This window comes from Hirundo rustica, chromosome W (assembly GCF_015227805.2).
Source record: "Hirundo rustica isolate bHirRus1 chromosome W, bHirRus1.pri.v3, whole genome shotgun sequence".
NCBI lineage: Eukaryota > Metazoa > Chordata > Aves > Passeriformes > Hirundinidae > Hirundo > Hirundo rustica.
In genome coordinates this window covers 7,648,983-7,721,071 of record NC_053487.1, presented here as the reverse complement: position 1 = coordinate 7,721,071, position 72,089 = coordinate 7,648,983, and positions in this window count along the sequence as shown.

The following is a 72,089-nucleotide window of genomic DNA, read 5'->3' as shown; positions in this document are numbered from 1 at the left end:
GGAAGCAGCTATGTCATCAGTGGAAAAAGACATGCTGGGTGTGCGGTTACCATGAGCAGAGAGGTGATAGAGTCTGGACTATCGCCAACCAACACCTTGACACAGAAGGCTGAAATAATTGCCTTAACCCAGGCTTTAGAGCTGGCAAAAGGAAAGAAAATATCTACACAGACTCGAGGTATGCATTTGGGGTAGTTCATGCCCATGGAGCCATTTGGAAAGAAGGAGGACTGTTGAATTGACAAGGAAAAAGTATTAAACATGCACAAGAGATAATAAAAATGTTGGAGGCAGTCCAGCTACCTGAAAATGTAGCCATCATGCATATCAAGGCACAGCAAAAAGTGAGCTCTGAATTGGAGGAAGGAAATGAGTTGGTGGACAGAAAGGCAAAAGAAGCAGTTAAAGGTGAGGTAATTGTTGAAACTGTTGAGGCAGCCTCAGTTCCAGATGGGCGAATTTCCATTGAAGGTAAGCCAAGGTACAGGAAAAAGGACAAGAGGCTTAATGGAAGCTATAATCAAGAGGGGTGGGCTATTACAGATAAAGGGAAAGGAAGGCTTATGATCCCCTCTTACACACTATAGTCATTAGTGAAAGAGAAACATGAGAAAACACTTTGGGAAATAGATGCTCTGTATAATTATTTGAAAGATAGAATCATATCTAGAAATTTGCAAAGTATAGTAATTCAGGCGACTTGTTAATGTAGCCTTTGCCTTCAAACTAATCCCAAAATATTTCTAAACCAAAGCTTGGGCAAATTTGGAAAGGGTATGGACCTGGGTAGCAATGGCGAATTTATTTTTCAGAATTACCCAGGAAAAGAGGGCACCGATACCTATTGGTGTTAACAGATACCTTTTCAGGGTGGCCAGAAGCTTTCCCTACCAGAACTGCCAAAGTGCAAGAGGTAACCAAAGCACTGTTACAAGAAATAATACCACGCTTTGGAGTCCCAGCCACAATGTCTTCAGAAAGGGGACCACATTTTATTTCAAAAACTGTGCAGAAAATTAGCTGCCATTTAGGCGTAGACTGGGAACTTTATACTCTGTATCATCCTCAGTCAAGTGCGCAAGTAGAGAAAATGAATCATTTGATTAAGCAGCAAATTATAAGACTGGGACAAGAAGCAAAGTTTCCTTGGCCTCTGGCTTTTCCATTAGCATTATTATGAATTTGGACTAAGCCAAGAGTAAAAGAAAAACTAAGCCCCTTTGAAATAATTGTGTGGAAGGCCATATGGAATTTAAGAAAGGCCAACACCCACTTAAGTAGAGGAAGAAACTTTACACAGATATATGATGGCCCTAAATAAACAACTTAGAGAAACATGTGGCTGGGGCTCGAACCAGAGAACTAGATGGACCAGTACATAATGTACAGCCTGGGGATTATGTATATGTTAAGTCTTTTGCAGAAAAAACCTTAGAACCACAGTGGGAGGGACCATTCCAAGTGCTCCTCACCACCTTTACTACAATAAAGATCAAGGAACAAAGCACCTGGATCCATCACTCCCAAGTGAAGAAAGCTCCTGAAGGACTCTGCAAAGTTATACCGGGTGATAATGAACTAAAATTAAAACTTGCAGTTCAAACTGACTTATTAAAGAAATATGGGTATTGATCTAGTATTGATACCCAACTGTGATGGACAAAAACTCTCTAACAGTTTAAAGTTAGAAAGTGGATGTTTATTACAGCCGGGCAGCATGCGGGATAGCTCCCTAATATGCGCTGCAAAATTCACAGGTAATTACAAAGCCTTTTATTTACAAAAGTGTTGAATATCCAAAATGCAAATATGTATTCATACTCCTGTCACCTCCCATTCCTCGCTTCGTATGCTAATTGGCAAAAAAAGCTATTAAGCATGCGTACTTTGTTTCCTAAAATGAGTCAGGGGTCTCTTCTGGGGAGGGGTCACCCAAAATGAGGAAGTAAGATGAATCTTCCTCGTCCTGACCTTTCGACCATTTCAAATGCATTCGTGAACAAATGAATCCTTGGTAGAACTTATAGTTTCCTGTGTTCAATGGGTTCTTTAAGCAGGAAATCTGCAGCTATCTTATGTCCTATTTACCACATTTTGTTTTTCGTTACAAGCATAGCTACACAAACATAAAGCTGACAAGCAATGAGTTACTAAATCCGGGATATCTTATCTAAGATCTGGCTTCTGTTAAGTGTGAACAAAGCTTACCTACCTACTTCAGCTAATTCAGCAACTATTACCTTAAATTTCCTAAAATCCCTAATTCTTCAAATTTAATGTTGAGGGATTACTATTCCAAGACCACCCAGGGTTCTGCCGGAATGAGGTTATGCCCAAGAGCATCTAGAGTTGGACAACACAGCTGGATTGAGGGGATATCCAAGAGCACCAGGACTGGCCAGTAACACCTAAAATTGTAATAAGTGATTTGAAAGTAGAAGGTACCTTATTGTTGTCTTGTTGTGTGTGAGAATGAGTCACACACAAAATCTGCCTCAGCTTCCCGGGCGGGTGGGACTGTGGCAGGAGGTGTAAGTGACCCGCAAACAGGCCATTTTCCCTCCGGGCGTGTGGAGGGGGAGTCGTGGTAAAAGAGTGTAAGTGACATGCAAATCAGCCTCATAGGTGAACAGGAACCAGAGGTGACCAGATTCTGGGCCCTCCCTGGAGGCCTGGACATACTGGAACCCAGAGGCCAACCCCAAGGCGAGGGAGGGCCACACAGAGCCGTGATTCTGTGGTGACAGGGATCTGCTTCATGTCCTAAGGGTGTGAAAGAATGTGTGAAATTGAATGAGAAATAAAGTGAGTAAGAGTAGATGAATGAAAGTATATGTAATGTTGATTGTTTATTTTAAAATTCACTATATCTCCTTGGAGGGAGGTGTATTATATTGAATAGTTTTGTGAGAAAAGGGGGATTTTTTTGTATGTGCATAGTTAGAAGTAAGTGGTATTTAGGTTGTAAGACAAAGTGAAAAACAGAGGCGAGGGACGAATAGATAAGATCTTGAAACATGGAACAGAAAACCAGTAAATTGGAGGGACTGACAGGAATGACAAGATTTGTCTTTACAAACAAGCCCTGGGTCTGCTGGTAGATAAAACTAACACTGAGAGATAAGAGAAACAATGGGAAGGATTCTACTGATTGATGAATGGAAAAGAAGATACTTGCCTTTACAAACCAACCATAGGTTTGTTTGTAAATGAAATTGAATACTGAAAGATGAAAGCAACAATGGGGAAAACCCCATAAATCCCATAAAAATTAAAAATTAGCAGGGGGTTGTACATTAAAAGGGGAATCTTAGGCATTTCAGGAAGTCTGTACCTCTCAAGTACCTCAGCCAATGGGGAAAGAGAGAGGGAAATGCGGCCGGGAAATTAAGATAAAAAGGAGGCTGCGTCTTCTGAAAAACTGAGAGGCCCCAGGGGAAATGCCCCATGGCCTCTCCCTTTATTCAAATAAAGAAAAAGGACTCCTCTGTCTCTGTTTTTGGACATAAACCTCTGGTGTTTGTGGATTAATTTTCCTAACAATTTGGGGGCTCTTGTCCCGGATATTTCCACCCTCCGGGGCGGCGGGCAGCGAGCGGAGCTGAAGGCGTGCCTCACCCAGTTTCGGTGATCAGCTCCCCTTGGTGGCGGCTGGCACCGGGCGATTGATTGGGTTCCCGAGACTGTCCAGGAGACAGACGAGTGGCGGACCAGGGGAGTCCGTGAAGAGTCCGCAGGGAAGGACCACTGAAAATCTCACCGGTGAGTAAAATGGGATCTTCGGAGAGCAAACCTGGGAGGGCGCCCATGGAGGGCAGCACAGGTAAACCTGAGAGGGCACCCATGGAGGGTAGCACAGGTGAAACACAGCACCCATGGAGGGTTGCTAGGGTAAAGCCGGGAAGGGGCCCCGGCAAAAGGGATGACGATCCCGTAATACCCCCGGAGAGTCCCTTGGGGAGAATGCTGAGGTCTTGGGTACAGAATATGCATTCACCCAGAGGTAACTGTGGAAATGATGGTAAAATATTGTTATTTTGTGTGGCCGGAGTATAAGTTTCCAAAGGGGCTTATTTGGCCACCTTATGGAACAGATAGGATTTGTTTGTGTAGAATTTTGTTGAAGTATTTAGAGGAGAATTGGAAAGGATGGATTGAAAGGGAATGTGGATTGCTATGGTTTAGACAAGCAACAAAAGAAATCTATGTGTTAAAGAAAAAGGGGGAAGAGGAAAAAAGGGAGGAAGGGGGAACTGGTGAGAATTGGGATGTTCTTCAGTACCTTCCCCCGTCTTGTCCTCCAGTGTTGCCAGCTGAACCAGGACCAGCTGCAGGTCCCCTGTATCCTCAAGTCCCAGAGCAAAGGGATCAGGGGAATGTTGTTCCTACAGCCCCACCTGAGAATAATAATGGGGTAGGGGGAAGGGAGAAGCCTATCATACCACCACGTAGAACTGGAGGAGGAAATCAATTGAGCACATCAGAAGCCCCCGGACCCAAGAGACAGGGGTACACCAGATGCCACTCCACCAAGTTCCTTTGGGGGGTCACGGGGGAGGGTTTGGGTTTGTAATTGTACCACTTGCTACCCAGGATATAAGGGGTTTGAAAAAAGAATTACCCCCATATTTAAATGATGCCATAGGGGTAGGGGAAAAAATAGAAGAATATTTGGGAAATGTGGATTATACATGGAAGGATTGGGATTTTCTCCTGGGGATTTTATTTGGGTCATCAGAGAAACGAATGAATTTGCAGAAAGCTCGGCAGCTGTGGGAGGATGAACATCCACAAGCAGCAGGGGGGGCTGGACCTAATGTACCTACAGTGGATGATGCCATCCCCCAGGTGGACCCCCAGTGGAACCCAAATGAGGAGACCAGTTTGGCTCACCTCCATGATTACTGTGTTTATTTGATTAGGGCAATTAAATCAACAGTTCCCAGAACTAACAACATAGCTAAGGCTATGTCCTTAGAACCGGAGAAACATGAAAGCCCCTCTCTTTAGTTAGACAGGATTAGAGAGGCCTTGCGGAAACACGGGGGTATGGATCCGGAGGTGTGGTAATGCATTAATTGGGTTTATATTGTGTTTTATCGGATTTGTAATGTGTATTGTGATTTTTCCTTACTTATCTGTAACCTAATTCTCTTCCACTGCCTCTTCTCCCTGACTGGATGGTGTCTTGTCCCTGCTTCTGGGGCCTGCCCCCTGGGGAAAAAGCCCCCGGACAGGCAGGGCCAAGGTCTCTTTGGCACCGGCGAGCTATTGGGAAGATCTCTAGCCAAGCAGGGCAGGACTGGAAAATAAAGCAATATTTCCCCCTGGACAAAGAGCAGGCTCTTTCTTTTTGCCATCGGCTGTCGTCTTGTCTCGTGGAGAAATACCACAACTGGCGCCTTACGTGCGGATCGAAGCCACAAAAGGTTCCCAAAAACCTGGAAGAATCACTCAGGGGGCACGTGGCCGAGGAATCCCACGCAGAGACAGACCCGTCAGGCTTGGCGTTCGCTGTGGAGTCTCCGAAACACAGGATTCAACAGGCCAGGGCTGCATTTTTCTCCTTTGGACTCAAAAAACCCATTGGAGTGCTGCAAAGAAGCCCCCCGAACGGCAGGCTGCTCCCAGAGAAAGTGACCACATGTTCGTGGAAAACAAACCCTGGGAACTGAGACTGGAAGCTCTTTTTGCACCAAAAAGGGTCAGTCTCAGGCAAAAAGAGTGATTGAGAAAGAAGGGAAAGGAACGCTGGATTTTTGGTGAGTATCACTTGGTTTTTTAAGGGAAAATCTTTTTAAGGGGCATTAAACCTTAGAGAAAAGAGTTTCTCTTTTTGCGGAAGGTTTTTGCATTCAGAGTAAAAAACCTTCAAAGTGCTTTCTTTCGGCAGCCTGGGGGTGGGTGGAAAAGGAAACTGCTTTCCCTTTTGGGTTGTTTATTTTTTTTTCTCTCTCCAGAGAGGTTTTTTTCCTTTCAGTTTCTCAGTCACAGTTAAAAAGGGGACATAGAAACTTAAAATCTGAGCCAAAAATGGGTTCTAAGCTATCTGTGTCTCAACAAAGAGCCTATTATCAGATTTTAAGTATCTCAGATGATGAAAAACCCCATTTTTCCAAGAAGCAATTAAAAAATTTCCTTCAGTGGTTATTTGCTCAATTTCCAGATGTATCATCTGAGCAAATAAGCTCCCCAGAATTTTGGGAAACTGTTGCAAAAAAAAATTTTCGCAATCAAGCTCCCCTAATGATAAAGAAAAAGCAAATTTTGTTCTTTGGAGCTTGCAGATTTTATTTGCAATGCAAAAACAAAATTAAAAGAAAAAAAACCCAGTTCCTTGTGGACTTTCCCCAGTCTCCTCAGTTTCTCCCTATCCTGACACCCCAAAATCCCTTCCCCAAAATCGGATATTCCTCGAGAAAACCCTAAACTTTCCCCAAAACTCCCTTCTTCCCCAGTTTGTAAACCCTGGGTTCGGTTTGCTTTTGCGGGCAGTCCAAGTACACAAAACCCCCATCTTAGTGAATCCCAAACTAGTCTTAGTTTGGAAGGGGGGTCACAAGATGGAGGGGACTCCTTTGTTCCCCAAAATGGCCGAAGCCATGTGCTCTCGAGCCACAAGGAGCCTCTCTCTTTCTCTGTCCCTCCTTCCCACAATCCCTTTTGTTATAAATTGCACGACTCAAGATTTAGTCCTAATTAGAATTTTATTAATTACAGCAAGCGGGGCATAAGCAAATACAGCGCTGGGCGACAGGAGGTCTGCACCCCGCCAACTGCCGCGCGGTTACGGTCTTTCAGTTCTGTTTTATACAGTTCTTTTCTTCTGTTATCGGTCGGTTTATCTTGTTGCTAGGAGACCGTCTTCTATCTTCTGAAAACAGTTACAGTTCCTTCTCCTGGAACTCAAAAGCCTTGTTAAGCAATAGCACATGTGTCTAAAAAGTCCTGAGTCATCCTATGTTTGCAAGTTTTAAAAGTCCTGAGTCATCCTGTGTTTGCAAGTTTAAAGGTTCTCTTAAAAGTCATGAGTCATCCTGTGTTTGCAAGTTCAATGAACAAAGCATTAACCCGCTACACTTTCACAATCCCTTCTTCTCCCCAGACCCCTCCCTCCCTTCGGTGCCACCCCTGGCACTGCCCTCTCCTCTGACTCAGCCCCCTACCCTCAAACCTCCACCCTCCAACTCCACCCTGTGTGACTCAAGCCTCTAGCCCCTCCCTGCCCCTGGTTCCCATGGTTTCCCCACCTACAGTCCCAGTTCCCACACCCCGAGGAAAGGGGTGGGGGAGGGGGGGGTGGAGAGCCGGGAACCCCTGGATTTGTGGCCAATATGCTTACCACAGGTTACCCCCAGACTGGCTAGGGATATGTTATGTGGGGTATATTAGACCATTGTTCTTTTTACTACCACAAGTTCAGGAAAATCAATTAGGAATCAAAGTTTATGATGATCTAATTAGAGAAAAGCGGTCAATTGATACATCCCTGGTGGGAGGGAGCACCCAAAAGTGGGGAAAAGATGAATGGCCACCTGAACGAATCATTCAACACTATGGACCAGCCACATGGAATCCTAATGAATTAATATCAGGTGCCAGAGAACCCATTTATAATTTAAATCGGATAATTAGGTTACAAGCTGTCTTTGAAGTAATAACGAACCAGCTACAGCTCTTCACCTTCTTGCTGATCAATCTACTCAGATGAGAAATGCAATATTCCAACATCAGATGGTGTCCTAGGTTACAATGTAAAATGTGCCCAAAGTATGTATTCTATCACCATCTACATGAAATGTTGTTGTGCACCACTGTTTCCCGTGCCCCCTCCCTCCAGACTATCTTCTGTTAATGGCCCATCAATGCCTTCCTGCATGACTCATAGATAACTCCCTCCAGGAGCTATCACTGTTTAATAGGCAATCAAGGACCCATTACAAGACTGATACAATGATATCAGTCCATTGTGAGTTGCTCCGCCAAGGGGGAGGAGCCAAGCATTCCCACCTGGATATAATCTGGGATTTGGGACAGCACAGGCAGCCTTACCCACTGGATTCCCAGAGGACAAGAGCTACCAGACCTTTCTGCAGGAGCACTGCTTCAACAAGACCACTTCATCTGGACTGCTACCACCACAGTTTCAGGTTGTATTCTGACTCTGTCAGTGATCTTTTGTACCATTGCATGTGTTTTATTTTATTTTATTTTATTTTACTTTTTTTTCTCTCCTATTAAATTGTTTTTTCTGACTTGGAGTCTCTCGCTGGTTTTGTCTTCAAGCCAGCACAGATGGTATTCGATTATTTATTAGCAGAAGAAGGAGGAGTGTGTGGCAAATTAAATGACTCAAACTTCTGTTTGCAAATAGATGACAATGGAAAAGTGGTGAAACAATTAACAAAAGAAATAAGAAAGTTAGCTCAAGTACTGGTCCAAACATGGAAAGGATGGGAATGGGACATGTTTTCATAGTTACCTGGGGGACTATGGGTTAAACAAAGCTTTTCTTCCTCTTATGTGTGGTAGCAACTCTTATCTTTTTACCATGCCTGATCCCTTGCTTAGTACAACTTATTCAACATGTGATCAAAGAGATGCAGGTAGTAGCCATGCCTACTGATCCAGAGATGGCTACAAAAGGACAGAAATTGATGTCACTGCAAATAATTGCAAAACCAAAAAAGACGCAAGACCAGAAAATTAAGTCAATGATAACTACAATTTGTAAACAAAATTATTAAAAATAAAAGAGAAGGGATTGAGAGGAATGACAAGATTTGTCTTTACAAACAAGCCCTGGGTCTGCTGGGAGATAAAACTAGCACTGAGAGAGAAGAGAAACAATGGGAAGGATTCTACTGATTGATGAATGGAAAAGACGATACTTGCCTTTACAAACAAACCATAAGTTTGTTTGTAAATGAAAATGAATATTGAAAGATGAAAGCAACAATGGGGAAAAACTCATAAATCCCATAAAAATTCAAAATTAGAGGGGTTATACATTAAAAGGGGAATCTTAGGCATTTCGGGAAGTCTGTACCTCTCAAGTACCTTATCCAATGGGGAAAGAGAGAGGGAAATGCGGCCAGGAAATTAAGATAAAAAGGAGGCTGCGTCCTCCCAAAAACTGAGAGACCCCAAGGGAAATGCCCCATGGCCTCTCCCATTATTCGAATAAAGTAAAAAGGACTCCTCTGTCTCCTTTTTGGACATAAACCTCTGGTGTTCGTGGATTAATTTTCCTAACAACAGGGAAGAAAAAAGGGAGTAAAAAATTACCAAAGGAAATGCCTCAAGATAGCCCTCTTGGAGTTGCGTTAGCTCACTGGGATAAAAACCCTTTTACAAGAAGAAAGGAAAAGGTAAAGATGATACAATTTTGCATGATAGAATGGGCAGAGAAGGAAATAAGATCTGACCACGTTTATTGGCCCAGATACGGCTCTTTTGAGAACTGGATTTGTCAGGATCTAAATGTATTTGTAAATTCAAAGGAACCGTTTAATCCCAAAGAAAGAGAATATGCCACATATTGGACAGGAGATTTTAGGAGAATAAAAATCTTTAAAGTATCAAAAACCTCCGAGACGAAACAAAAAAAGAAAAAGGGGAAATAAAAGGGAGGGGAACAAGAAGAAAAGAAGGAGAAAGAGTGGGATCCTTTGCAGGTCTTGCCCCCTCCGTTCCGGCTCGCGCTCCCGCTGTTCGCGACTGAGCCCCCTGTCCCGGGTCCCGCTTCAGCCCCGCCTGCCCCGGTTCCCGTCCTGAGTGACGGCTCGCAGCCCACGGCAGCTGCGCCGGTCCCCGCATACACCCCATCCCCGGCCCCGCCGGTGAATTTGTCTGCCCCGGCCGCCTGGTCTGCGGCTGCCCTAAGGGCCATGCCGGGGGTCCCGCCTGACGCGTGGTCTAAGACCACTGCCCCGACAGTGCCGGGGGTCCCTTCGGTCCCAGCCATCCTATCTCCAATCGCTTCCCCCACTGCCCGATCCCCTGCTGCCCTGCCCGTGCCGGCTGCGCTGGGCACTGCTGCTTTGTCTCTGCTGGGAGCCGCTGACTCAGCCGCCATTAGCCCCGTGCAGGCTGTCCGCGCTCCCCTCTGGTATCCCCCAGAACTGCCCCCTCCTCTGCCGGTCCCGGCAGCAAACCCCGCCTACGCTCCGCCCTTGGAGGACCAAGCCTCGGCGCTATGCCCTCCCCTCACCGCCCTTCCTGCCCTGAGCTCTGTTCCCTCGGTAACCACAGCTACTGCTCAGAGAAACAATTTCTCCCTAGAAATGCCTTATCGAAACACTAGAAGTTCACTTAAAAGACAGCCCTCTCTGGATTCTTTCTCAAAACACGGGAAAAAGACGACAGAGGATAAAAACCAAAAATGGGATGAAGAAGTTAGTCTATTTCCACTAAGAGAAGTCCCAATGGGAGGGGGTGGAACAGGGTTTGTAAATGACCCTTTGACTTCTTCTGAGGTCAGAAATTTTAAAAAAGAAATCAAAGGAATTTTAGAAAATCCCATAGGCACAGCTGAACAATTAGACCAATTTTTAGGTCCGAATATTTATACTTGGGAAGAGATGCAGTCTATAATGAAAATAATATTTTCTCAGGAAGAAAGGCAATTAATCAGAGCAGCTGGAATAAAAGTTTGGGGAAAAGAGAATCCACAGGGGCCCCCCGGAGAAGACAAAATGCCAACTGCACCTCCTGAGTGGGGTCAAAATAATGAGGAGGGGAGGAAACACATGAATGAATATCGTAATTTAATAATCAAGGGAATAAAAGAAGCAGCACCCCGAGGGCAAAACGCTAAAAAAGCTTTTGAGGCACAGCAAGAAAAAGAAGAATCTTCAACTGAATGGTTAGATAGACTTAGGAGAAATATGAAACAATATTCCGGAATAGACCCTGAAACTGATGTGGGAAAAGCGTTGTTAAGGATTACCTTTGTTACTAATGCCTGGCCAGATATTAGAAAAAAATTAGAAAAAAATTGAGGATTGTCATAATAAATCATTAGATGACTTATTAAAGGAGGCTCAGAAAGTTTATATCTGAAGAGATGAAGAGAAAGCTAAACTGAAAGCAAAACTTATGGCAGTCACCATCCGTGAAAACAATTTCCAAAAAAATCAAAAACATACAGGCACTACTTCAAAATATGAAGGTTGTAGAGACAGGAGTAGAACCCCAATACAAGCCAATTCTCAGCACCATTCCAGGAATGTCTGCTTTTACTGTGGGGGTGAGGGACATTATCGGAGAAATTGTCCTAAGCAGGTAATAGATCTGAAAATCTTCAAAGAGATGAGCACAGAGGAGGAATAAGGAGGTCAAAGGCTCTATTTTTTAGGGGACAAATACCATCTAGAGCCTGTGATAACTCTAAAAGTGGGTCCCCAAGGAGAAGAATTGGATTTTGTGGTAGACACAGGGGCAGAAAGAACCTGCCTGCTAAATATACCAAAAGATTATAGTCTTAGTAAAGACACTGCAAAAGTAACAGGGGCAAAAGGAGAAACTTTGACAGTTCCAGTCATTAAAGATGTAGTAATTGAAGGGGAAACTAAAATTTGGATGGGAGATGTCTTATTGGTCCCAAAGGCAGGTAGCAACTTACTAGGAAGAGACTTACAAGTGAAATTAGGAATAGGGGTTATACCAGAAGATGGGAAAATGACAGCTAAAGTTTTAAAATTAGGCCAAGAGGATGAAGAAAAAATTAACAAGGAAGTTTGGGCTGGGGAAGGAAATAGGGGAGGATTAAATATTGACCCTATAAGTGTTACAATAGAGAGAGAAGATTGTCCCATACGTGTACGTCAATACCCCATATCTTTAGAAGGACGGGAAGGTTTGAAGCCAGTAATAGAAGGACTAATAAAGGACGGGACATTAGAACCTTGCATGTCTCCCCATAATACTCCTATTCTCCCAGTAAAGAAACCTGATGGGAGTTATAGACTAGTACGAGATTTAAGGGAGGTTAACAAAAGAACTCGGTCTCGTTACCCAGTGGTACCCAATCCCTGTACACTTCTAAGTAAAGTTCCACCCCAGCATCAGTGGTTTAGTGTAGTGGGTCTTAAAGATGCTTTTTGGGCCTGTCCACTAGCCAAGGAGAGCCGAGATATCTTTGCCTTTGAATGGGAGGATCCAAAAACTGGAAGAAAGCAGCAATTAAGATGGACGAAATTACCGCAGGGGTTCACAGTCTCCAAACTTATTTGGGCAAGCTTTAGAAACAATATTACAAGCTTTCTCCACTCCTCCTGGAATACAAATTAACCAGTATGTGGATGATCTTTTACTATCTGGGGAAGATGAAGTTGGAGAAGCTACAATAAAACTTTTAAATATTTTTGGGGAAAAAGGATTAAGGGTATCAAAAGGAAAACTGCGATTTGGAGAACCAGAGGTAAAATATCTTGGACACCTGATAAGTAAGAGTAGTCGAAGGCTAAATCCAGAGAGAATTTCAGGAATTTTATCCCTTCCACCTCCCTCTTCAAAGAGGGAAATTAGAAAACTACTCAGATTATTGGGATATTGTAGATTATGGATTGAGGGGTACACACAGGCAGTAAAATTTTTGTATGAAAAGTTGAAAGAGGGAGATAATATAAAATGGACCAAGGAAGATGATAAATTAGAAAAATTGAAGTTAAAACTGGCCTCAATACCAGCTTTAAGCTTACCTTCACTAGAAAAACCCTTTCATCTGTATGTGAATGTAGAAAAGGGGGTAGCTCATGGAGTTCTGGTCCAGGAGTGGGGAGGAGTAAAGAGACCAGTAGCTTATTTATCAAAGATGTTAGACCCAGTGAGCCACAGCTGGCCAGTGTGTATTCAAGCTATAGCAGCTACTGCAATCCTGGTAGAAGAAAGTCGTAAGCTTGCTTTTGGAGGTAAACTAATTGTGTGCACACCTCATGCGGTTCGAAATGTGTTAAATCAGAAAGCTGAAAAATGGTTGACAGACTCTAGAATGTTAAAATATGAAGCAATCTTGATAGACAGTGATGATCTGACATTAGAAGTAAACAGAAGTTTAAATCCAGCTCAATTCTTATATGGAGAACCAGCAGATAACTTAATACATAATTGTTTAGAAATTATCCAATACCAAACAAAAGTTCGGGGGGATCTTGAAGAACAAGCCCTTTCAGAAGGGGAAATAATCTATGTGGATGGTTCCTCCAGATGTCTACAAGGAAAAAGGATGTCAGGGTATGCAGTAGTTGATGGAAAAAACATGCAAACTATTGAAAAAGGAAAATTACCTTCAAACTGGTCAGCTCAACCTTGTGAATTATATGCTCTAAAAAAAGTACTGGAATATTTAGCACACAAGAAAGGAACTATATATACTGATTTGAGGTATGCTTTTGGAGTAGTACATACCTTTGGAAAAATTTGGGAAGAAAGAGGATTACTTAATTCAAGAAGAAAAGGATTAGTACATGAGGGACTCATTTTAGAGATTTTAGAGGCATTAAAACTATCTGAAGAAATAGCTATAGTACACATTAAGGGACACCAAAGAGGAGTGACCCCAGAAATAAGAGGAAATAATTTGGCAGATCAGGAAGCTAAGGATGCAGCAGAAAATGGAGCTGAAAGAGTTATGTTAATATTAACTCCTAATGAGGAAAAATAGGAAATTCCAAAGTTTAGTGAAGCAGAGAAAAAAGAATTAAAGAAGATAGAAGGAGAACAGGCTGAATCAGGGAAATGGAAACTTCCTGATGGAAGACAATTACTTAATAAAATAGTTGCTAGAAAAATATTAGAAGACATGCGTCAGAAAACCCACTGGGGTACTCAGGCTTTGTGTGATCATTTTTTAAGGAACTATGGATGCATTGGGATTTTTGGAGTAGCAAAGCAAGTAGCTGAAAAATGTATAACTTGCCAAAGGATAAACAAAAAGGTGATGAGAAAAACAACATTAGGAGGTCGTGAGTTGGCTCTTCGACCATTTCAAAATATCCAAGTAGATTTTACTGAACTTCCTCAAGTACAAAGATGGAAGTATTTAATAGTAATGACAGACCATCTAACTCATTGGGTAGAAGCAGTTCCCACTACCAAGGCCTCAGCCAACATGGTAAGTAAGACCCTTTTAGAACAGATTATTCCCAGATACGGAATGGTTAATAGAATAGACTCAGACAGAGGAACGCATTTTATGTCAAAAGTGTTACAACAAATAATTCTACCTTTAGGAATAAAATGGGAGCTGCATACCCCAAGGCATCCACAGAGTTCTGGTCGTGTAGAAAGGATGAACCAGACTTTAAAGAGAACTTTGACCAAGTTAATAGTTGAAAACCAAATGTCATGGGTACAATGCCAACCTTTAGCCTTATTGAGGATCCGAACACAACCCAGGTCAGACCTGGGAGTGTCACCCTATGAAATGATGTTTGGGTTACCCTTTTTGACCACCCAACATGAAAATGCTACCTATGAGGTAGGGGAAATGAGTGTTAAAGGATACGTTAACATCATTGCGAAAACTCTTGAAAACTTACGGTTGAAAGGAATAATCCCTCAAACCACACCTTTAGACTTTAAAATCCATAATGTTCATCCAGGGGAATGAGTGCTAGTAAAAACCTGGAAAGAACAATCTTCAACTCCTCAATGGGAAGGTCCTTTTCAGGTATTGCTGATGACCGCGGCTGCAATCCAGACCAAGGAACGAGGATGGATCCACGCCAACAGAATCAAGGGACCCGTGGAAGAACCTAAGGTGTGGACGATTACATCTGAACCGGGTGATACAAAATTGACTCTTAAATAGGGAACAGGTGGTAATGAACTGGGAAGACCCAAATGATCCAAGAAACATACCCAGGATCACACCTAATTGGGAGATAAGGCCAAGCTTATATCAGTGGTTTCAAGTACCGCCTGGACAGGCTTTGAGGCGCCTCAGATACCCTCCTTGGGGAGGAATACTTCCACTCCAAACAGGAGGATCAGGACTGTTTTGGACAGAGAACTCTTGTATTCATGCCTTAGCCTGTGATTTATGCAAAGAGGAAGAGGAGTTGCAACTTCCATCAGTGCCAGACCAAATACCCTGCTTGATCCACCCAAATACCAGACATGCTAGCTGGAATAAATGTAAACGTTTAGATTGTGGGAAGAATTGGTATTGTAGTTCACACAATCGACGCTCTCGTTGCAGGAAGTGTCAAGGGCCAAATCGATCTCCTATCCAGGTAGAACTCAAAGAAACTGAAATAATAACTTTGTTTTGTGGATGGGAATTATTAGTGCCTGTTGAATGGGAGATACCTGAAGAACAGTGGGAAACGACTGTTAAGGAGTGTCAGAAAAGATTTGTCTGGAAATTAGCTAAGAGGAAGTGACAAGGAAATAGAGGGCAAGACCAGATTGGCCCCTGTATTCACCACCAAGAAGATCAAATACACCTGCTGTGGGTTGCAACCCCATAGGCATGGGAGGTAGGAGTATAAGTCATACTGGACCTCTGTTACTCCTTTTTCTGTCACTCAATTTTTGTCTTTTCCCTTTTGGGATATCGACAAGGCCATACTATAGGTGTTACCAAATGCTGTACATAGAAAGACATCGAGGTTCTTTGTTCATTTCTCACACTCATGTCAACAGCCACTGTTATACCCCATCAAAATTAGGCAATTGCATGCATAATGGGGAAAAGTACTGGATTGCAGAGAACTTAGGAACAAGTGGTAGCAGGATGGGAAGTCAATGCCCAAAAGAGGAGAGATGGATTTGTTTTACCTACATTATTGGGCACAAAGCACAAGATTTAGTAAAAGAGCAGTTGATAAGCAAAAAGGCTAAGTCAGTACAACCACCTAAGCCTGTGCCAATTTCAATCAACGATTTGTATACAAAACTTGAACAGCAATTAGAGAAAGAAATAGATATCTCAAGGATGGGTAAAAATCAGTTTGTAGAATTGGGGGAAAGAATAAGTAAGGAACTTAACATAACCAATTGTTGGGTCTGTGGAGGGGCTTTGATGTCAGAAGAATGGCCATGGAAAGGCAGTAGCTTAGGCCCAATTGAGCTCCTTAAGTGGAACCAAGCAAGTATAAGTGGAGAAAACCGACCAGAAGGGTGGATTTTAAGCTCAATAGTAATAGGGGAAGAAAGTCTCTGGCGCACTAGGAAAAGGTTCATTCATGAAGTAAGAAAAACACCCTGTAAAAGATATAAGGTTAGTAATGGAACTTCTGTATGGTGGGTCCCAGAAGAACCAACCGTGTATTGGACCCAAGAAAAAGCAAAAAAAGTGAACTGTAAGTATGATAATAAAATCAAACTTTTTCAATGTAATGATACAGGCAAAAGTCCTTACTGCGGCATCCCAGAAATTTCCAAATTTTGGGAGAATATAGATCAACAAAAAATTGACTATTGGAAAACTCCAGATGGCTTATTTTGGATGTGTGGAAAAAGAGCATACCCAAAACTCCCCTCTCAGTGGAAAGGGAGCTATACTCTGGGAATTATACAGCCAGGATTTTTTCTTTTTCCAGGAACTGATAGGGATCAATTAGGGATATCAGTTTATGAGGATCTAAAGAGAAACAAAAGAGAATTGATTGGAGGATTCCAAAAATGGGGAGATGAGGAATGGCCCCCTGAACGCATACTGGAAACATATGGGCCAGCCACCTGGGCACAAGATGGGAGTTGGGGATATCAAACCCCAATTTATATGCTAAATCGTATTATAAGACTTCAGGCTGCTGTAGAGATAATACCGAACAAAACTGGTCAGGCAATGGAATTAATATCAAGGCAACAAACCCAAACAAGAGCAGCCGTGTATCAGAATAGGTTGGCTTTAGACTATCTATTAGCTGAAGAAGGGGGTGTTTGTGGAAAGTTCAATACATCAAATTGTTGTTTAAAAATAGATGACAATGGAGATGCCGTCCTGGACATAGTCAATGATATCAGAAAAATCGCCCACGTACCAGTTCAAAAGTGGGAATCAATGCTAAATACTAGCTGGTGTGATAATGTGTTGGGAGTAGAATGGTGGAAAAAGTTAGGCTTCTTCCTTTTATGCGCTACAGCTGGTCTAATATTTCTTCCTTGTTTGATCCCCTGTTTCATTTGGCTCATCACCAGTGTAGTCCAAGGCATGCAATTAGTGAACATTGACCAAAAGTTGCCTACAACAAAAACACCACAAAGGATTATGGTGTTGAAGAAACAAAATAATATAGAAGACCCCTTTAAAGAAGCAAGATTAATTTGTAAAAAAAATGAGCGAATAATAAAGGCTAGAAAACTATGAATATTGATCGAGCCAAATTAATTATAAAAACAAAGAGGGAGGATTATGAAAAGTGCATATTATATGGCTCTATGCAAGATATTTACTATGTGTATGTCTTGGTTTGAAAGACAGGTATCTGCTAGGGAGAGGTGGGGCTTCTCTAGGAATGGGGAATTCCAATCCCTTCCCTCCAAGTTATTATAATTTGGAAGATTAAAAAAAAAAACTTTTCAGTCTGAGCTATGGGGAAAGGAATAATAGTGCTTTACTAGTAAGTATAACAGGACAGACAAACAACAACAGCAATAATAATAATAATAAACAAAACCAAGAACCCCGAGGGGCTTTGTCTCACAAGTCCCAGGCAGTCTGATCTCTTGGGATCCCAAGAGCACCAAGCCAAAACGGTGGAAACTCCAGAGCTGATGACTGGAAACGGTGGGTTGTCCCGGCAGGCAGGGGGGTGTCCCGGCAGGCAAAGTGAGCAGTGCTGAAGAAGCTGCGATGCCTGGACAGGGGCTGACCCAGCTCCAGCAGGGCAGGCAGGGAGATCCGAATTCCTGGGCGCTCCAGCAGATGATAGAATTCCAAGGACCGGACCCTCCATTAACAGCGGACTCCTCATGCAGCCAGCAGTTGCCCGACCATCCTCTCTGAAACCGAGAGCAGGAGGAGAGCACCCTCAGTTCCCGAAGCCCCTGAGCCTTTCACTCCCCCAAACTAAGGAATCTACCGCCCTCAACACTTCTTTTGTGAGAGTCAAGTACCCTTTAAGCATCAGTATTTAGTCTCTTAGCAACTTATGGGGGGGAAAAATTCTATAGGGAAAGAAAAAAAACCCACAAAAAACCAAAACCAAACTTAACCCCTAACAATGTATTATGTTGTATTGATTAGTAATGTTGTATTAATATTTTGATAGTATGGTAAATGTAGTTTTATAGTTAAAATAGAAATTATGCATTTTTTAAGAGAGGGAGAGAATACTCACAAAGAGCAGCCACAGGAAAACGTAAATCTTTCAGAGAAAAAGAATTTACTACTTCCTTATCAGAAGAGACCAACTTCTCCTGCCTCGCTCAGCCCTGAAGACGCCATAGAGATTAAGGGAAAAAAGTGACACTAACCAGAGAGTGCTTTATTTGAATGGAATTTATGCATTGTAAGAGAGAGAGAGTGGGGACGGCGATGAGAGATCTCTGGTGTAGTGGTGCAAGACTTGTTTTATTGAGTTATTATTTTTGTAAGAATTATAAGTTATTTTTGTAATGGTTCAGCCCACTGTACCCCCCTGTGTTCTGTAATAGTTCCACCCTTATGAGTTAGTTATATAACCAGACGTTTTATGCCAATCATTCCTTCCCTGCACCTGTCCCTGTCAATCCCCCCTCTCTCCTCTTGGTCGCCCTGTCACTTCGAGACCCTTCCCTGGATTCTGGAAAGATCCAGGAGAGGCGTCGAGTGATAGGCTGGTGCCCAGGAAATCCCCTCCTCCCCTCCTGTGATTTGTTCATTGTTCAGAAGTTGACACCCCCTGTTACCACCCCCGTATTCCCTGGTTGGCTGACCCATTGTCACCACCCCTGGATCCTCCCCCATTTATAAGTGGCCGCAAGGCTTTGATCTATGCTCTCTCTGGGCAGCAGTGGTCTGAGGCGGAGCTCCTTGCCGGACTCCCCTTAATAAACTACCTTCTACCCTGCTCAAGAGAGTCGACCCTTTTTCCGTCGCCGCAGTCGCAACTCCATCAGGTCCACTCGCCTTTGTGGGGAACCAAGAACCCACCGGGAAGAGGTTACTTGCCCAGCCTGTAACCCCGACTGATCCACGCTGCCGCAGTGCAAAACTGAGCTAGCCTGTGGTCAACGCCTGCTAGGCGTGAGGGACACAGCGACACTCTGGAGTCCAGGGCAGCTCTTGAAACATCTGGTTTATTTCATAGTTCATTGGTGCAAGAGCTTTGCTTAAGCTGCGAGCCACAGCTAAAAGCGTGCCTGAGCAAAAGAGCCCGCAGTTCTTGTTACAATACATTTCCTTCTGTGTTGAATATTCTAGTTTACACAAACCAACCAGTACAAGACACAAATGCTACAGAATTTACATACAGCCTATAGGAACTACTACATTACCGTACTGTGCTTCATTCCAAAACCTAAAAGCTAGTTTCTAGACTCCTTTTCCCTGCCACCTTGGCAGGGCCCCTCCCCCTTGGACCCTTGGCATCCTTTTGTCTGTTAGGAGTACTGCTCAATCAACAGGGCTCTTGCCTTCAGCTAACTCAATCACTGTCTTCCGGCTTGGCATCCTACAACTCAAAGCTTGCTTTCATTTTCATTTCATTCCTAGGTTTCATGCTGTTAGAATCTTTTGCCAAGCAATCACATTTGTAAGGTTTTCCTGTTTCATACTCTCCAACAATGCCTCATGTATGAAATGTGTAGCAGGATTTTTGGAGACAGACACAGAGAGGCCTGACAATGCTGGGAAAGTTCTGTTGTTTTAGCACTGTCAAGGACGTTGAGCCTCAGAACCAGCCTTTTCCCTCAACAAAACTGAATACAAGTAACTGCAAAGGAATGCTTATGCAGATAACATTAGCCAATAGCGAGTAGTAAAATGCCGTGTGAACAGCTTGTGCACAAGAATGATATATGTATAAAAGAACCCTGTGTACCCTCAATAAATGGAGCATTCACCACTACTTCTGTGAAGAAGGTGTCTGACTCTGGCTGTTCCCTGTGTTTTGGTTGTCGTTTTGTTTTTCTTTTCAAAAATCACCTTCAATTGGCACCCAAACAGGGACCTTGGGGTGACGACCTGGAGGAGAAAATTAGCGGTGGGACGCTGAGTGGTTGGACGCTGAACTCGCTGACAGATGCAGCTGCATTGAGGTGAGACCCTCTGGAAAATAGCGGTCAGACACTGATCTGCTGAGAGATGCATCAGCATTGAGGCAGAAGCTCGCTGTCCTTGCAAAGAGTGCAAGGCTGAGCTGGTAAGGGGAACAGGGGGCAGTTTTCTTGAAAAAAGGTGGAAGGCTCTGAGTACTCACTTCCCTGCCCCACTGACGACGGCAAGCATGGAATGCAAATTTGCTGCCGCATTCAAGTTATTTATTATTATACTCTCTGAGAGAGGAAAAACAGTAGCAGAAAAAGGACTGCAAAAGCTGATTAACTGGGCGCGGGGAAATGGACATTTAAAAACTCCGCGGCACTGCGAAGTCGGGGAAGCGCCACGGGACCCCTGCCATGCCCTCTGGCAGCCTCCGCCACGCTGGCAACATCACTGGCTGATGTCCGGCTCGCCGCTCCCGGCCCATGGATCGCCCCCGTCCCTCCACGGCAGCGGCTCCATCGTGCCCGCTGCCCCCACCACCCCGCAGAAACAGGCAGGACGAGGAGAAAGCGGCTCCCAGAGGTCCGCCGCTCCCGCCACCCCGCAGCAACAGGCAGGACGAGAAGGAAGTGGCCCCCGGGAGTATGCACTGCCCCGCCGCTGCCGCCACCACCATGGGCCGGGGCCGCCGCTGCTCCCAGCGCCGCCGCTCCCACAACGCATGCGCCGAGTGCCCCACCCTTTCCCAGCTGTGCCCGAAGAGACACCGGTTGACCAAGAGAGGGGAACCCGTGACCCCTGCTGTCGACCACCTTCCCCCAACAATGTTCCGCTGTCAGTCAAATTAGAGGAGGACCCCAATGATGGAGCAGAACCCCCGGCAGAACCCACGATTGGTTTAAAAGAACTGACTGATCAAATTCAGGCAGTGATGCAACGCCTGGATGAGCGAGGGCAAGCAGCAACTAAGCTGCTGGTGGAAAAAGCCCAAGAACTATCTACAATGTAATAAATACGATTCACCAAAATCGATAAATCAAAATTTGGAATTTTATTGAGAGACAAAATGACAGTCTCGGACAGCCACAATTAAAAGGACAGCGTCGAGCCCGGGGTCGGCGCCGGGTGAACAACTGATAACACACTCTGTCAGTCTGTTATTCCCCAAGTTCACATTTTTGGTTTGCAGCAGTCTCTTTTTATACACTGGATCGCGGAGAGAGGCTCGGGATTTCGACGGTCCTTCCTTCGAGGCATCTTCATTAATCATGCAGGTTTTAGTTCTAAGAGTCTGAATAGATCGGCGGAGGAGGACAATACCGTTAATGGTTGGGTCTAGGTGTGGTGTGGAGATGTTAATTTCTGACGGAGACGATCTAGATATTGATCTGAGGTAATCATCTGGTTCTCCGGGCTATCATCTCTGTTTTCCGTCGCCTTTTGTTCCCTTTCAAGGATTCCCGGCAGCGGCATTTTTCTCGTTCCCCTTTCTGGTAATTCCAATCATGTTTTCCTCGTGTCCCTCCCATGCCTTTTCGGGCTAGAGAAATTCCTTTATTTTGTTGAGCCACCTTCCCCTGAGTTAACTCACAACATGCTAGTTTAAACAAAACTTAACTTATAACATGCTAGTTTATACAAAACTTATATGGTTTGTATTACATTTTATATCCTATTAACACGAATTAACTTTAGGGCATATATCACATACAATAAATGCTAAAAATCAGGAGGAGCCAACATCATTCAGCTCCCAGTTAACTCCAATGCAACAATTGCTAGAACAAACTGCAGAAAGCAGTTCCCAGGCAACGCCTTCGCCTGCCCCCCCCCTTTACCAGATGCCTTCGCCCGCTCCACCTGTGACTCGGTGGTCTGGAATTATACGTGATGCTATACTAGAAGGACAGTGGGAACCTGCAGGAGACATGGCATGTCCTGTAGCATGTCCTGTCGTGTTCAGAGATGGCAATCCTGTGTGTGAGCAGCATGAATGGAAAATCTTGCAACAGGCAAAAAAGCACAGTAAAAGAGCACAGCTTGAAATCTGAAAAGTGCTCGAACAATGTTAGATTGAATTCATACTGCAGATATCCATTCTCCAGCCTGGATTGCCCCCAATCTGATCACCATCATCAAACTGTTAATAATATATTTACAACTCTGTTATTAGTATGTTACTGCTCAACAGCTTCAAAGGCAGGCACCTTCCTGGACATTCATTGCTTGTGCCTGTGGCATTCCGGTCCCTGGATGCTAGATGGAAAACAAGCAAGAAGGATAAATAGCAGCACTCCGTTAAGAGAGCTTTGTGATCATAGCTGTGATTCATTGTCCACAGTCTTTGTGGTTTTAGAAACTTGTATTGTTGTGCAGCTGGACACCAACCCTGATTGGATGTTCTTCTGTTGTTTTGCTGTGACATTCATGTTTTACTGCGCACACTGACAGACGTACGTCTCAAGAACGCTGCACTTCGGCATGATTGATGTGACTGAAATACAAATCTTCATAATAATCATGCATTTACTGGCAGTGATTGGAAGACCATCTTTTTAGCAGTCTGATTCCAAGACTGAATATTCAGGTGCAGTTGGCAAAAATGGATCCACTTTAGCAGGAACAAGTGTCCTCTCACCTTTTCTTCATATTGGCTCCGTGATTGCCTTGGCTGCAATGATCTACAAGAAATCTACTGTGCAGCTCTTTGAGAGGCATCTCTGCCTCTACATCCTGACTTTTGGCTTTGTGCCTGCCAAGATCACAAATCAACTGGTAGTTGCCCACATGACCAAGAGTGAAATGTATTTATATGACACAGCATTCATAAGCCCAGCCTTGCTGTTCCTTGACCAAATGTTTTAACAGCTTTATTGATAAGTATATTGTCCTCTGGATTGCCCTGATCCTGTCCCTGTTTAACTTGCTCCGATACTGTGTCAGCGTGTGCAGCCAGAATTGCTGCCCACCTGCACATCCACCTGTCCCGCATCAAGGGCTGACCCAGGCACTTGAACCATCACTAGGGATGGGAGCTGCCACAGGGGAATGGAAAAAGAGTTAGGTTTCTACAGGAATGGATGAAGACTTGTAAGAGACAAATGCTAAAAGCAGATGAGAACAAAGTAATTTATAATAATCTATGTTGTATAACTTTTCTTCTTTGTTATCAGTAACACTCCTTAACTAGTCTCCTGCCTGAGAGAGTGAATTCTGAGTTCACCCTAGTCAACTCTCCATGTAGTCAACTCTGTTGATTCCAAGCCTGGAAAAGCATGCAGGAAACAAATGCTCTGTCTTTGTAATTACCTTGATTACTAATTTCTCTCTATATAGTGAATGGATCCCCACCAACTGGAATTTCTAATGTAGTATAATTACATCTGCAGTCTGACTTGCTTTTAATTTTAACATTTCATCATCTCTTAGTGAAATACTTGTTTATTGTCCACTTGGAATTTATTTACTAAAGACTTAAGCTGGTGAAAACCCAAAGATATCTTACTAAGTTGTGTGGCTGCAGCAGCTGCCAGGTAAGAGCCAAGCTGGGGTGGTTTTTGCTCATCCATTGCTGACAAAGTGGTTTCATGCTGAACAGGGTCACAGTAAGCCTTCTGCACACAGTGAACACCACAAGCCCTCTGAAGATAAAAAGCCAGATGGTCAGCTCCGGAGAAAATAAGAGGAACACTTCTGGCCAGAGCAGCTGATCTCAAATTCGTCCCAGACTGACAGACCTCCAAGGGCCCTGGAATCTGTCACTCTGAAACCTGCTGGTCATCAATCAGGACACCTCTGAGGCGAATTTGACAACAGCTGCACCCAAGCCTTTGAGCTTTGCATCTGGACCACAATGGGTACTGAGTAAATGGACTCGGCCAGCAAGGAAGGAGAAGAAGGAAGAAGAATCATCAAGTCCTTGCTGAGACAGCTGGTGGTCGAGGCCGCTGGTGAACAACGCCCTCCTGACCCAGACTGGGTTGTAGCATGCATTTCTGATCGCCAAGGCCCCTTGGGATTGTTGGAACTTTCCCAGGACTTGCATGAGTGGCAAGAAAAAGAGTGTCCTCAGTGTCAGGATTTAATAGTTATAGAAGTGAGCTGTGGAGTTTGTGGTGCACAATTTGAGAGAGAGACACCAAAGCTTTGCCATGAGGGTGGTTTGTGTGACCATTGCTATAGTGGTACCCTTGGTGCCTTTTATCAAGCAGCACAGGTAGTGTTGAGAATACCTAACCCTGTTCCTGACGATTTTGTTGGAGTAGCAGATTGGAGATTTGCGCAGACAGTGTGGGCCATTAAGAGAAGGATGTGGCAGGTCCGCATGGTAAAACGCTCTCGCGTGTTGCGTGCCTTTTGCTCATGGTGTCAACAAGCGTTGCAAGATCTTCTCAAGTAGCTCATCAGTTTTCGAAGAAAACTAATGTATGGGTGATATTTGCCAAAATAACTGGACAGGATTCTAATTGCCTTAGCCTGGCCAAGCCCCAAGACCCATTCAAAACTTGTTTGACAGGAACACCCCTTTGGAGCCCTCACAATTTTAAAGGTTATGTGAAAAATGAGACAATGCTGTGTTGGAGTCCAGGGCATTCCTTTGGTTGCCCTGGAGGGTCAGGGACCTGGGCAGGGGGGTCCGGGACCCCAGCCCAGAGCTCAGAGAGACACTGGCTTTGATTTCAGTCCATGGGAAAAACTTCCTACACTGAGAGAAGGTTTACAGGCCACAAGAATGTGAGAAATAGTAGTTTAGCTTATCACAGAATGAGAAAATAATAGTTTTAGGTTTCTAGCATTGAAGTGAATGGGGACAAGATGGAGAACTGGGGCGTTGTCTCCTTCTCCTTCTCCTTCTTCTTCCCTCACTCCATTGCTGCATTGACGTGGCACAAAGTAGTTAGTGAGGATTGGGTCAAAGTAAAGATGACCTTTTTAGTAATAGTGATAGACATTGGTAAGAAATAGTAAATAAGAAATACGTAGTAATTAGTATAAAAGATAAGGACAGCCCAGCTCGGGGGGGAGACGTGAGGAATCCATGCAGCTGCGAACATCTTGTCGGACTCCGAGAAAATTGTAAGATAAGAAACAATAAACGAAGTATGCAACCTTGAGAAATCTAAACCTGAGAACTCCGTCTCTTCCTTCGGCTCGGCTCAGAGCTGTGCAGGGGAGCAAGGACCCTGAAACCACCTCAATGTTGGGGTAAGCCCCCGACAAATGGCGTCCCCGGCCGGGCAGAAACATCTAGCGTCCCTGAGAGTGGACGGAAACATCTGCCGTCCCTGAGGGTGCAGAAACACCTGGCATTCCTGACTGGCACTCCTGAAAAGGAACACAGAAAAGGGTCGCAGCAACCTCTGCAGAAACATCAAAAAGCTCCCAGAACATCAAACAGCCAAGCCAACGACTCCGGAGAAGAAACACCTGTCTGGCCAGAGCACCAGCTCACTCCAGTTCGTTCCAGACGACGGCTTTCCACTGGGCCCAGGAACCCGTCACCCTGATATCTGCTGGACAGAGATCGGGACACCTCTGAAACGAATCGGACCACAGCTGGGGAAAGTTTCACTTTGGTAAGACCTGTGAAATTCAGAACACACCGCGCGATGGGGGGAACTAGTTCCCAAGAGAGAACAATAATATTAGAAAATCTAAAAGAATTGATATCAAAATATAATGCAGCGCTGAAAGATAAAGAGCTCGAAGCCCTGATGTTATGGGTCAAATGTAATTATTCACAATGTGAGACCCAGTCTCTTTTTAAGCCAGGTTTTTGGCAAGAAGTAAACAGAAATCTTTATGATAAGGCCACACGAAAGCAGAAAATACCCGCAAAACTTTTATCAGCGGGAAGAATTATGTTAGAAGTTATAACAGAATATAATAGACAGAGCTGCAGGGTTGGACAGCAGCCAAGCAAACAGAGCGAGTTTGGCACACAGCCAGGACACAGAGCTATGCCAACTCCGAGGACGGTACCTCCCCCAAGGGAATGGGAAGGGGGAGGGGAAAGAACACAAGTATTTCAAGGTGCAACAAAAACCTCGTCAGAAACCCCAAAATTAGTGCCAGGAAAACCCAAACTTTTAATACATCCAAGGGAACAGGAGGAATTTGACATGCTTTTCTTTGAAGCAGTCCCAGAACAAACCCCTCATTTATATAGAGAGGGGGAGGGGAGAATAAGTCCACCAAGGAGCCCATTTACTCCTCCGGGGTCACCGCGCCCATGCCCTCCTCAGTCGCCATTGCTCCTTTCCCTTCCCGTGGAAAAACCGGGTGCTGGGGAAGAGAACCGGGGGGGGAAAGAGGCGGGTCAGGTGCCGTTGGAGCAGCGGGGGGGGCGAGGCTGCGCGGGGAACGGAAGCTGCGCGAGGGACCGAATCTAACCTATCGCGTCGAAATGCGGCGGGACGCGACGGGGCGCGATCGCGGGGTGCGTCGGGAGATATAGACGCGGGTCGCGATGAAAAGGAGGCCGCGGGCGGAGATTTTGGAGCAGGGGGGATGAGAACAGAGCAGGCAGCTCGGCGCGCGCTGATGACGCAAGCTACGGGAAGCGAAACAGCTCAAAATATCGCGTCGCGGAGAGCCGGGAGGGAAGCGCCGAGAGCGGAAGTGTCGAGCTGAGAACTACAAACCCCAGAAGGCTCAGCGGCCGGTCCAGGCGCATGCGCGGCAGGGGCAGGTAGAAGCCCAGGGCGCGTTTCTATTCGGGGGGAGTCTGATTCCGATGACGAAAATGACGGGGCGGACCTTGAACGCCAAACACGACGGGGCATCCCGTCGGATTCCGCAGGGCCAGGACGGGCAGGGGCGGAATGGGCGGTGATGGGGCGTGGCCGAGGCGGGGAGAGTCTCGAAGGCACCACCCCCAGGCAGCAGGGGCTGCGGAGCCCGACTCTGCCCACAAGCAGCTATGACCTTGAATCGCTGGCGTGCCGTGATTCAGGGACAGCTGCCAAGGTGTTACGGACGGGCGCGCGTCCAAAAATTTCTCAGATTTTACAGGCTTTTCCAGAACTTAAAAGATACTTGAGAACTCCGAGCCCACAGAGGACAGCTGCCAGCGTGCCGTCATCACCGAGAGGCGGGGCAGAGAGGCAGCGAGCACGGAGATCATCAGTTGCATCCACCGAAGGATCGGTATGGGAGGATGTACCCACATTGCATCGTTTTTTTCCAATTTCATACAAAAAATCAACTTCTTCAGAACAACGATTCAAGCAGAAGCCAAGAGAACCTTTGCCAATGGTGAAGGATGATGATGTTATTGATGAGGACCACGAGATGTCAATCACAGATGAAGATATAATCAGAATCACTGCATCAGAAGGGATTCCTGCCAGGAGAGTAAAGGCACTTGAGTTTACACGACAAGCGTCGTCATTTTTATTATCTGAGGACTTTATGAACAAATTTTTTTGAAGGTTCACTGAAACAGCATTTCACCATGATCCCACGTCTTCTTTCTCTCAGATTGTTCTTCCAGAGAAGGAAGTTTCAAAAAAATTTGAGGATGCTCAGCAAGCTCTGATTCCTGTTCAGCGAGTGAAAGAAAAAGAAAAAGAAAAAGAAACAGAAAAAGAAACAAAACCTGAGGAAGTGAAGCCTCCAAAACAAGTGGGTCCTGAGAAAGAAGAAGCAGCAGAGAAAGCAAAAACAAAGGAAACAATTTCAGAGGCAGGCACCGCACGGGCCTCTGCCAAGCCAGAATTTAGTCCAACAGACTGGACAGAAATAAAGAAATTTGCATTGAAAGGGGATACACTTTCAATGGATCCAAAAGGCATAGTTATGCCAGTGACATATGATGCACATGATGCAAACCCAAAATGGGAGAGATTGGATCGTGAAGTCGTCAGGGATCTGATGAAAGCCGTTCGTGATAATGGATTGGGGTCTCCATACTTCAAACAACTTTTGAAAGGGACATTTTAGTGCAATGGGGCGTGAGGTTGGAAGTGGATTTTTAGTGGGGGTCACTGTGGCACTCACCACTTTGAAACTGACCTGGAAAACAGACAATCCTGTCTGGGTGGATCAGTGGCCCCTTGAGAGGAAAAAATTGAGTGCTCTCAAAAACTTGGTCAGGGAACAATTGGAAAAGGGACACATTGTACCGACAAACAGTCCCTGGAATTCCCCAGTTTTTGTCGTTCGCAGGAAAGCCCCTGGTTCATGGAGATTGCTTCATGATCTCAGAAAAATCAATGAGGTCATTGAGGAAATGGGACCACTTCAGCTGGGGCTTCCATCTTTCTCAATGATTCCGAGAGATTGGCCACTGGTGATCATTGATCTCAAAGATTGTTTTTTCAGCATCCCACTTCATCCAGATGATGCTCCTCGATTTGCCTTTTCCATCCCAAGCATCAACAGGGAGGAGCCTCTGCAGAGATACCATTGGGTTGTTCTTCCTCAAGGTCTCAAGAACTCTCCGACCATCTGCCAATGGTTTGTTGCACGGGCACTGTGTCCAGCTCGAGAGAAACATCCAGGAGCAAAAATCATTCATTACATGGATGATCTGCTCATTGCTGCCCCGACACAACAGGAATTGCAGAGGGCTCGTGACTGTGTGATCACAGAGGTGCAAAATGCAGGTTTGGAAATTTCCACTTCAAAAATCCAGGAAATTGCACCTTGGAAATACCTAGGATGGAAAATCACTGAACAAACAGTGAAACCACAGAAAATTGAAATTAGAACAGAAGTTAACAACTTACAGGATTCGCAACAACTTTTGGGAGAGATCAACTGGATGAGATCCATCTTGGGGATCACAAATGATGAACTTGCACCGTTGTTCAATCTTTTGAAAGGGGACAGTAACATTAAATCCCACAGGAGCCTCACTCCTGAGGCTCGGGAAGCCCTTGAGAAAATTGCTGGAGCCCTCCAGCAGAGACAGGCACATCGTTTTGTAATATCTTTACCTTTCTTTCTTGCAGTGTTGGGGGAAAAAATTCAGTTATATGGGTTGATTTTTCAGTGGGATTCATCACAAAAAGACCCATTGTTGATTTTGGAGTGGATTTTTTTATCTTACAGGTCTCCGAGGACGATCCTCTCAAGTCTGGAAATGATAGCTCAGATCATCATCAAAGCTAGGACCAGGCTGCAAACAATGGCAGGCAAAGACTTCAAAACAATTTACCTGCCTTTGAAAAAAGATTATTTTGATTGGGCATTGCAGAAATCAGAGGACTTGCAGATTGCATTGTTAGATTACTCAGGTGTTTGTACTATTCATTTCCCAAGCCACAAGCTGTTGAAAGCAAAATTAAGTTTCAGAGAAAAGCCAAAAATAAGTGAGGTGCCATTGGATGCAATAACAGTATTTACCGATGGCTCTGGAAAAACTCACAAATCAGTAAGTACATGGCAGGATGACATCACAGGGGAGTGGAAATCAGATATAAGAATAGTACAAGGGTCACCACAAATAGTGGAATTAGCAGCAGTGGTCAGAGCTTTTGAACTGTTCCAGCAACCTTTTAATTTGATCACAGATTCAGCTTATGTAGCTAATGTGGTCAAAAGACTTGAGGGTTCACTTTTGAGAGAAGTTGACAATGAAAATTTATATTTATATCTATTGTGCATGAGGACATTGTTGCAAAACACCATACATGCGCTTGAATAAAGCCTTGTATGTGTTGAATTTTCTAAATTGCTCTTTTGCAGAGCCAACTCCACCAATCATCAGGCGTTTTTCAAACAGCACGAGAGCAAAACTGAAGGAAAATCCTTTGGTTTTGGTCAGAAACCCAGAAACAGGACAAATTGAAAGGCCATTCAAATTAATAACTTGGGGCAAGGGATATGCTTGTGTCTCCACAGCAGTTGGACCAAAGTGGCTGGCGGCGAGGCACGTGAAACCGTACCGAGTCCAGACGCAAGCAGAGACAGACCCCAAGACCAGAGGAAGAGAAGTGGGCACGCAGACGTGAGCCAGTGTCAAGACGGCAGACATCCTTTCGTTCAACGTGCAAAAGAGACTTTGGGACTTGTTTTCTTGGGGACTTGGGTGGTGTTGCATTTCTAGGGATTCCCAGGGAAAAGAGGGCATTGAAAATGAAAGAACTATCCTCGTGCCTCATTCTCTCCTTGGTTGCCTTGAGCAATGCGGCAGTTTTGCCCATGGCTCAACCAAAAGAGAATGTTTGGGAGACTCTAGCCAATGCATCAGGTTTGGACACCATCTGCCTGACTCACTCAAGACCAGGGAAACCTTTTTCAACTTGTTTAGTGGGGTTGCCAGTGAGCAAATGGCCGATTCCAGAAAACATCCCTCCAAAGATTTCAAAGTCCATTTTAGATCCAGTGGGCCAATGGGATGTTTGGACGAAATTCCTTCCTGCGGCTCCTTTTGAACCTCAGGAACTGGAAATTCTTGGATCGGTCCAAATGCAATTCTGTGTGAAATTTGGCCTTTCTGGAGTGACAAAAAATAGAACTGTAGACGTCACCCCAAACCTCAGTTTTTACAGAAATTCATCATCTTGGTGTAATTACACTAAGATGCTGAAGAAACCATCCAATCATGTTCCAGCTCAGTTGCCGAGGGGAAATTTTTTCATTTGTGGGGACAAAATTTGGCCCGCAATTCCTGCAAATGCCACAGGTGGTCCTTGCAGCATTGGAATGCTTTCATTGCTAACACCCGACATGACATTGATGAGAAAACTAAAACAGAGAGGGAAAAGATCGGTTCAGATGTATGATCCAAATTGTGATGATGATGTTCACACATGGAGCAAGGCTCAGAGAATTGCAGTTGCAATTTTTTTCACCACAGGCAGCGTCAGGAGCAGCCTTGACACAATTGGATCACGTGGGTTGTTGGTTGAGCAAACATGCCCGAGCTGTCTCTCTTGCACTGAGTGACATGTTGTTAGACATTGATAGTGTAAGACGAGCAAGCCTCCAAAACAGGGCAGCGATCGATTATCTTTTGCTGACCCACGGGCATGGGTGTGAGGAATTTGAGGGAATGTGCTGCATGAATTTGTCGGACCATTCCAAATCCATTCATGAAAACATCAGACAATTGAAGGAGAGTGTCAACAAACTTGGAGAGGTAACTGGGTCATGGATGGATGGTTTGTTCAATTTGTTTGACCTTTCACCATTGTGGAAGGAAATTTTGAAGATAGTTATATATATTTTAGTAGGGCTTGTAATCCTTCTCATGATTTTGCCGTGTTTGTTTTTATGTATACGGCAAGCCATAGACAAGGTGGCCAAGGAGGTGTTTTTGGTTCAAACAGGAGGGGGAGATGTTGGAGTCCAGGGCATTCCTTTGGTTGCCCTGGAGGGTCAGGGACCTGGGCAGGGGGGTCTGGGACCCCAGCCCAGAGCTCAGAGAGACACTGGCTTTGATTTCAGTCCATGGGAAAAACTTCCTACACTGAGAGAAGGTTTACAGGCCACAAGAATGTGAGAAATAGTAGTTTAGCTTATCACAGAATGAGAAAATAATAGTTTTAGGTTTCTAGCATTGAAGTGAATGGGGACAAGATGGAGAACTGGGGCGTTGTCTCCTTCTCCTTCTCCTTCTTCTTCCCTCACTCCATTGCTGCATTGACGTGGCACAAAGTAGTTAGTGAGGATTGGGTCAAAGTAAAGATGACCTTTTTAAGTAATAGTGATAGACATTGGTAAGAAATAGTAAATAAGAAATACGTAGCAATTAGTATAAAAGATAAGGACAGCCCAGCTCGGGGGGGAGATGTGAGGAATCCATGCAGCTGCGAACATCTTGTCGGACTCCGAGAAAATTGTAAGATAAGAAACAATAAACGAAGTATGCAACCTTGAGAAATCTAAACCTGAGAACTCCGTCTCTTCCTTCGGCTCGGCTCAGAGCTGTGCAGGGGAGCAAGGACCCTGAAACCACCTCAATGTTGGGGTAAGCCCCCGACAATGCTGAATTTTACTGTGGCAAACAGCATGGTGTGAATGTCAGGTTTTGCAGCCGCCCAGGCTGATGGAGGCTGGCAGTGAAAAATTATAGAGCAACTTAATGATATGCTTTCTTCACCACCTGAAGAATTAGACCTCCTTGAATGTATGAATGCCAGCTCTACGAATAGAAGTGAGGGAGGTTGGGTGTCCTTTGAGCCCCTCACAGAGCAGAGTCTAAATATACATAGCCAGAAATGGGCTGCAATAAATTCAGCTTGACTATCTAGTGGCAATGCACACCAACAACTTTATTCGAAATGTTATTTGACTTGCAAACCAGTGCGATGCCTTCCACCAGGAACATTTTTAATATGTGGGGACCGCACTTGGAGTGGAGTTCCAGCCAGGCCACATGAGGGCCTATGCTATTTAGGGAAGCTTGCCCTGTTTCACCCTAACATAACCACATTGATGACTTCGACAAAAGTCACTCAGAGAAAGTGTGCTACACATGAGTTGGACTGTACGGACATAAAAAAAATGCTAAATTCTAGTCCCAAGCTAGGACAGTGTTAACATCCATGTTTATATGAGGAGCAATAGCCACCAGAGCAATGACCACATTAAAGCAGATGGCATGCTGGACCAAATCAGAATTGAATTTAACTAGTCAAATTTTAGATGAGCTATCAGCGGATGTTACCAGTGTTAATCATGCTGTTTTGCAAAACTGTGCTGCGATTGATCCTTGCTTTTAGTACATAACCAAAGGTGCGAAGAGTTTGAAGGGATATGTTGCATGAACCTGTCCGACCATTCTGGATCAAGTCACAAAAATTGCAATTAATGAAGAACAAATTACATGATTTAAAAGGAAGCGATAATATATTTAGAGATTAGTTAAGTAGCCTTAGGATTACAAGACAGCTGAAGTTTGTTATTAAGCAAGTGTTTGTTATATTATTACTTATAGTAGTAAGATTATTAGTACTAAGTTGTGTAATGTCATGTATTAAGAATATGTTGCGTAAGACAATATCTAATGCTTAGCTCGTGCAAAAGAAAAAGGGGGAATTGTAGCAGGATTTTTGGAGACAGACACAGAGAGGATTGACAGTGATGGGAAAGTTCTGTTGTTTTAGCACTGTCAAGGACGTTGAGCCTGAGAACCAGCCTTTTCCCTCAACAAAACTGAATACAAGTAACTGCAAAGGAATGCTTATGCAGATAGCACTAGCCAATAGCGAGTAGTAAAATGCCGTGTGAACAGCTTGGGCACAAGAATGATATATGTATAAAAGAACCCTGTGCACCCTCAATAAATGGAGCATTCACCACTACTTCTGTGAAGAAGATGTCTGACTCTGGCTGTTCCCCGTGTTTTTGTTTTCGTTTTGTTTTTCTTTCTTTTCAAAAATCACCTTCAGAAATGTATGAATATTCAACAGGCTATTGTTTTTAAGAGACAATCCTTTGTTAATGGTCTCGTCCCTTTTTGGAGCTTTTTGCCCGGGAAGGCACCCAGGTGTCTGTTACTTTGTTTTTATTGCCTCATACTGCCCTAATCCTAATTGTTAAATTTTTTATAACTCTAATTCTATTTTTATAACCATTTTATTACTATTAAACTTTTAAAATTTTAAAACAAGTGATTGGCATTTTTCACACTTGGAAAAACAGCTCCTGCTGACCAAGGAAGTTTTCCTTTTAAGGGGGACAAATATCACCTGGAGTCTGTGTCAACCTTAAAAATAAGTCCCCAGGAGGAGGAATGAGAATTTGTAGTAGACACAGGAACAGAAAGAACATGCTTATTAAATGATCCCACAGGCTAAAATGTAAGTAAAGACACTGTAAAGGTAACAGCGGCAAAAGGAAAAAGTTTTACAGTTCCTGTCATTAAAAATGTGGTAATTGAAGGTGAAAGTAGAATTTGGATGGCAGATGTCTTATTGGTCCCTAGGACAGGTAGAAACTTATTAGGGAGAGACTTGCAGGTAAAACTGGGATAGGGGTCATACTGAGAAGAATGCCAAGATTTGTCTTTACAAACAAGCCCTGGGTCTGCTGGTAGATAAAACTAGCACTGAGAGATAAGAGAAACAATGGGAAGGATTCTACTGATTGATGAATGGAAAAGAAGATACTTGCCTTTACAAACAAACCATAAGTCTGTTTGTAAATGAAATTTAATATTGAGAGATGAAAGCAACAATGGGGAAAACCCATAAATCCCATAAAAATTAAAAATTAGGGGGGTTATACATTAAAAGGGGAATCTTAGGCATTTCGGGAAGTCTATACCTCTCAAGTACCTCAGCCAATGGGGAAAGAGAGAGGGAAATGCAGCTGGGAAATTAAGATAAAAAGGAGGCTGCATCCTCCAAAAAACTGAGACACCCCAGGGGAAATGCCCCATAGCCTCTCTGTTTATTCAAATAAAGAAAAAGGACTCCTCTGTCTCCTTTTTGGACATAAACCTATGGTGTTTGTGGATTAATTTTCCTAACAATTTGGGGGCTCTTGTCCAGGATATTTCCACCCTCCGGGGCGGTGGGCAGCGAGCGGAGCTGAAGGCGTGCCTCACCCAGTTTCGGTGATCAGCTCCCCTTGGTGGCAGCCAGAACTGGGCAATTGATTGGGTTCCCGAGACTGTCCAGAAGACAGACAAGTCACGGACCAGGGGGGTCCGTGAAGAGTCCGCAGGGAAGGACCACTGAAAATCTCATCAGTGAGTAAAATGGGATCTTCGGGGAGCAAACCTGGGAGGGCGCCCATGGAGGGCAGCACAGGTAAACCTGAGAGGGCACCCATGGAGGGTAGCACAGGTGAAACACAGCACCCATGGAGGGTTGCTAGGGTAAAGCTGGGAAGGGGCCCCGGCAAAAGGGATGACAATCCCATAATACCCCCGGAGAGTCCCTTGGGGAGAATGCTGAGGTCTTGGGACAGACTATGCATTCACCCAGAGGTAACTATGGAAATGATGGTAAAATATTGTTATTTTGTGTGGCCAGAAAATAAGTTGCCAAAGGGGCTTATGTGGCCACCTTATGGAACAGATAGGATTTGTTTGTGTAGAATTTTGTTGAAGTATTTAGAGGAGAATTGGAAAGGATGGATTGAAAGGGAATGTGGATTGATATGGTTTAGACAAGCAACAAAAGAAATCTATGTGTTAAAGAAAAAGGGAGAAGAGGAAGAAAGGGAGGAAGGGGGAACTGGTGAGAATTGGGATGTTCTTCAGTACCTTCCCCTGTCTTGTCCTCCAGTGTTGCCAGCTGAACCAGGACCAGCTGCAGGTCCCCTGTATCCTCAACTCCCAGAGCAAAGGGATCAGGGGAATGTTGTTCCTACGGCCCCACCTGAGAATAATAATGGTGTAGGGGGAAGGGAGAAGCCTATCATACCACCATGTAGAACTAGAAGAGGAAATCAATTGAGCACATCAGAAGCCCCCCGGACCCAAGAGACAGGGGTACACCAGATGCCACTCCACCAAGTTCCTTTGGGGGGTCACGGGGGAGGGTTTGGGTTTGTAATTGTACCACTTACTACCCAGGATATAAGGGGTTTGAAAAAAGAATTACCCCCATATTTAAATGATGCCATAGGGGTGGGGGAAAAAATAGAAGAATATTTGGGAAATGTGGATTATACATGGAAGGATTGGGATTTTCTCCTGGGGATTTTATTTGGGTCATCAGAGAAACGAATGATTTTGCAGAAAGCTCAGCAGCTGTGGGAGGATGAACAGCCACAAGCAGCAGGGGGGGCTGGTTCTAATGTACCTACAGTGGATGATGCCATCCCCCAGGTGGACCCCCAGTGGAACCCAAATGAAGGGACCAGTTTGGCTCACCACTGCAATTACCATGCTTATTTGATTAGGGCAATTAAATCAGCAGTTCTCAGGACTAACAACATAGCTATGTCCTTAGAACAGGAGAAACATGAAAGCCCCTCTCATTGGTTAGAGAGGATTAGAGAGGCCTTGCGGAAACACAGCGGGATGGATCCAGAGAGAGGGGTACAGAAAAATGAGGAGTAGCAGAACAAGCCTCTAGAAGAACTAGTTAGAAAAACACAGCAGATATATGTAAGGAGGGATGAGGAAAAAGTCAAGGCTACGAGAAAGATGATGGCAGAGTTTTTGCAGCCACGGAAAAATAAACAACAGGGTCCAAGGGGTCCCCTGGGACAGAAGGGATGGGGTCGGCCACAGGGAAGTGGCAGAGGCATTCCCTCCTCAGCAGGGGGGAGCCGACCCAAACAGCGGTTAGGAAGGAACCAGTGTGCTATCTGCCGGGCAGAAGGATATTGGAAAAGAGAGTGTCCACAGAAACAGCTGGACCCTCAGGAGGAGGAAGTCCAGAGGGTAATGGAAATGGAGGGTTCAGAGGTGTCAGGGGCTCCCATTATATCAAGGACCCACCACTCAGGAGCCCTTGATAACTTTTAAGGTGGGTCCAGATTGAGAGGAGGTGTGTTTTCTGGTAGATACAGGGGCCTCTCAATCCACTTTAAATTTTATACCTGGGGGGGGAATTATCAAAAATATCATTAGTCATTCAAGGAGTGAGTGGAAAGGATGAGCAAGTGTATTTTATTCAACCACTATTAATAGATGTGGGGGACAGGTTTGAAATACACAATTTCCTGTTTCTTCCTAATTGTGATTGTAATATACTGGGCAGGGATTTGATGGCTAAAGTGGGAATGCAAATTAGTATTGTAAAAAATGACATAGAGTCCAACACTTTGATATCTTTATGTAAAATGTCTGAGAAGGCTTATGCTGAAATAAATCCAGAAGTGTAGGCAGCCCCCAGAAAATACAAAAAAAAATAGACATAGAGCCTCTCCAAATTACTTTGAAGCAACCAGGACAAGTGGTGTCTAAAAAGCAATACCCTCTTCTCAAGGGAGGGAAAGAAGGGGTTTGTCCTAGGGTAACTTTATGATGCTTGTATCCCCAATCGTCTGTTCTGTTTGTGCTGTATATTGAGTCCTGTGCCTTTAAGACTGGTTCTAAGAGCAAGGAGAAGCGCGGAGTTTGTTTTGAGAAAACTGCCTGACTCCTCCACATTCTGCTGTGGACAGCGTGTTCGGCGGAGGCTTGGAGAGACTGCAGGACAGAGATCTTTTTTTTTCTTTTTTTGCTTTTAGTTAGTTTCAGCTAGCTAGAGCAGAGAAGTTCCCTAGACTGTGTGGTTTTTTTCCTTTTTCTTGGAACTGTTTAAACCTGCTCTGGACTGAAAACCCAGGGGAGCACTGGGGGCTGCACCTGCGGCCCACCGGGGCTTGGACCTCGGCATTTTCCAGCAGCGCTGGAGAGACTGGGACTGAGGAAAGTCCGAGAGAGAGCCGAGCTACACCCACGGCAAGGACTTTCTCAATTTGCCATCTCACTTCAGAAGGAGAGGTTTTATTGTTTCATATTATTCATTCTTTATACTTGTATGCACTTCATTTGTTTAGTAAAATAGTTTTTTCCACTTTTCTCTAAAGAGGTTTTTTTTTACCGGACCGGTTGGAGGGAGGGGCCACTTGGGCTTGCTTCCTTAAAGGAATCCTCTACAGGGGTTTTCTCCCAAATTTGTCCCAAACCAGGACATACTTCTAACTGGTGGCCAACGTGGGGCTCGAGAGAGTAGAAAAAACTTGTATTGATTATTATTAACTGCATTTTTTTAGTTCTCCTTTAAGTAGGGATTAAACAGTCAGTGACCATGTTGCTTCTTGAATTCCTAATGTCTCTTAAAATAGAGTCTTTTCTGCATTTCTGTTCCCTAAGCTTTTTTGAGGTCTTAATACCTTTCTGGTCCCTAGGTTTGTTCTCTCACCCAGAAATAGCTCCAATATTGTCCCTAACATACAGCTTTTACACTAAGGATGCACAAATTAGAATAGTTATTTTGCTGGGTTCAGTAATTATAGTTTACAAGAAGCTTATAAAGATACTGGAGTTTGTTCTGGATATGTTCAGTTTATGGTTTTTTCGTCCTACCCTGCGTCCTAGTTCCAGCAGCATGTTTTGGAGATTTATCAACAATTGCATCCAGTTTGTTAGAAGAGGAGTAGGTGATGAGGCTCTTCAGCCTCTTCTTTCCTTCTTCTCTTTTGAGTCAGTTACATCACTTTTGGAGAATGTTCAGGGTCTCCTGAACGTTAAAGACACCGCCTTCCTAGTATTTCACCTAGTGACTTTCCTCTATATGGTTTATAGCTTTTCTAGAATGAGTCACACACTGCTAAACACTGTAAAGCAGCAGATAGAGGCAAGGGAGCAGAGAGATAAATCAGTCATTCAGGCTGCAGCTAAACTAGACAGTGAGGCTAAAACACCGGCAGTTGCTGCAGTGAAGAAGAGAAAGAAGCACACGGACAAAACCGATCGACCAGTAGACGATGATTCAGGTGAAAGATCCTCAATGCCTCCTGACACCCAGTCAGGAGTCAAACCACCTGACACACAATCAGAAGCTGAAGCAACTGATAATACACAATCAGAAGCCGAACCAACTGATACAAAATCAGAAGCCCAACCAACTGGCACAAGATTGGGAGTCCAACCAACGAGCACACGATCAGAAGCCCAACCAACTGCTACCAGATCAAGAGCCCGACCAACTGCTGCAAGACCAGGAGATACTACTGAGTCCTTTTCCCTGAAGGACCTTTGTAGCCTAAGAAAAGATTATACTCGACGACCTGATGAATCTATAATTAGTTAGTTAGTCTGTCTTTGGGATGCTGCAGGCGAGGCTACAATGCTGGATGGCACTGAAGCAAGACATCTGGGATCCCTATCGCATGATCCAGTTATTGACCAAGAAATGATGAGGGAGGCTCACCCTTGCAGTCTCTGGGAACGGGTCCTGGGAAGTGTGGCACAAAGATATCTGTGTGCTGACGATCTCTATATGCAGCAAACCCAGTGGAAAACCATTGAACAAAAGATCCAGCGCTTGAGAGAAATGGCAGTAGCGGAGATTGTCTTCTCAGATGAGATAAACACTAGGAACCCCGACTTGGTACCATGTACACCTGTGATGTGGCGAAAACTTGTACGACTTGGGCCACAAGAATACTCCTCTGCTTTAGCAATAATGAAGCGGGATGACACAGAGGAGACCGTGCTTGATATGGCGAAGAAGCTACGAACATATGCAGATGCCGTGCATGGTCCAACACATGCAAGAATTGCAGCTCTAGAAACACAGGTGCGGGGATTAGCAGACAAGATAGAAGAGAATCACAAAGAACTCAAGCAGGACATTCTCCAGATCTCTGCAGTACAAGTTAGGGGCTCTGGCACCACACGCAAACGTTCCCTAGATAGAGAGGGAAAAGGCATCCCACAGGCTAAGCTGTGGTCCTTCCTGTGTGATTGTAGAAAAAACATGAAAAGATGGGATAGAGAATCTACTGATGCTATGATGCAACAGCTGCATGAATTGTTAGATGGCAAGACTGTAAGAGGAAATTCTAGCAAGAAGGAAGCAGCTCCGGTTACCCAGAAAAATAAAGATAATCAAGCTTAGAGGAGCCCTGCCTCTAGCCAGGTAGAGGCTAGGGAAAACCGTGTTTTTTAGACTGTGTGGATTCGTTAGCCTAGCACGTCAGAACCACAAAAATATAAGGCCTTAGTTAACACTGGTGCACAGTGCACATTACTCCCATCAAGACATGTGGGGGAAGAATCTGTTTCCATTGCTGGGGTGACAGGGGGTTCACAAGATTTTACTTTAGTAGAAGCTGATGTGAGCCTGACTGGAAATGAGTAGAAGAGACACCCTATTGTGACTGGCCCAGAAGCTCCATGCATTTTGGGCATAGACTTCGTCCAAAATGGGTATTTCAAAGACCCAAAGGGATTTAGGTGGGCATTCGGGATAGCAGCTGTAGAGACAGGGGGTGTTAAGCAGTTGAATACCTTGCCTGGACTATCAGAGAACCCATCTGCTGTAGGTCTTCTGAAGGTGGAAGAGCAACAAGTGCCAATTGCCACTTCAGTAGTGCATCGCCGACAGTACAGAACAACTCGAGATGCTGTGATCCCCATCCACAAGATGATCCATGAGCTGGAGAGCCAAGGGGTGGTCAGCAAAACCCACTCACCCTTCAACAGCCCCATCTGGCCTGTGTGCAAGTCTGACAGAAGATAGAGATTAACTGTAGACCACCGTGCCTTGAACGAAGTGACTCCACCATTGAGCACTGCTGTGCTGGATATGCTAGAACTCCAGTACGAGCTGGAGTCCAAAGCAGCAAAATAGTATGCCACTATTAACATTGCTAATGCCTTTTTCTCCATTCCTCTGGCTGCAGAATGCAGGCCTCAGTTTGCTTTCACCTGGAAGGGCGTGCAGTACACCTGGAACCGACTGCCCCAGGGGTGGAAACACAGCCCCACCATCTGCCATGGACTGATCCAGGCTGCACTGGAAAAAAGTGAGGCTCCGTAACATCTACAGTACATCGATGATATCATTGTGTGGGGAAACACAGCAATGGAAGTGTTTGAGAAAGGAGAGAAGATCATCCAGATTCTCCTGAAGGCTGGCTTTACTATCAAGAAGAGCAAAGTTAAGAGACCTGCTTGAGAGATCCAGTTTCTAGGAGTAAAGTAGCACAATAGAAGGCGTCAGATTCCCACTGAAGTCATCAACAAGATCACCGCAATGTCTCCCCCAACCAGCAAGAAGGAAACACAAGCTTTCCTAGGCGCCATAGGTTTCTAGAAGATGCACATTCCTGAGTACAGCCAGATTGTGAGCCCTCTCTACCTGGTCACCCACAAGAAGAACAATTTCCACTAGGGCCCTGAACAGCGACAAGCCTTTGCCCAGATCAAGCAGGAGATTGCTCATGCAGTAGCCCTTGGCCCAGTCAGGACAGGACCAGAAGTGAAGAACGTGCTCTACTCTGCAGCCGGGAACAATAGCCTGTCCTGGAGCCTTTGGCAAAAGGTGCCTAGGAAGACTCAGGGCCGACCACTGGGATTCTAGAGCCGAAGCTACAGAAGATCCGAAGCCAACTACACTCCAACAGAAAATGAAATCTTAGCCGCCTATGAAGGAGTTCAAGCCGCCTCAGAAGTAGTAAGCACTAAAACACAACTCCTGCTAGCACCTCGACTACCAGTGCTGAGATAGATGTTCAAAGCAAAAGTTCCCTCTACCCACCATGCCACCAATGCCACATAGAGCAAATGGATTGCCCTCATCACTCAGCGCGCCTGCATTAGAAACCCAAATCACCCTGGGATTTTAGAAATAATTACAAACTGGCTGGAAAGTAAAAACTTTAGTCTCATAGATGAAGAAGAGCAGGAACAAGTAACACGTGCCAAAGAAGCTCCACCATACAACCAACTGCCAGCAGAAGAAACACGCTATGCTCTTTTCACTGACAGTTCCTGCCACATCGTAAGGATGAACTGGAAGTAGAAAGCAGCCGTATGGAGCCCCACACGACAGGTTGCACAAGCCACTGAAAGAGAAGGTGAGTCAAGCCAACTCGCTGAGCTCAAAGCTGATCAACTGGCCCTGGACATTGCTAAAAGAAAAAAGTGGCCAAAGCTCTACCTCTACACTGATTCGTAGATAGTAGCCAATACTCTGTGGGGATGGCTGGAGAAGTGGAAAAAGGCCAACTAGCAGCGTAGGAGGGAAACCAATGTAGGCTGCAGATGAGTAGAAAGACATTGCCACTCGGGTAGAGAAGCTACCTGTCAAAGTCCGTCATGTAAATGCCCATGTCCCCAAAAGTCAGGCTAATGAAGAGCACTGAAACAACGAGCAAGTAAATCAAGCTGCAAAGATAAAAGTGTCAAAAATAGACTTAGATTAGCAACACAAGAGAAAGTTGTTCCTAGCTCAATGGGCCCATGATGCCTCAGGTCACCAGGGTAGAGATGCCACCTATAAGTGGGCACAAGACCAAGGGGTAGATCTAACCATAGACAGTAATACTCAGGTTATCCATGACTGTGAGACGTGTGCTGCCATCAAGCAAGCCAAGCGGGTGAAGCCACTATAGTATGGCGGGCGATAGTCCAAGTATAAGTACAGGGAAGCCTGGCAGATTGACTACATCACCCTTCCCCAAACCCGCCAAGGCAAGTGCTATGTGCTCACGATAGTAGAGGCCACCACAGGATAGCTGGAGACCTACCCTGTGCCTCACGCTACGGCTCGTAACACCATTCTAGGCCTTGAAAAACAAGTTCTTTAGAAGCATAGTACCCCTGAGAGGATTAAGTCAGACAATAAAACTCATTTCAAGAACAGCCTCATCAACAACTGGGCTAGGGAACATGGCATTGAGTGGGTGTACCATATCCCCTATCATGCACCAGCTTCAGGGAAAGTAGAAAAATACAATAGACTGCTAAAAACCACCCTGAAAGCACTGAGTGGGGGATCATTCAAAAACTAAGAGCAGCATCTAGCAAAAGCCACCTAGTTAGTTAACACCCGAGGTTCCACCAACAGAACAGGCCCTGCCCAATCTGAGTCCCTACATACAGCAGATGGAGAAAAAGTCCCAGTAGTACATGTAAGAAGTTTGTTAAGAAAGACAGTTTAGATCAATTCTGCTTCAAGTACAAAAGATCCCATCCGTGGGATTGTCTTTGCTCAGAGACCAGGCTGCACATAGTAGGTAATGCAGAAAGATGGAACCACACGATGTGTACCCCAGAGAGATTTGATTGGTGGGTGAGAACTGTGTGTAATTATCGCTGTGTGCTGAATAATACTGCCACTGTATGTAGCTGTATATTGCATATTGTTTTTTATATAGATGTATGTGGGTGTAGAGCTGGAGTATGTATTAGTATTAGCAAATTGACGATATGGGGATAAGGGGTGGAATGTCCTAGGGTAACTTTATGATGCTTGTATCCCCAATCGTCTGTTCTGTTTGTGCTGTATATTGAGTCCTGTGCCTTTAAGACTGGTTCTAAGAGCAAGGAGAAGTGCGGAGTTTGTTTTGAGAAAACTGCCTGACTCCTTCACATTCTTCTGCGGACAGCGTGTTCGGCGGAGGCTTGGAGAGACTGCAGGACAGAGATCTTTTTTTTTCTTTTTTTGCTTTTAGTTAGTTTCAGCTAGCTAGAGCAGAGAAGTTCCCTAGACTGTTTTTTTTCCTTTTTCTTAGAACTGTTTAAACCTGCTCTGGACTGAAAACCCAGGGGAGCACTGGGGGCTGGACCTCGGCATTTTCCAGCAGTGCCGGAGAGACTGGGACTGAGGAAAGTCCGAGAGAGAGCCGAGCTACACCCACGGCAAGGACTTTTCTCAATTTGCCATCTCACTTCAGAAGGAGAGGTTTTATTGTTTCATATTATTCATTCTTTATACTTGAATGCACTTCATTTGTTTAGTAAAATAGTTTTTTCCACTTTTCTCCAAAGAGGTTTTTTTTTACCGGACCGGTTAGAGGGAAGGGCCACTTGGGCTTGCTTCCTTAAAGGAATCCTCTACAGGGGTTTTGTCCCAAACCAGGACAGGGTTACAGCCTGTCATTGAGTCCCTGCTAAAAGCAGGTCTTTTGGAACCGTGTATGTCTCCCTATAACACCCCTATCCTGCCAGTTAAGAAACCAGATGGAACCTGTGATATATGACCTAAAGTTAATTCGTGTTGTGAAGTGTAATTACTCTACGATGAAGTGTAATAATATGCAATGTAAAATTGACCTGCTTTCAGTCTAAGTTGAGATCAAGAAACCTGAAGGTATGTTTAGGGTTAACTAAGACTAAAACAGCACGGAGGGACACGAGGGTCGAGAGAAAGAAAGAATTTCTGCCGGGAATCACTCCAGGACGAACCGACAGAAAGGCACCACTAGCGGGAAATGGGAGATGGGCACGCTAACGATTGAATTATTAGATCAGATCGATATCTTATCTGTTCCGGCCCAATTTAACATTTCCAAACCTCCTCCGGACACGGCAATCACGGCATTGTTCCACCTTGAGAAACCATTCAACAGACCCTGGACCCGAACATGAATATCTAATGAAGCTACCACGGAGGGGGGGTCTTACAGTCTCGGTCCACTCTCAGCAGAAGACTGTATAAAAACCAGCAGTATTGGACCCAGTTTGTGAACACAGGGGGTGACAGGCTGACAGAGTCTGTTACCGCGTTCACCCAGTGCCGAAACCCCGGGATTCGACGCTGTCCCTTTTAATTGTGGCTACCGGAGACTGTGTTTAAGTCTCAAAATAAAACTCTAAATTTTGATTTACTGAATTTGGCTTGGCTATTTATTACAGAACCTACAGAATGGTGCAGGATTTAAGAATAATAAATGAAATTGTCAAAGCAGGGCATCCCACAGTTCTGGATCCCTATACAATCCTGAATCAGATCCCTTCTTCACACCAGTATTATTCAGTACTGGACTTAAAGGATGCTTTCTGGGGGTGTCCAATTACAGAAGATAGTAAACAGTATTTTGCCTTTGAGTAAAAACAAGAGAAAAAATGTCTTTATTGATGGGTCTTCAAGGGTGATAAAAGGGAAACGATTTACAGGATACTCTATCGTGAATGGAAAGCAACTAAAAGGGAGGAGGTTACTGCCCACCTGGTCAGCTCAGACAGCAGAGCTGTATGCGCTTGTGAGAGCCTGTGAATTATACCAGAATGTCCTAGGGTAACTTTATGATGCTTGTATCCCCAATCGCCTGTTCTGTTTGTGCTGTATATTGAGTCCTGTGCCTTTAAGACTGGTTCTAAGAGCAAGGAGAAGCGCAGAGTTTGTTTTGAGAAAACTGCCTGACTCCTCCACATTCTTCTGCAGACAGTGTGTTCAGCAGAGGCTTGGAGAGACTGCAGGACAAAGATTTTTTTTTTTTTTTGCTTTTAGTTAGTTTCAGCTAGCTAGAGCAGAGAAGTTCCCTGGACTGTTTTTTTTTTCCTTTTTCTTGGAACTGTTTAAACCTGCTCTAGACTGAAAACCCAGAGGAGCACTGGGGGCTCCTGTGCATCTGCGGCCCACCGGGGCCTGGACCTCGGCATTTTCCAGCAGCGCCGGAGAGACTGGGACTGAGGAGAGTCCAAGAGAGAGCCGAGCTACACCCACGGCAAGGACTTTCTCAATTTGCCATCTCACTTCAGAAGGAGAGGTTTTATTGTTTTCATATTATTGATTCTTTATACTTGTATGCACTTCATTTGTTTAGTAAAATAGTTTTTTCCACTTTTCTCCAAAGAGGTTTTTTTTCCCGGACCAGTTAGAGGGAGGGGCCACTTGGGCTTGCTTCCTTAGAAGGATCCTCTACAGGGGTTTTCTCCCAAATTTGTCCCAAACCAGGACACAGGATAAGACAGTGAATGTTTTTACTGACTCTAAATATGCATATGGGGTGATACATGCATTTGAGAAACTATAGGAAGAGAGAGGTTTATTAACCTGCAGGGGAAAGAAGTTAGTTCATGAGAACTTAATCTCTGGCCTATTAGAGGTGATGAATTTAAGCAACGAGAGTAGCAATAATACACGTTATGAGACAATAGGCAGAGTGCTCAGAAGAGGCAATAGGAAACTGACTGGCTGATGAAGAAGCTCGAAAAGCTGCACTGTCGCCAGAAATCTCTAAGATCCTCCCCTTGCTCCCAGTAACTGCATCACTGCCAGAGAAACTGTCTTTTCCACCAGAAGAACTTGAGATAATTAAAAAGGGTGGGGCACAAGAAAACGGGGGATAATTAGTTTACAAAAGATACAAAGCAGTACATACCAAAAGCCCTGGACCTACAGTTGTTAAAACAACTTAATGAAGGTAGTCATTGGGGCTCCTGAGGACTGGAAGAAGCCTCCCTCAAAATATATGCTGCTGTAGATCTTTTTACTCTAGCAAAGCGAGCTATGAAAGGTTGTTTGATTTGTGCTAAAACCAATAACAGAGTTACAAAGAAACTTGCCAGGGGAGGGAGGCCTTGGGCTCTAAGTCCCTTCCAGAGATGCCAAGTAGATTTTACAGAAATGCCACGAGTGGCACGGTTTAAATACCTTCTGGTAATAGTATGTCAGTTAACAGGGTGGCCAGAGGCATTTCCTGCCGTTTCAGCAACTACAGAATCAGTTATTAAAGTATTTTTGGAACAAATAATTCCAAGATATGGGATTGTAGAAGCAATAGACTCAGATAGGGGAACTCATTTTACAAGAAAAATTCTTCAAGGAGTTATGACTGCTTTAGGAATACAATGGAACCTCCACACCCCCTCGCACCCTCAGAGTTCAGGCAGGGTGGAGAGGATAAATAGAGAAATAAACACCTTTTGAAGCTAGTAATAGAAACTAAAATGCCATGGGTACAGCTCTTGCCACTGGCTTTAGCAAGGATAAGGGCTAAACCCAGGGGAGATATTCAATTATCTCCCTTTGAACTGATGTTTAGAATTCCTTACCCTTATAATTCCCAGCCTAGTGGGGGGGTAGAGATAAGTGATGTATATTTAAAACAATATGTGGCCAGGATACTGTCTCTTGTGAAATCTCTTTGACAGGAAGCCCAGCTGGCACAGACCCTGTGGACTCTGCTGTTCACAACATCCCACCAGGAAATTAAGCCCTAGTTAAGGAATAAAAAGAAGCACCACTAGTGGCTAAGTGACCTTTCCAAGTGTTGCTGACCACAGAAACAGCCGTCAAGACAGCAGAACACGGGTGGACCCACCACACTCAGGTCAAAGTCTCTGAGGCCCCAGAGATTTGGACATCTCAGCTGGAAGAGAAGGAGGGGAAGCCACGACTGACACTCCGCAGGAGTGGACTGGAGCAGTAGCCAGTGCGTCGACATCGGGGGAAGCCTCGTGTGCCTCCCCACAGACTGCTTGCTGAAATGGTTTGTGTGGGCATCCCTCCTCTCGGATCTCCAGTCACTGAGGGCCAATCCTCGCTGTCACTGTTTTCTTTATGTTAAGCTGTTTCTGTGCCTTCGCTCGCCACAGGTGGTGTGGAAGACAATGTGAAAGTGAAAATTAAGTTAGAAGATTAGATTACACCATTAGAATGTTTCTCTTAATAATCTTGCCTTTATATTGTCAGTTAGGTTAAAGCCAAAAGTGGGAAAATAATTTTTTAACTTTAGGAGAAGAAGTAGCAAAAACCTTTAACCTTAGCAATTGTTGGGTCTGCAGAGGGTCAGGGGGATCTAAAGACTGGCCATGGGTGGCCAGCCCAGTCAAACCAAAATAGGGGGTGAGCACCCTAAGTGAGGTCCATAATGGAACAAGATTTTAAGATGAAGAACGAAGTCCATGGTGGCTTCATTCTTCTGAAAGAGGCATTTATTGTCTAAATAGAACAGGAAGCATATATATGTGGGGAAAAGTGTTTGTGACTGGACTTTAAGTTTAGATTGTTAGCCCCACAACTGCCCTCCTTATGATTGTTCCAAATATCAAGGCAGATAGAATCAAACACATGTTAAGCTCACTAATAGTAGCTGGGTAAGGTGTTCCTTCCATAATCACCAAAAATATTTTGAAGGCTGTAAAGCAGTAGGGAAATATAGGTTTTTTGACCCTTTATTTTTAAGCTATCCCCGAGATATTTCCACAAGTGAGACACGTTATCTATGACTGTCAGTAGAAATAGCAACACCGGAATAGAACTCGGACCCTTTTCAATGGGTTCTCGTTCAGATCCAACAAAACAGATCTGGGATGTAACTGCAAGTAGAAACCTTATGTGAGACCTTAGAAATGCAATATTCCAACATCAGATAGTACTAGATTATTTATTAGCAGAAGAAGGAGGAGTGTGTGGCAAATTAAATTACTCAAACTGCTGTTTGCAAAGAGATGACAATGGAAAAGTAGTGAAACAAATAACAAAAAGAATAAAAAAGTTAGGTCATGTGCCAGTCCAAACATAAAAAAAGATAGAATGGGATAGGTTTTCATAGTTACCCAGTGAACTATGAGTTAAACAAATGCTTTTCTTCCTCTTATGTGTGGTAGCAACTCTTATCTTTTTACCATGCATGATCTCTTGCTTAGTACAACTTATTCAACACATGATCAAAGAGATGCAGGTAGTAGCCATGCCTACTGATCCAGAGATGGCTACAAAAGGACAGAAATTGATGTCACTGCAAATAACAGCAAAACGAAAAAAGCCCCAAGAACAAAAAATTAAGTCAATGATAACTAAAGTTTGTAAAGACAATTATTAAAAATAAAAGAGGAGGGATTGAGATGAATGCCAAGATTTGTCTTTACAAACAAGCCCTGGGTCTGCTGGTAGATAAAACTAGCACTGAGAGAGAAGAGAAACAATGGGAAGGATTCTATTGATTGATGAATGGAAAAGATGATACTTGCCTTTACAAACAAACCATAAGTTTGTTTGTAAATGAAATTTAATATTGAGAGATGAAGGCAACAATGGGGGAAAACCCATAAATCCCATAAAAATTAAAAATTAGGGGGGTTATACATTAAAAGGGGAATCTTAGGCATTTCAGGAAGTCTGTACCTCTCAAGTACCTCAGCCAATGGGGAAAGAGAGAGGGAAATGCGGCCGGGAAATTAGGATAAAAAGGAGGCTGCATCCTCCAAAAAACTGAGAGACCCCAGGGGAAATGCCCCATGGCCTCTCCCTTTATTCAAATAAAGTAAAAGGACTCCTCTGTCTCCTTTTTGGACATAAACCTCTGGTGTTCGTGGATTAATTTTCCTAACAATACCACAAGAAAGGAAAATGATAGCTAAAATTTTAAAACTCGGCCAAGACGATGAAGATAAAATTAACAAAGAAGTTTGGACTGGGGAAGGAAATAGGGGTGTCTTGGATTATGTAACCTAAAAATCTGTATTCTATTTCATCTGTTGAAAACTGTTTTTTGTGAGATATTTTATCCTTCTAACTCCAGGGGGGAGGGGGGCAGATGCCTTCTGATAATTGCCCAGCCATTAAAAACAGGTGGGGCAGTGTTTCTTATCTCTTTCAACACCCCTCCATCCTCCAACGGGGACATCTTATGATAATGGGCCATTAGGGCCCACCAATTGTTGGAGTCCAGGTCATTCCTTTGGCTGCCCTGGAGGGTCAGAGACCTGGACATGGGGGTCTGGGACCCTGGCCAGGAGCCCAGAGGGACATTGGCTTTGATCCCAGTCCATGGGAAAGGCTTCCTGCACTGCAGGAAGGATTGCAAGCCACAAGAGTGTGAAAGATAGTAGTTTAGCTTATCACAGGGTGAAAAAACAGTAGGTTTGGGGTTTTAGTATGGAAGTGAATGGGAGCAAGATGGAGGATTTGGGGCGTTGTCTCCTGCTTCTTCTTTCTTCTTCCCTCACTCCATTTTCTGCAGTGACGGTGGCACAAAGTAGTTTCAAGAGATTGGGTCAAAGTAGGGATGACCTTTTTAGTATAAGTGATAGGTATTGGCAAATAATGATAAATAAAGAACACGTAGCAATTAGTATAAAAGACAGAGACAGCCCAGTCCGGGAGGAGTCGCCAGATGCCCGAGCAGCTGCACAGACCTTTGTTGGGCACTGAGAAAATTGTAAGATAAGAAACAATAAACAAAGTGTGCAACCTTGAAAAATCAGAACCTGAAGACTCTGTCTCTTTTTTTACGGCTGGCTCAGAGCTTTGCAGAAGGCAAAAAGACTCTAAAACCACCTGAATCTTGGAACTAAAAACCAAGAACCAATGACATGATACATGCCATCATCCCACTGTGAGATGCTCCAGCCAGTGGGGGGGAACCAGCTGTTCCTAGCTACCTAAAAACTGGGACTGAAAGACACAAGTGTCCTAGGGTGACTGTGTATCCCCTAATCGTCTATTGGGTGCAAAGGGGAGGGAAGCGCTGTTTGTTTTTCCCCAGGAAAACTCTGCTCCTCGGAGTGACCTTGAAGTGGGGAAGTTGGAACACTGCAAGACGAATGAAGCTCTGTTGTTTTTTTCCCCGGCAGTTAGTTAGTTTAGTGCTAGCGTAGTTAGACGCTGTAGAATAGCTGAAGCTTTTTGCCTTTTTTTTTTTTTTTTCTTTTTTTCCCTTTTTTTTTTTCCCTTCCTTTTTTCTTTTTTGCCCTCTCCTCAGAACTGTTCCAACCTCTCCGGACTAAGGACCTGGGGGAAGCACCGGGGGCCTCCACAGGGGACCCACCCCACCAAGACCAGCCCTGCACATCTCCTTTTCTCCCTACACCAGCGGAGATGGAGCGGCGGAGCACAGTGACTATCTTCAAGAGGAGACTTTCTTTAAGTTTGTTATCCCCCCGTAAGCGGCACGAAGCTCTTGTCATCGGGTATTGTGCTGGGAGTGCTTTGCTTGTTTAATAAACAGGTTTTTTCCACTTCTCTCAGAGGAAGTCTTTTCCCGAACTGGTTGGAGGAGGGGAGGGGGGCCCTGTGGGAGGGTTTCTCCCAAAATCTACCTGAAACCACCACAACAAGGTATCCAGTTTTCCACTGGATGCCTGGAGGAAGACTGGACCCATCTCGCCACCACTGGACTTTCTACAGGACCATCTCTATTCCACAGTACCACATCTGTTACTCCAGGAGGACTTATTTGGACTGTTTCCAACACCCTGACCACCAAGGTGCCAGGTCGTATTCCTGACTCTGTCAGGGTTTTTCCCAGGATTTTTGTTTGCTTCCTTGCTTGTTTTTTTAGTACTACTACATTTGTATTTTCCTTTTTTTTAGTATTCCTAGTAAAGAACTGTTACTCCGATTTCCATATCTTTGCCTGAAAGCCCCTAATTGCAAAACTATAATAATTTGGAGGGAATGGGGTTTACATTCTCCATTCCAAGGGAGGCTCTCGCTTTCCTTGGCAAACAACTGTTTCTCAAAACTTAGACAAGGGGGGGGGGACTGGACACTGACCCCATAAGGGTCGCAAATGAGAGAGAAGAACGTCCCATATGTGTACGTCAGTACCCTATAACCCTAGAAGGATGAAGAGGGTTGAAGCTGGTAATAGAAGGACTAAAATAAAGGATGGGACATTAGAACCTTGTATATCTCCTCATAATACCCCTATTCTCCCAGTAAAGAAGCCTGATGGGAATTATAGATTAGTACAAGACTTACAGGAGGTTAATAAGAGAACTCAGACTCGTTACCCAGTGGTATCCAATCCTTACACTCTCCTAGGTAAGGTCCCACCCCAGCATCAGTGGTTTAGTGTAGTGGGTCTAAAAGATGCTTTTTGGGCTTGCCCATTAGCCGAGGAAAGCCAAAATATCTTTGCCTTTGAAAGGGAAGATCCAAATTCTGGGAGAAAGCAGCAACTACAAGAGACAAAATTACTACAAAAGTTTACTAAATCTGCAAACGTATTTAGGCAAGCTTTAGAAACAATATTACAAACTTTCCCCACTCCTCCTGGAATACAAATTATCCAATATGTGGATGATCTCTTATTATCAGGGGAATTTGAAATTGAAGTCAGGGAGGCTACTACAAAACTTCTGAATTTTCTCAAAGAAAAAGGATTAAGAGTATCAAAAGGGAAACTGCAATTTGTAGAATCAGAAGTAAAATATCTTGGACAATTAATAAGCAAAGGTAGCCGAAAGCTAAAACCTGATAGGACTTCAGGAATTTTATCTCTCTCCCCTCCCTCTTCAAAAAAGCAAATTAGAAAGCTAATCGGATTATTGGGAGATTGTAGATTATGGATTGAACGGTATATACAGGCAGTAAATTTTTTATATGGAAAATTGACAGAAGGAGATAATATAAAGTGGACCAAGGAAGATGATGATAAATTAGAAGAACTGAAGTCAAAACTAGCCTACCCTCATTAGAAAAGCCTTTTCATATTTATGTAAATGTGGAAAATGGAGTAGCTCATGGAGTTCTGGTTCAGGAGTGGGAAGGAGTAAAGAGACCAGTAGCTTATTTACCAAAAATGTTGGACCCAGTGAGCCATGGTTGGCCAGTGTGTATTCAAGCTATAGCAGCTACTGAAATTCTGGTAGAAATGAGTTGTAAACTTACTTTTGGAAGTAAACTAATTGTGTGTACACCCCATGCAGTCCGAAATGCGTTAAACCAGAAGGCTGAAAAATGGTTAACAGACTTTGGGATACTAAAATATGAAGCAATCCTAATAGACAGTGATGACTTGACATTAGAAGTAAACAGAAGTTTAAATCCACCTCAATTCTTATATGGAGAACCAAAACATAACCTAACACAAAATTGTTTAGAAATTATCCAATACCAAACTAAAGTATGGGAAGATCTCGAAGAGCAAGCCCTTTCAGAAGGAGAAACAATATATGTGGATGGTTCTTCCAGGTGTGTTGGAGTCCAGGGCATTCCTTTGGTTGCCCTGGAGGGTCAGGGACCTGGGCAGGGGGGTCCGGGACCCCAGCCCAGAGCTCAGAGAGACACTGGCTTTGATTTCAGTCCATGGGAAAAACTTCCTACACTGAGAGAAGGTTTACAGGCCACAAGAATGTGAGAAATAGTAGTTTAGCTTATCACAGAATGAGAAAATAGTAGTTTTAGGTTCCTAGCATTGAAGTGGATGGGGACAAGATGGAGAATCTGGGGCGTTGTCTCCTTCTTCTTCTCCTTCTCCTTCTCCTTCCCTCACTCCATTGCTGCATTGACGTGGCACAAAGTAGTTAGTGAGGATTGGGTCAAAGTAAAGATGACCTTTTTAGTAATAGTGATAGACATTGGTAAGAAATAGTAAACAAGAAATACGTAGTAATTAGTATAAAAGATAAGGACAGCCCAGCTCGGGAGGAGACGTGAGGAATCCATGCAGCTGCGAACATCTTGTCGGACTCCGAGAAAATTGTAAGATAAGAAACAATAAACGAAGTATGCAACCTTGAGAAATCTAAACCTGAGAACTCCGTCTCTTCCTTCGGCTCGGCTCGGAGCTGTGCAGGGGAGCAAGGACCCTGAAACCACCTGAATGTTGGGGTAAGCCCCTGACACAGGTGTTTACAAGGAACAAGAATGTCAGGGTATGCAGTAGTTGATGGAAAAAAAACATGCAAACTATTGAAAAAGGAAAATTACCTTCAAAGTAGTCAGTTCAAACTTGTGAATTATATGCTCTAAAAAAGGCACTAGAATATTTAGCACACAGAAAAGGAACCTATATACTGACTCCAAGTATGTAATCGGGGTAGTACATACCTTCGGAAAAATTTAGGAACAAAGGAGGTTACTCAATTCAAAAAGAAAGTGATTGATACATGAGAGTCTCATTTTGGAGGTCTTAGAGGCATTAAAATTGCCTGAGGAAATAGCCATAATACATATCAGAGGACATCAAAAGTGAATGACCTCAGAAATAAGGGGAAATAATTTGGCAGATCAAGAAGCAAAAGATGCAGCAGAGAATGGGATCCAAAGGGTTATCCTAATTCTGACCTCAAATAAGGAAGAATTAGAAACTGCAAAGTTCAGTGAAACAGAAGGAAAGGAATTAAGTAAGACAGGAGGAAAGCCAGATGTATCTGGGAAATGGGAACTTCCTGATGGGAGACAGTTACTTAACAAGCCACTCACTAGGAAAATATTAGAAAACATGCATCCAAAAAACTCATTGGGGTACCCAAGCTTTGTGTGACCATTTTCTTAGGAATTATGGGTGTATTAGGATTTTTGGATTGGCAAAACAAGTAACTAAAAGATGTATAATCTGCCAAAAAGTAAATAAAAAGGTAATGAGAAAAACAACATTAGGAGGTTGGGAATTAGCACTTCGACCATTTCAAAATATCCAAGTGGATTTTACTGAACTTCCCCAAGTACAGAGGTGGAAATTTTTATTAGTGATAACAGACCACCTGACTCATTGGGTGGAAGCTACTCCTACTGTCAGAGTCACAGCCAATGTGGTATGTAAAACCCTTTTGGAACTACAGGTATGGAATGTTTAATAGGATAGATTTGGACAGAGGAACACATTTTACATCAAAAGTCTTACAAGAAATAACTCAAGCCTTAGGAATAAAATGGGAATTACATACCCCATGGCATCCTCTCAGAGTTCAGGCTGGGTAGAGAGGATGAATCAGACTTTAAAGAGAACCTTAACAAAATTAATAACTGAAACCCAAATGTTGCGGGTAAAATGTCTACCTATGGCTTTATTGAGGGTTCAAACACAACCCAGGTCAGACCTGGGAGTGTTACCTTATGAGATGATGTTTGGGTTACCCTTTATGACCACCCAACATGAAACAGCTACCTATGATGTAGGGGAAATGAGTGTTAAGAAATATGTCAACACAATTGCAAAAACCCTTGAAAATATGTGGTTAAAAGGAATAATCCCTCAAACCGCACCTTTAGACTTTAAAATCCACAATATCCATCCAGGGGAGTGGGTATTAGTGAAAATATAGAAAGAATGATCTTTAACTCCACAATGGGAAGGTCCTTTTCAGGTATTGCTGACGACTGAGGCTGCAATCCGGACCAAGGAACGAGGGTGGATCCACGCCAGCAGAATCAAAGGACCTGTGGAAGAACCTAAGGAGGGGACTATAACATCAAAACCGGGTGATACCAAACTGAGTCTTAAACCGAGACTGGGTGGCAATGAACTGGGAGAACCCAAATGATCCAAGGAATGTACAAAGAATCACACCTAATTGGGAAATAAGGCCAAGCTTATATCAGTAGTTTCAAGTGTGTCCTGGACAAGTTTTGAGATGCCTCCGATACCCCCCTTGGGGAGGAATACTTCCACTTCAAACAGGAGGATCAGGACTGTTTCGGTCAGAAAGTTCTCATATTCTAGACTTAGCTTGTGACTCATACAAAGGAGGAGTTACGACCTCCATCAGGGTTATACCATATACCCTGTCTGATACATCCCAATACTGGACATGCCAACTGGGTTAAATGTAAATGTTTAAATTGTGGAAAAATTGGTATTGTAGTTCACTAAAGTGACACTCTCATTGTATGAAGTGTTGAGTGACAAATCTATTCCCCATCCCAGTAGAACTAAGAACAGCTGAAATAGTAACTTTGCTTTGTGGATGGAAATTATTACTGCCTGTCGAATGGGAAATAGCTGAGGAACAGTGGGAAACCACAGTTAAGAAGTGTCAAAAACTATTTGCTTGGAAATTAGGAAAAAGGAAGTGACAAGGAAGTAGAGCACAAGACCGGATTGGCCGCTGTACTTGCCACCAAGAAGATCACACACTCCTGCTGTGGGTTGCAACCCCATAGGCATGGAAGGTGGAGGTATAAGTCATACTGGACCTCTGTTATTCCTTTTTCTGTCACTCATTTTCTATCCTTTCCCTTATGGGATACTAGCAAAGTCATGCCACAAGTGCTACCAAAAGCTGTATATGGAAAGACACCAAGGTTCCTTTCTTATTTCACATACCCATATCAACAGTCACTGATATAACCCATCCAAATTAGATTAATGCATACACAATGGGAAAAATATTGGATTACAGAAAACTTAGGAACAAGTGGCAACAGGTTAGGAAAGTAAATGTCCAAAAGGGGAGAGATGGATTTGTTTCACATATGCTATTGGAAGTAAAGTCCAAGACTTAGTAAAAGAACAACTGGTAAGCAAAATGATAAAGTCAGCACAGTAACTTAACTTTGGGCCAATTTCACTTGGAGATTTGTATAACTTATTGGGAATAAAATAGTAGAAAAAGCTAAGATTTCTTTTATGTGCTACCACTGGTCTAATATTTCTTCCTTGTTTGATCCCCTGTTTTATTCGGCTGATCACCAGCGTAGTTCAAGGCATGCAAGTAGTAACAATGCCTATAGACCCAAAATTGGCTACATCTGGAACAGCACAAAAGATCATGGTACTAAAAAAACCAAAATAATATAGAAGACCCCTTTGAAGAAGTAAAGTTGATCTGTAAAAAAATGAGCAAATAATGAAGGCTAGAAAACAAGGAAAATGGCTCAAGCCAAATGATTGTCAAAAAGAAAGAGAGGGGGATATTGTTATAAGTGTATATTATAAAGCTGGCTTTTCGCAAGATGTGTGCTATATGATTAGTAACTTTGCTGTAAGGATATAAGTTTTTATTTACGCTATTAGTAAAAAATTATGCATAGTGGTAGTAGTCGATATAGTATGCTTAAACAGTCTGTTTGGTCGGGATAACATCCAGTGAACATGTACAGAAGACCCTGCTATTGATATACCAACTATCAGCATCTACCATCTGAAGAAAGTATGGACCAAGGCCCAAACTGGAGGTGATAATGAAGACACAGCCAAGAAACATGAATATGCAACAGACTGATGCAATAGAAAGTGTATTTAAAGAATATCTTTGAAGTAGCAGGTTGTGAACTTGGCTAAATGCCAAGTACCCGTCCAGTCATAATTTTGCTCAATCTGTCTCCTAATTGTTTTATTTTTATTTTTATTTTATTAAAACTATTTCTTAAAATTTACCAGGAAAGTGAACCTCATTTTTCACAGTAAAGAACTAATGGAAGCCCTCTGCCCCACAGAATAATCAGTTTTGTGAAAATGCATTACAAAGTACACCAAAAATGGTTACATAGTTGAAAACTGGTTACTTTCCTAAAAGTATACCACTAAGAGTAATGCCCTTTAGACATGTTTCAGACCAGTGAGAGCAAGGGACTACTGCTTAAATAGATATGATTATAGCAAGCAAAACTTACAGTTTAATTATATGAGGATGTCTGAAGAGTTTGAGGTTCTGGATCTCCCTGCGGATTTTTCCTACAACATCAAGGCTTCGAATCTTCTGTCGATTTAGGATCTTCACTGCGACTTTATGCCCAGTTAATTCATGTTTACCAACTGCAAGAAACAAGGCCAAGAAATACCACAGTTAAGATGTAAGCATTTGTTGGGGGGTTAGGTTTGTTCCTTTTTTTTCTTATAGAATTTTTCCCCAAAAGTTGCTAAGAGACTGAGTACTGATGCTTAGATGGTGCTTGACCAACACAAAGGAGGTGGCTGAAAGTCAGGAGAAGATCACAAGAGTTTTGGGGCAGGAAAAAGACTGAGCTGGAGGTAGCTTGGCTCTTCTGGCTCTCAGCATTGGAGAGAGGACGACCAAGCTGTTGCTTGCTGTGGAAAAGTCCACTGTCAACAGAAAGTCCGGTCCTGGGAAATCTACCATCATCTGCTCGTGTGCCCAGGAATTCAGAGTCCCTTTGCCTGCCCTGCTGGAGCTGGGCCAGCCCTGTCCAGCCGTCGCAGCTCCTTCAGCACTGCTCATTTTGTCGGGACATTCCCCCCCTCCCCGCCTGCCAGGGACATCCTGCCATCCCACCCACCAGCCTGGGAGTTTCCACCGTTCCAGCTTGGTGCTCTCAGAGTCCCAAGATCAGACTACCCCGGGCTTTGTGAAACAAAGCCCCTCGAGGTTCCTGGTTCTGTTTATTATTAATGCTGTAGTTGTTGTTTTTTTGTTAGCCTTGTTATGGACGATAAATAGCCAATTTGATATAAAGTAATTTTATTCTGCCATTTTAAAAATAATAATCTGGAAACAGCCACTATAAAAGAGACAACCTCGATCCCGGGTTATCAAAGTTGGGTGGACGCAGAGATGGCCACAACTGAACCAGTCCTCCCCGTTCACAAGCACGTAGATTCAGTGGGCAGGTTTTATACAGTTTTTCTTCCCTGAGGCAGTTTTATTGTTAGTTGGTGTCTGCCACGCATATTCATGTATTTTCTTTCTCTGGTTGCTTGGCTTCTGAATGCTTCTTCCAGGCAGAATCGAGCGCTTGAATGGGGTTCCGAGAAGTCGGCATTGGGATGCTGATAGTGACATCTCTGGGACTTCCACTTCTAGATTGGTATCATGTGTTAATCACCGGAGAAGGCAGTGGACCCTCCCTTGATGGATGAGACATCTCCTGTTTGGCCATTCCTTTTGCTTGTTAATTTGGACTTCACCCTGCCATTGTCTGGAATCTCTACAATTTCAAATTAGTCTCAGCAAGCAGAAAAGTTTCCACAGTTTTGTGGAAACCTTCTGCTTGTGATACAGTTTATAGGTTATAACATATAAAACACGAATTTATCACAACATATATCACAGCCTTGTTATACTTACTAGTAAAGAACTGTTTTTCCTTTCCCTATACCTCTGCCTGAAAAGCCCCTTTAATTTTCTAAATTATAATAACTTGGAGGGAGGGGATTGGAATTCCCCATTCCTAGAGAGGCCCCACCCCTCTCGACCAGATACCTATCTTTCAAACCAAGACAGCATTCCACATTATCCCCATTGTCTTTGGGGAGGTTGAAAACCAGATGTGTATTTTTTCTACTGTAAAGCATCTTTGCAGCTTTGTTATTGTTTGTATGCTATCACATTAGAACAAAACTGCTAACCCGAACGAGAAAACATACTGAAATGCTACTGTGCTTTTAAGTTAAACCTTTATCCACGTGCCATAACATTTATTGTATGATGAAACAGTTCAAAATATCTGGTATCAGCAAAACAGCAGACACTAACTGGTAACAAACTGCTGACTACTTTTGAACTTTGCATAAAAACAACTGAAAGCAAGACCTCAGATAACATCATGTAGAAAAGAAGTCTGTTATATTTATGAAAGCTACTTTGTATTACCTCTTGACAGAAGTTACCTAAGAAGGCTCACAAATAAGAAGCAATCAAAATATATTTATATTAGTCACCCTAAGCCTCAATGAGATATCAGTCCTTCAAAAGAATCACTGCAAAAAGCTCCCTTTATAGACCTAACTTTTACTTCTATTTCTTTATGTAACATAGGGTCCCATGGGTGATAGACAAACGCATGACACAGACCTCTTCCAAGCCCTGGGCAACAGCCAGTAACCCTTTTATTGTTCCAAGCTCCTTTTATAGCCAGTTTGAATTTCCCAGGCTTGGGAAGCCTATTGGTTGGGAATCTCTGCACCGCCCAAATCTCTGGCCAGTGGTGTGTCTGCATCCACGGCTTAGGTGGGGACACTGAGATCTTTTTTCCCCTAGGGACTTATAGAACAAGCCAGGTCAGCTGAATTAGGTCTGTTATGATCAGACTTATTATATCCAGCTGTAAAACAGCTGGATATTGCTACATCTTTATTCTTTGATAATGCCAATTGCCTTCGTGCTTCACCATGGCTATGCATAACGTGAAGATTTCCAAGACAGTCTCAAAGCAGCAATGACTCGTTTGAACTGTTCAAGTGCAGGAGCAACAGAGTCTAAATTTAGTTCACCTGGCCTTCAACTGGAAAAGAAAACAGATCACGTGGTAATTTAGAGTAAATGCGACATTCTTCTGAAATGCAGGTACTAGTCATGAAGGCTGTAGAAAAAAGCTGAACAAGCATATGCTGTGTTTAATGAGGCATTTCTGTCATATGCCAAATAGCCAACCCAAGGCTTAGAAGAAGGTAGTCATTAGAAATATGAGCTAAATGTTTTCATTAATATAAAAAAGTTAATGCTGTGATCCTGTGCAAAGGAATATTGCTGCACAACATTAGATAGCAAATTGATCATCATTGTCCATTCTCAGATCTCTTATCACTGTCTTAATCAGGAAGACCAATTTACATCAGTTTTGCAGGCAATAAGACCAGGGGTTTGAACCTACAGCCTCAAACAAATTGTGAATATTTACAAAGTTAATTTGTATCCTCATTTTCTCAGTACAAATCACTGAAAGTCTAACTATTAAAAAAAATGTGGAAGTTTGCAGTTGCTTGCAGCAGGAATCATCAGGTTTTTTTTTTTAACACATAACTGATTTTGGTCCAGTACTTCTTTATGCCACAGCTTTTTACTTCTGTGGTGTTTTAGCTTTGCTTGGATATTGGCTAGAAACAGCTTTCTTCTCCATAACTGCCCATCTGAGGCACAGTCAAATGAGCTAAGCCTGTCAGTAGTTAACTCAGGCTAGTACAGCCAGATGAAAAGCTAAACTGGTACTGATGTGATGTTTTCCCAGTTATGTGGGAGGGTAAAAGGGTAAATAGCAGAGTGAATTCAACTGACAGCTATCCTGACAGCAAGAGCCCTTTAAGAATTATTAGGCATTGGTTTTCCAACTCATCTTTTGGGGCTGACACCACTGTTAAAACTAAAGACCCACTTTCAAGAAGCCATATGCTACAGTACATGAGCTCTCAAGAAAAATTCTAACTAAAAAAAAAAAAATTAAAATTGTTAGTTTATCCTTTTATTGTCTATTGATGAAACCATATCAATCACCAGAAAAGGAAGATGCAGATGATTAGAGGAAAACATTCACAGATATGGTATTAAATGAATGTGTGCTCAAGAAGAAAACTAGTACATCACAGATAAAATATGCCCTTTTTATGAAGTACAGCTAGAGCAAGAAGAAAACAACATAGCACATTATTTAGGGACAAGATAACAAAATTTGTTTACGGAAATGAGAGGAATGACAAGATTTGTCTTTACAAACAAGCCCTGGGTTTGCTGGTAGATAAAACTAGCACTGAGAGATAAGTGAAACAATGGGAAGGATTCTACTGATTGATGAATGGTAAAGAAGATACTTGCCTTTACAAACAAACCATAAGTCTTTGTAAATGAAATTGAATACTGAGAGATGAAAGCAACAATGGGGAAAAACCCATAAATCCCATAAAAATTAAAAATTAGCAGGGGGTTATACATTAAAAGGGGAATCTTAGGCATTTCAGGAAGTCTGTACCTCTCAAGTACCTCAGCCAATGGGGAAAGAGAGAGGGAAATGCAGCCGGGAAATTAAGATAAAAAGGAGGCTGCATCCTCTGAAAAACTGAGAGACCCCAGGGGAAATGCCCCATGGCCTCTCTGTTTATTCAAATAAAGAAAAAGGACTCCTCTGTCTCCTTTTTGGACATAAACCTCTGGTGTTCGTGGATTAATTTTCCTAAAAATTTGAGGGGTCTTGTCCAGGATATTTCCACCGTCCAGGGCGGCAGGCAGCGAGCAGAGCTGAACGCGCGCCTCACCCAGTTTCGGTGATCAGCTCCCTTTGGTGGCGGCCGGCACCAGGCGATCAATTGGGTTCCCGAGACTGTCCAGAAGACAGACAAGTCGCGGACCAGGGGTGTCCGTGAAGAGTCCACAGGGAAGGACCACTGAAAATCTCACCAGTGAGTTAAATGGGATCTTCGGGGAGCAAACCTGGGAGGGCGCCCATGGAGGGCAGCACAGGTAAACCTGAGAGGGCACCCATGGAGGGTAGCACAGGTGAAACACAGCACCCATGGAGGGTTGCTAGGGTAAAGCTGGGAAGGGGCCCTGGCAAAAGGGATGATGATCCCATAATACCCCTGGAGAGTCCCTTGGGGAGAATGCTGAAGTCTTGGGACAGACTATGCATTCACCCAGAGGTAACTATGGAAATGATGGTAAAATATTGTTATTTTGTGTGGCCAGAAAATAAATTGCCAAAGGGGCTTATGTGGCCACCTTATGGAACAGATAGGATTCGTTTGTGTAGAATTTTGTTGAAGTATTTAGAGGAGAATTGGAAAGGATGGATTGAAAGGGAATGTGGATTGATATAGTTTAGACAAGCAACAAAATAAATCTATGTGTTAAAGAAAAAGGGAGAAGAGGAAGAAAGGGAGGAAGGGGGAACTGGTGAGAATTGGGATGTTCTTCAGTACCTTTCCCTGTCTTGTCCTCCAGTATTGCCAGCTGAACCAGGACCAGCTGCACGTCCCCTGTATCCTCAACTCCCAGAGCAAAGGGATCAGGGGAATGTTGTTCCTACAGCCCCACCTGAGAATAATAATGGTGTAGGGGGAAGGGAGAAGCCTATCATACCACCATGTAGAACTAGAAGAGGAAATCAATTGAGCACATCAGAAGCCCCCCGGACCCAAGAGACAGGGGTACACCAGATGCCACTCCGCCAAGATCCTTTGGGGGGTCAGGGGGGAGGATTTGAGTTTGTAATTGAACCACTTACTACCCAGGATATAAGGGGGTTGAAAAAAGAATTACCCCCATATTTGGATGATCCCATAGGGGTGGGGGAAAAAATAGAAGAATATTTGGGAAATGCAGATTATACATGGAAGGATTGGGATTTTCTCCTGGGGATTTTATTTGGGTCATCAGAGAAACGAATAATTCTGCAGAAAGCTTAGCAGCTGTGGGAGGATGAACATCCACAAGCAGCAGGGGGGCCTGGACCTAACATACCTACAGTGGATGATGCTGAGAGGAATGAGATTTGTCTTTACAAACAAGCCCTGAGTCTGCTAGTAGATAAAACTAGCACTGAGAGATAAGAGAAACAATGGGAAGGATTCTACTGATTGATGAATGGAAAAGAAGATACTTGCCTTTACAAACCAACCATAGGTTTGTTTGTAAATTAAAATGAATATTGAAAGATGAAAGCAACAATGGGGAAAACCCATAAATCCCATAAAAATTAAAAATTAGCAGGGGGTTATACATTAAAAGGGGAATCTTAGGCACTTCGGGAAGTCTGTACCTCTCAAGTACCTCAGCCAATGGGGAAAGAGAGAGGGAAATGCGGCCGGGAAATTAAGATAAAAAGGAGGCTGCGTCCTCCTCCGAAAAACTGAAACACCCCAGGGGAAATGCCCCATGGCCTCTCCCTTTATTCAAATAAAGTAAAAGGACTCCTCTGTCTCCTTTTTGGACATAAACCTCTGGTGTTCGTGGATTAATTTTCCTAACAGAAACAACATTATTAGTCCATGAACACTAACACTTGCTTTCAGTTCCTAAATAAATTCCCAGACTACTTATGGCAGGCAAGTCAGTATGCAGAACAATGCTGCATTTTACCACAAGGTGATTTCTCCCTCTACTCTTAAAAAGTGATGTTCATACATGTATGTGTATACTCTTCACACGATCAATAACTACAAAGCAGTCTAAAAGGAAACCAAACAAACCAAATAAAGTAGACAGAGGGGTACTATGGAAATAGAGCAATAATAAAACTGGTAAGTTTGGGGTTTTTTTTAATTGTCTCAATAAGGCAGATTATTAGCCCTTCAAGTTAATTTTATTTGATGAAATATTAACAGAAGTGACATTCAAGAACATATTAAAAGTATAACAGTAGCTCCACTACAACAGTCCTTTTTTGCCATCCAATGTAGGGCATGAGGGGTTCAAGATAACAACAGGTTTGTTGGGCATGTGCTAGATCGAATGTGTAGCTGTTATTGCAGTTTAGCTTACAATGGGCAGGCTCCTGTGCTTGCTGTGAGGTTCACTTGCCTATTAGAGTCTAGTGCTTGTTAGTGACCACTTTTTGCTTTAATTGCTGCTGTAGTGCTGTGCTGCTCATCACCTTACTCTGCTGTGCCTGGGAACATTCTGATAACAGTTATGTCTTGTGCAGTGATTAGAGGATTCAATCCAGACAGGGTGTAGAATCCCAGAAGATAAGGGACTAATGTGTATGTCTCAAACACCAATAGACAGATGGTGGAGCCAACCAAGGACTGTTGGTAATCTGTGGGAAAGAACAGGATGTGGCTGGAGAAGGGGCCATGCAGAGGTAGGGCAGCACTTTTCTGGGACAAACATTCTTGTAGCTCCCGGAGATAAACACAACACAGCACATCACAAGCACAGAAATGAGGCTGAGTAGTGGGCATGGACTGTAGGGGGGGACAAAGACCACCCAAGACCCCTAAAGCCTCTGACCCATTTCCAGAAAGGTCTGAAAAAAGACTCCATGTGAGAACTAATTTGCATAGAAAGCAACAAACCTGTCTTCAAGTCAGAAAAACCTGTCCATAAAAAGGTACCTCCAACAAGCCGAGACATAAATGGAATTATGACATCAGAAATATTCCACCAACAGCAAAAGTTAGCACCTATGCAAAAAAGCCAACCACTCCAGCCCCACCCCCAACTGCCATCTCAAGGCAAAGCACTACCTGGAAAATGCCCAAATGGCAGAAATTAAGGTTTGGCAGGTCCCCGAAAATTGCCACCACTGTAATCTCTCACTGTGAGGGGGAACCAATGCCCCTATGTGTTGGGGAGGAGGAAGCCAAAAAACCCTATAAATATGATTGCCTATATTCTGAGAATAAGAAACCTGTAGGTGAGATAGAATTGAAAGTAAGTTTTGATGTTTGAGATGTATTAGATACTGGATGTCTGGGGAAACAGTTATGTGACCATCTGAAGGTTACCTGCAGCCAGACCCAGAGGTCAAATGGAATGTCCTGTCTCACCCCTCAATGTATGGTTCATCCCACACCTGTAACCCTCCCCCGAAGTATCAGGTATCTGTAACCCCATTGGCACAAGTCCTGTTCCAGCCCACCTCGAGACCCCTTATCAGGGGGCTGCGAAGGTGGCTCGGCCTCTCTTTGCTCTTTGCTCTCTTTGCTTGCACCCTTTCCCGAGGACTTTCCTCTCTTGGAATTTCCTCTCCCTACTTCTCCCTTCCCCCACTTCCCTTGGCCTTGCCACGAGCTGCAGCCTGGCAGCTCAGAGCAAGGCCCCCACATCCCTTACAATAAACCTCATCTTCTAAAACCTAACTTCAGAGATCTCTCGTCTACATTTATCTACACCGTCCTGGAGTCCTCAGCAGCAGGAGGAAGCAATTTCTACACCTATGCTCCTTAAACTATAAAATGGTAGTCTGGGAAGATTTTACATGTGTTTGCTCTGGTGAATACTGTAGCTGAGGTTACTGTATTAGATAATGATATTGCTAATAAAGAAGCCGCATTACAGACCTGTGGATTTAAGGGAATTTAACCCCAGCCCTCTGAGCTAAGGTTACCTTAGTAGAAGAAGCCACTCCATTTACCACAACTGTGTTAACTGTCCCAGTTTAAAAAAAAAAATCTATTGTGGGTATTAATATGTTGGCAGGAAAAACAGTTGAAACTTTAAACAGTTGGTTCTGCTTCAGGACTTTGCAACCAGAATTTATAAGAGTCTTGGGCGGATTGGCAAAGTGAGATTCTGTTGTGCTGCCTGTGCCTGATGAGGTTGTAACTGCAAAACAATATCATATTCCGGGGGAAAAGAGAAAATTACTCCAACCATTCAGGCACTTTGACAAGTGGGAATTGTTAAGCAAACCATAACTGCTTTTAACAATCCTATTTGGCAGCCTGTTAAAAAAACAGATGGCACTTGGAGAATGACTGTAGATTATAGAGAACTGAGTAGTCACCCCCCTCCCCTCGCAGTTCCACTGCCAGACAGGGTTACCCTCATAGAAAAAAAAAAAAAAAAGCAAAGCAAAAATTTACAACCCCGGAAGGCAGTAATAGATCTTGCTAATGCTTTCTGTTCCATTGCCATTACACATTTATAACCATGTGCATGTAATTGTACTGTTTGTACTCAACTACATTTAAGGACATATAGGCCATGGGCAAAGATAAAATAGGGTTGGTAGGCCTTGAATATGTGGCAGGTCAATTACATTGGCCCCCTGCCAAGAGGGTGGTGATATATGTATTCTCTGCTGTGGATATAGCATCAGGACAACTTTTTTGCTAAACCCACTAAATATGCTAATCAACATAACAGAATTAAAGCACTATAACAACTCATTCTTCAGTATGGACCTCCTCACCAAATGCAAAGATTGACTGAAAGAACAAATGGAATGTTGAATAATTTTAAAAAGCTAACCAGTACTAAAACTTTACAACAGTGGTGTTCACATCTCACTAAAGCAGGCTTTCTTGTTAAACAGCTGGAGTATTCATAATCAAACATCCTATGATCATACAAACATGGCAAAGACTGAATTTCTTTCAGATGGTATCTCTCCCAAATTATTACCTAGAGGGCAAAGGGAATTGTTTACACCAGTAGATTGCATGGTGGGACTGCAACCTATTAACCTAGACATGAAGATTCATAGAATAACCCCTCAGAATGCCATATGGTTCTGTATCCCAACTTCTCTTGTTTTATATCCTCTGTTGATATCAGATTCTCAAGGTCTTGTATTTTGGGTATCTTTGATGAATAACTGTGCCTTATCTAGAGGAGACAGTATTTGAACGGTGTTATTGGTGTCACAAACCCAATATCAAATTGAAGCTCTTCAATATGTGTGGGCAATTACCACATATCAGGTTATCAAACTCAGAGCAATAGTAGCTGAAGGAGCTGGAGTAATGGCATATGTATTACTGGAAGAAAATTACATTCCTGTTTTACTCCCTTATCGCAGGTTGGCTCATTATGCTTTGTAGTCTTGTACTACAAGTACACATCCTGGATATATTTCCATGAGATTAACATGTAAATACTTGGATTTGGTTGGCCTTTACTATAACTAACTTGTCTGCCTTTTGTACTGAGGGAGGATTAACAGCTGCAGATCTCTTGAAAACGTTTCATTGGCATGCCAATCCCAGTAACTGTATTACAGAATCATACTATGCAAGTGCTTTTGATATCCATGTTCCTCACTGTTATTCTTTCCAAGTAGATAACAGCTGTATGCCAGGGAACATTACAAAATCAGTTGGTGGTGGACTGTCTCCTTCTTTGACACCATAAACACTGCTCCAATTTTGAAGGCATATGTCACTTCAATGTAATTGATGAATCAGCCAGCGTAGAGGACAACATTCAATGTCTCGAGGACTTAATGCATCAAATGAAACAATCTACAGGTGGTGCCTGGCTAGGTGAGTGGTTTAACTCCCTGGCAGGATGAGTGGGACACCTGATTCAAATCATCCTTGTGACCAACCTAGTGGCCTTCTCTGATGGCATAACTACACCAGTGGAAAAGGGAAGGATTCCAGATGTCATTTATCTGGACTTCTGTAAATCCTTTGACATGGTCCCCAACAACATCCTTCTCTCTAAATTGGAGAGAAATGGATTCAATGAGTGGACTGTTATATGGATAAGAAGGTGGTTGGATGGTCACATCCAGAGGGTAGCGGTCAACGGCTCAGAATCCTGATGGATATCAGTGACAAGTGGTGTCCCTCAGAGGTCCATATTGGAACCAGTGTTATTTAATACCTTCATCAATGACAAAGGGATCAAGTGCACCCTCAGCAAATATTCAGATGACACCAAGCTGAGTGGTACAGGTGACATACCTGAAGGATAGAGCCATCCAGAGGGACCTGGACAAGCTCAAGAAATGGCCCATGGGAACCTCATGAGGTTTAATAAGACCAAGTGCAAGGTGTGCACTAGCAAACCAAGAAAGCAAATCATGGCCTGAGCTGCATCCAAAGCAGCAGGGGCAGTAAGTCAGGGGAGGGAATTCTGCCCCTCTACTCTGCTCTGGTGAGATTCCACCTGCAGAGCTGTATCCAGCTCTGGGGTCCCCAGCATGGGAAGGACATGGATCTGTTGGAGCAAATTGAGAAGAGGCCACCAAGATGATTAGATGGATGGAACACCGCTTCTATAACAAAAGGCTGAGAGATTGGGATTGTTCAGCCTGGAAAAAAAAAAAAAAAAAAAAAAAAAAAAAAGGCTTTGGGATGATCTAATTGCAGCCTTCCAGTACCTGAAGGGAACCTGCAAGAAAGAGAGGAACTTTTGACAAGGGCATGTAGTGACAGGACAAGGAAGAATGGCTTCAAACTGAAAGACAGTAGGTTTAGATCAGGAAATATTAGAGAAAAAATCTTTACTATGAGGCTGGTGAGACAGTGACATGGGATGCCCAGAAAAGCTGTGGATGCGCCATCCCTGGAAGTGTTCAAGGCCAAGTTGGATGGGGCTTGGAGCAACCTGGTCTAGTGAAAGGTGTCTCTGTTCACAGCAAGGGGACTGGAACTAGAGGATCTTTAAGGTCCCTTCCAACCCAGGCCATTCTATGATTCTATCATTGTAGAAATATATTTATTCCTTTTTCTATGTGTTTATTACATGCCCCTATAAATTACCCTGGCCTATACCCTGCAAGCCCAAATGGACATCTCCAGCTTTGCCAGCCCCATTGGTTGAGTGAGAGAGTGGAATGTGGAAAATAACAGATTGGTGATGAGGATTGCAAACATGCTTGAATGACCTGCAGCTGGAGAGTAGAAAAATACATATATCACCTTAATCATTGTTTAGCCATGTGTGTTTGATAAGTAGAACATCTGTGTTTAGATAAAATAGGCCTGTGATAGATTTAGAGGCACCCTACCAAACATGCTTGAGATTCCTGGCCTGCTGTGGTGAAAGACCAAAGCACAGTGGTAAACTACACTTGATAAACAGGTGAAAACAACAGGTTCATTGATCCTCCAGCCTGGACTGAGATCTGTGGTGCCTTTGCCCCCGCTTGTTTGCCTCTGCTCTGGTGCTGCTTTGGGGATCTCCCAGTTAGTGAGATAATGAAAATACACTCTTTGCATTTCAGCTGTGATTTTGTGGTTGTTCCTGTGTCCTGTCTGTGCTGGCTCACACACTGCTCCCCAATGCCTGGGAGTGGTGGTGTCACTTTATAAGCCAGCCTGGAAAAAAGCAGGAGTCAAAAGGCTTTAGTCTCAAGATATTCTTCTACTGCTTTCCCAGATAGTCTTAGAGTCAAATATATCCCTATTTTCTATAGCATACCAGAAGTTAACAAGCAACTTCCAGGTAGAGTTTGGTTGTGCTATTATGCAGAGTGCTGTCCATGACATCAGTTTCAATTTCTAGAGAGGATAATCTATGTTCTTCGTCCACTTTTTTCAATCATACAAAAAGATGACCCTAATCTAATGCTACTTCTGAGATGAAGAATTTAAACTAAAAGGAGGCAAATTTGAAATGAGACATGGCAACACTGTTGAAACATCAGTAATTTCTTCAGAACATGCCAATAGTTGAAAGAGATTGTACAAAGATCATACAATAGAAACATCTACACTGAAAAAAAGCTATCATGTTAAAAGACAGCTAGCACATTAAATACAACAGGTTTTTTACTGTTTATACTAGGTACATGAGCAATCCATTAGGTTAACCATAAAAAACCCCACCATCTTATTTTAAGAATACAATCTGAATCTGGTCTAACTCATTTGTAAAACAATGTTTTTAATTTGCATACCCCAATATTTAAACAATTCTCACAAACAATACATCAGGAACAGTTTAAGATAATGCAATTTTTTCACCTGTAGTGAATGGCATTGAGGGAAAGTTTAATTTCTACGTTATTTCTACAAGGCTTCAAGCTTACTGCATGGCATCTGCACCCCTACTAGGAAAAGTTTACATCTGAGCTGAAAAAAAAAAACCCTTTGATAATCACTGGTCAACCGTTTTTAGCAGTCTTTCCAGGTCTGTGTCAGATGTGTTGCTAGTTAATCCAATAATCTCAGGACCATCTTTTAATGCTTATTTCTCCCCTTGTAGAGTGAAACAGCCTGTCTTCCTTATAAGGGCATCGAGTATTAGTATTTGTGCAACAAAACATACAGACAGCTCAAGAATTAAGACTGACTTCTTTCATTACATATCCGATGATGTTTTATATAAATGCAGCATAAGCAGCTTCCAACAATTATTTCCATAAATACAGAAGTGAAAAATTTTGCTCTTCCTACAATTACTTCCCATTAAAAGTCCCTACCCCTAAGAAGTTAGCTAATACAACTCCCCTTTCTTGAAAGATGTCCACAGCATACCAAATGATATTTCCACACCACCACACCCAGTTACGTCATTCAGAGTGTAGCCCCTGGCCACCACCCTGTAGCCACCGCATCTGGGGGCGAGGCTCCAGTTAACAGCCTGTGAAACGCCTTCTCGCGGTCGCCCCGAAAACACGTCAGCCCTCCATTGCTCTCCCCAACCCCTTTCCCACCACCCCCGTCGGGCCCTGGTGCTAGGGCAGCCACACCGCGGTAACCCACCCGGCTCGGCAGATACGGCCGGGCACCGCCCCCGACGAAACCCAGACCCACCCCCAACACTCTGAGCAGGAAACAGAGCGGGACCAAGCCCGAACTAAGGCGGCAGCCCAGCCCCAAAACGCCCCACAGCCCCGGTCAGGCCTCAACAGTCATCCGACTCCAGCCCCAGAGGACCGGCCCCCGTGAGGCGACCGTAGGCGGCTGTGTCCTTTAGCCAGCAACGGAGACTGCGTTGCTCAGCCCAACATACCCGCCCAGCGCGCTACCCCCCGCAGCCTGACTGAGCCGTGCCACTCCGTGGAGCAGGTGAGAGCCCCACTCCCTGCCACTCACCTTTGACTTTGCCGAAGGTACCGACGCCAAGCGTGTCGCCCAGGATATAGTGCCCAATCTTCACCCGTCCATGCTCAGGCTTCTGTTTATCCGTCGCCGCCATCTTGAGCCTAGGGCCGAGCCTGCTCATAGAACGCACCTGTGCCGCAGTACTACTGGGGGAGGAGCAAATAAATAACACTCATCAACCCAATCTGGAAGTGAACTCAGCACCTATCACTTTCCTGCCCTCCCCAGGGGCAAACCCTTGCTGTTGAGTGGGGGAGGGGTGGGTCGGTTCAGTGGCACCCTGAGGGGTGAGGTTTCTGCAGGTGGGCCCTGCCGGCAGGGCATAGCGGCAGGATGGGGGGAACAACCCTCGGAGACTGTGGGACGGGAGTGAGGGGGCCGGGGTGTTTTTACCCCACCTTCCCTGGGGAATACTGGAAATTCGCACAGATTTCGGGACCGGGAGGGAAGGCGGGCGCAGAGCACTTCTCATCAGCGGTGGCGGTTCCCCTCAGTGCTGGCACGGTGCGAGGAGCTGACCTGGGCCTACTGTCGTCAGAAGTGACACTGCCTGGAAGCTTAAGCTCCCTCCTGTTGCTGGCTAGCACCGCAATCACCCCTGAGGCCTGTCCCTGCAGCGGGAAGCTAGGGCTAAGTGCTCCCCACAATACAGGTTGTCCTTCCAGATGCTGAAGTGAGATGTGTCGAACACGTGATAAACATTAACTATTTTTTGTTCACTGGAGATCAAATAACTCAAGATAACAGGAAGTTACTATGTTACTATCTAAGCTTATAGGCAAACATACCTTTGCCCATTTCTGTTCTCTCTCTCTACTTGCTTAATCAGCTTTAAGTTTCAGGAATTCCAGCTTAGTTACCATATAAGGAAGAGGACAACTACAGCCTTCATCTCTGCGACCACCGAGAGACAGAAAGAGACCCTCCCAGCAACACGTCACACATACATCATCAGAGGAAAGAAGCAAGATAAAAGCAAGACTGAAAAACCTGCCAATTCACGGCAGTTGGTGGAGCGAGACTCCCCTGCCGTCCAGCGCTGTATTTGCCTTTGCTTTGCCTGCTGCAATGTAATAAATTCCTATTGGAACTTTTCTTCGTGTTCATAGTCTATTACAATTTGGTGCCATGACTCGGATCCACCTGCAAGATAGGACTTTTGGTTCTGCCTGGGGGGCGCCCCGCCGATCAGTCGGCGGCCCTGGTAGACCCGATTCCTGTCTCGGTTGGACCGACGAACCTAAATTCAAAGCATTAGGCAAAGGAAGCCGGCAGACCCTATAAACTTTGTGCACAAAGGTCCGGACGAAGACGCAAGACGTGTGAGTATCTGTGTAGAAGATTCCGTTCGGTCTGGGTCGGGTATCCTGGAGTGCTGCGAGTGTGTGTGTGTGAGAGAGGAGAACCGGCAGCTCGGATTTTCCAAGCGATTGTGGACCCTCAGTAGTGCGGTTCTCATTGTCCGAGAGGGCGTGAGCCACGAACAAGGGGAAGCGAGTGATTTCTGCACCACACTTGTGTGAGGGCACTCCAGAAGATGGGACAGGGGAAGAGCAGGCCCTCTACTCCCATAAAACTCCCCCCGGTGCCTAGAGATAGCCCACTGGGGTTCATATTAGACAATTGGAAACATTACCCTAACACAGGGGGTAAAGATAAAGCTAAAATGATCCATTATTGTGTGGTAGTATGGGGTGGAAAGGAGATTTCCCGGAATATTTTTGGCCTATTTTTGGATCATCAGAAGATTGGGTGAGGCAAAAACTCAACTTGTGGATAAACACTAAAATTCCTTTTAGTCAGGAAGAAAGTGAATATGCTAATGTATGGGTTACAAGACCTGGGGGTGAAGTGCTCCTGTTTCCCC